Here is a 72,089-nt window from a genome sequence, read left to right on the forward strand (position 1 = left end):
TACCAAAAGTATAAAGTACTCAATATGCAGAATGTCCATTTCACAAGTTCAAAATGTATACAAATCTTCAGAAAATAGCAGATCGTCCCATCGCAAAGCATTGTGAGCTTGTAGATCGGCTATTTTCAGGTTGCCGAAATTATAGGGCTGAAGTGGGTAATGTATGTTTTTAATTGTAATCAAAATCTAAAGTAAGTTTTCAAATAAATGTAGTGGAGTAAAAGTACAATATTTGCCTCTGAGATGTAGTGGAGCAGAAGTAATCGTACTGGAAATTGGAAATAATCAAGTAAAGTACAAAAACCTCAAAATTGTACTTAGTAGTAAGTAGGATACTTTCCACCAACTGCCCACTTCATAATCTCTTCCCTTACAGGCGCCTATCAGAAGTCACTGACCTTCTCGACAGGAGCTGACGTCCAGGACTCCGGCCATGGTGCAGTTCTTGGTGACCACTGGATCTATGCAGTAGCAGTGGTTGTCCGGGTTGGCGTACGGGGCGATGCCGTTCGGGGCGGCCATGGTGGACGGCAGGAGAGTGAAGCGAAGCAGGTCGATCCCTTTCAGGTTCACAGTGGCCTCGTAGCTGGCCGACACCGACCTGCGGAACCACAATAAGGAAGGGAGGTCAGTCCAACCCGTATAGGCTACTGTGTTGTTCCAACCTCAACCGATTACTGACCCAAACCCCTAACCTCAGTCTTAACCGGCCACGTAGGTCACTAACCCTAACCTCAGTCTTTTTAACCGGCCACGAAGGTCGCTAACCCTAACCTCAGTCTTAACTCTTAACCGGCCACGAAGGTCGCTAACCCTAACCTCAGTCTTAACCGACCACGTAGGTCAGACTAACGGGATGTCGGACTTATGGACTGGGCACTGCGCTCCCTGTGGTGGTGCGGAACGCATGTGTGGAATTTGAAGTCGGTGGGGCGAAACGATTCAGCTGTTATGTGGATTACAGACGTACACCTACTGTACATACATTACACACAGAGATGTGGTGCATTTCTCCTAAGATGTGCATTTCAGTTTGTGGAGTCCCAGTCCAACCGGTCTTAACAGCACGGGCGATTGGTTGATTGATTCAATAGTTCAATACAAGGTCTGCTAAGAGGATTTATAACCCATGAAAGCACTATATGGCTTAGTGTTTTCATTGGGTCCCTTATCTGGATCAAATAGTATGATGGATGAAGAAACCACATTCATCATAGCCAATCTGTGTGCCCTGTTCTATAATGTTTCATCGTGAATATGTTTTTTTCTTTCTTTCTTTTTCCACCCCCTACACTACAATGTAACTTGGTTGAGAATCACATTGACTCATTTAAGTCCCAGGCTGAGATTGTGTTGATAACTCTGACCTCTGGTGGTTACTGCAAGTAAGACAAGTTCAAACTGGCCAGTGGGTGTCAAGTCAAGAGGGCAGTAGTCCTCGATGTCAGGTCCCATCCCCATGCTAAATGATTCTTGTTAATCTTCATGACATCAGAGAATGAATGACTAAATGACTACAGAATGTACAATAATGTCTATTTTAATCAGAGCTTGACTGTTACCCCAATACGGTACAAATAATTCTGCCAAATGACATACACTGTGACTACACTACAGTATCATATCGGTCAAAATGTATATCTAACAATTACCATGTTCTTAGTTTGGGGCAGAGATACACAACTATCTTATCAAGTGGGGTCCGTGGCCTAATGCATATCAAATTAATTTGTGGTCCTTGAACTTGAAAAAAAAGGTGGATAATGACTAATCTATACTGCCAAATCAGTCCAAGATGTCTAAACAACATCTCTACCAGCTTGGCTATACAGAATCATAGTTCTGCTTTGTTATGTGGGTTACATACAATACAATACAATACAACAGTGGTTCTCAAAGTGGGGTCCGGGTACCCCCAGGGGTCCTTGGGGGAGTTCCAGGGGGTCCCCAACTAAATGATAGTTAGGAACCAAATGGACCCTTATGGGACTGTAACTCAGAGAGTGTACAAATGGAACCAAATGGATCCTAACAGGTCACTCTCAGAGTTATAAATTAACAATGATTTTACAATATATATGTGGGTCCCATGAGATAGAAATGCCATTAAATGGGGGTCCGAGGCCTAATGAATATCATACTGGGGGTCTTTGAAATGAAAATGGTTGAGAGTCACTGCTAGGGCCGTAAAAATCTTCTCTTATGGGGGTCCCTGGCATAGCTTTTCAAATGGGGGTCCACGGGCTAATTAGTGTCAATTTTGGGGGTCCTTGACATGAAAACGTTTGCACAAATGAGTTGATATGAATCACCTGCAGATGTCTGGAGAGAAGAAAAAGAGAGCCTTCGATCTGTCCACAAAGGGAGGGAATGAAGAGGCATCTGGGAGAGAAAGATATATTTTTACAGCTTCGGTAGGCTAGGTGGTGTTTGGTAGAGCTGAGTCATGTATGCTTTCCTTGTATCATAAAACAGTGGTCCATATTACTGCAGTGTTGATTTCGTCGGCTAAAACTGTTACGGAAAATGTTCGTAGACTACCTTTTTTTTCACTGACAGAACTAAATAAAAACTAGGCCATGATGACTAAAACTATGACTAAATGTACTGACAATTTCGTCAACAAGTAAAAACTAGACTAAAATGTTAGGGACTAGTGGAGTCTGCAGAAGAGATCTGTTTTGCACTCGGGTGTCTCTGAAAATAACCTACAAGCTCACAGAGCGTCACGACGGGTTGTGAGCTTGTAGATCGCTTGTAGATCAAAATGCATTCTTGTAGACAAAATCAACTGTAGATTTAGTCGACTAAAATCGCATGATAATTTTATAGGCCTATTTGGTGGACTAAAATACGACTTTATTCAAAAAGACTATGATTAAAACTAAATCAACATTTGCTGTCAAAATAAACACTGCATTACGCTGTATGTATGAATGGACCTCACCTGTCCCATTGATCATGTCGCAGTATGTGTCATTCCAGAAAGGTACCTTCCTTTTGGAGAAAGAAATAACAGAAAGAGGGGAGCAGGTATTTACGTAGGTTCCATGTTTCCCAAAGGAAAATACATAAAAGATACTTCAAATACATAAAAAATAGACTTTGAACCCATTTTACTGCTAAACGAATTGACCTGACCAGTCAGCCTATCACTGTGACGGTAAACCTGACGGTGGTTGTACAATAAACTATTTTCAATTTAGCCTATATTGTATGTTGATAACGGTAATCAAAGCCAGGAGGAAAAGGTCATCAAAGCTTTGTCAAATTGACCTGAACAGTCGGCCTATCAGCAATCACATATTAATAGTTTTTATGTTGATAACCGAAATGAAAGCCAAGGGGAACAGTTTCGTCCAAAACAAATCACACCCGCGTGAAGTGAGGGGCGCTCTTATCATCGTACATCATCATGACGTATGACTCAAATTCTCCATTCATTGTCAATGGCATTTGATGTTTGTTTTAGGACAAAAATACCGATTTGCTCAGACACATAATGACGTAAATTCATTGTCAATGTCAAAGATCTACACTATAGCTGAGCCCCTCAAAAAACATATAGCCCTCCTCCTCAAATTGACCCGTGGGTTCACGGCTTAGAGTAGATATATAACTCTATGGTTCACGGGTCAAATAAATTTGACGGCGTGAACCCAAAGACTGGTGTTTTAAAATTAACTCATTCATTTTATTTCAATACCGCTTACCTCATTCCCATCCACCGGTCAATGATGTTCACTTTAGAGATGTCATCCTTGCCAGTGAACACATTGTAGGGGCCATCGGAAGTGCCATTGTACTATAGGGAAAATACACAATACATCATTACAATAATATTCCATAATGTAATATAATATTCCATTACAAAATGGTTTTGAAGCCTGATTTATACTATAAAGTTTGCTTGCTGAAAATAGCCGATCTACAAAGCTCGCGACTGAGCTTGTGTAGATTGGCAATTTTTCAGCACACATTAAAGTGACCTGACTTTTTTTTTTTTATGTTTCTGTTTTGTACGTGTCTATGGAGTTAACATTGCTCTAATAGTCTAACCCCTCCCCCATTATCATACAACACACAGCTGTGGAGCGAGGCTTAAGTTGAGATGGGTGGAGCTACGGTGAAAACCAGGTGTACTTGCCACATACAATCATATTTGAACCAGGTATACTTCAAACATAATTTTAATTTTAGTTTGGTAGTGTTGTTTGCTTACAGGGTAGAAAATGCCCATGATGCGTTTCAACATGGGGTCAGAGTACCCCCAAAGGAGCTCCTTCACGGTGCGACGCTGGAACAGCGACGATTTGGACAACACTATCATCCCCTCCAGAAGAAAGTGAGCATCTTTGGGAATTAATGTATAAGCCCCCTGAGGAAACAATAAGACAGTAAGAAATATTAAATGTTCATATTTGAGGCCATTAACTACAGTGTATACAGTGCACCAATATAATTCTGCACCAACACACAGACAACACTGCAATAAAAAGTGCTGATCAAATTGCACCATGCGATCGAGGCTCTGGGAGATAAGAGTGGAAAATGAACGATGCTTCTTTATGACGGTAGATAATGCATAATGGCACGCTGGAGACACTGATTTAGTCTTATCAGTTTTCAAAAACAGACCTGCGACGTACAATGAACCCATAAACTGGATCCAGAGTTATATAATCATGACCTTTTAGCCCCAATTTGATATGATTCTTGTACTGTATGTCAACAGTCATCAAGTTTCTTGCTCAACGTTCCATGCAAGGTCGCGTGCACGCATCCGCCCGGGCTGCAGGCCAGCTACCGGGGGTCAGATCAACATATGGAAAGAATGATGTAATATGGAGCGTGTCTTGTTGAGTGTACACTGTACACTGTACACAGGGGTGCCCAAAAGGTAGATCGCGATCTACCAGTAGATCACAAAGGCTGTGCAGGTAGATCACATGACATGCTCCTACAAATATATCATTTAAATATAAAATCTGCCCCTTGAATTGATTGATTTATTGACATCCAAAAGGGCCCGACAAACCCTATACCAATTCCATTTCCCCCTCTATTTCCAATTCCAAGTGTGTTTGTCTTATACAGTATGTAACGCCAGCGCTGCTATTCCAAAGCCCCCTCAGTAAAAAATTGTAACTATTTTCAGCAATGGAATAATAATGCTTTGGGTTGGTAATTGAGCTAGTCATTTTGAAAGTCAAAAAAGTCAAAAAGGTGTGGGCAGTGGGCACCCCTGGTGTACAGGGTTTGATAAGGTCAGATCAACAAATATGGAAAGTCAGCTCCAATGTAGATCCAAGGGTGGCAGCTCAGTGTCTTGAGTGTACAGGGTTTGATGAGAGCCCAGGTAGGGCCGGGCCTGTTGAGAACTCCACTAATAACTTCGTCTAGAGTTTGAATGGTCAGGTATCAGTCAAAAGGGAGACATCGAAGAGGAAGGACAAGTGGGGGAGGATCAACATACAGTATGGAATGTCAGAACAGGTCAGCATATGGAGATCTAAGGGTTTGAGGTCAGATGTACTGTAGAGTTGCTGGCCGGCTTTATATATTACGCAGAATGATCTAGATGATTCTCCATGTATGGCTATCCAGGGTTTAATGAGGTCAGTGTCGTGTTCTTCATATATGGAGACGGCCATATATGGAGCGTATCACGAGGCGTGACGGATCGACAGACAGACGGACATGTTTTGCAGGTTTTCATAGTAATCTGCAACCTATATGGTCGCAAACACCCAAGTTTTGGGTCGGTGTATCAACACTAAATTATGACACCAATTTTTGATTGTCCATATAGGCTATAGCTATACATACTATAACCTTGATTTTTTTATTCTCCTTCTTTAGAAATATTTTCGAAATATTAGGATGTACTGTAATGATCATTAGACTGCCTCCCTATAGTCAGAGTTAGGAGTTTGAATAAATATTTAATTATGTGCAGGATGTAATTTATAGATGTGTGTGGCTTCATTAAGCTGAATATACTGTGTGTGTGTGTGTGTGTGTGTGTGTGTGTGTGTGTGTGTGTGTGTGTGTGTGTGTGTGTGTGTGTGTGTGTGCGTGCGTGCGTGCGTGCGTGCGTGCGTGCGTGCGTGCGTGCGTGCGTGTGCGTGTGCGTGTGCGTGTGTGTGCGTGCGTGGAGGCGACAGGGAGAGCCTTTGGATCAGGAAGGAGCGATCTTTGGGCCAATGCTACCTGGACACAAGCCAGGGTCTGATCAACCCTGGCTTGGTCACCTGAGGGAGGGCGTATGATGTTGAAAGACTCGAAACACCCGAGGATCTATCTTTCATATATTTAATGTCAAAAGAAAAAGCCTCTCTCTCACACTTATGCCAGTGTGCCAGTGATCACCCTCCCCTGTGCCGATGTTGGCACCCGTGCCTAAGGTTACTATAACCTTACAGCAATATCGTTTTCATCCGTGCTATTTTTACGCCTCACTTTCCTCCAGCTTCTAGTTTTATTGCACGACGAAGGAAAAACCTTTTAGTTCATGTTCATATTTTCTTTTTTGTTCAAATTCCAGAATTAACCACAAACACTAAGCAGTCCTATTCTGGGCATGTCATAATAGACGGACATCAGTAAACTTGGCACTTTGCAGTAAAGGAAATCGGCTATTTTTGGCAGATTTTTGTTAGAGGGGAAAAAGGAGTACTGGGCCAAGGATAGATCCCTGGGGGGTGGGTGCCCACTGCCCAGGCAATGAAGTATAGTGGTTAAATACTAAACTTACGCGGTAATGTAATACCAAAGTAACTAGATCCATTTGCAACTCTGGAAGTGTACAAATTGGCCCCAGAAAATGTACACTGGGGATTTTACCGTGTGCCGCAAAATCACACATTTCCGCTTTTCACTTTTCACCCTTTCTTTTCCCCCACTTCTTTTGGGAAATCTGCACTGAACTGCAATTTTGTCATATCACACGGTCAGTCTTTAGCGGTATACCTCTCTCTCATGTGCTTTAGTAAACGCCTGCACACCCAGAGCTACAGTACAGAACCTACCGCAATGTGTGTAGTGTGTAGTGTGTGTGTGTGTGTGTGTGTGTGTGTGTGTGTGACTGTGTGTGTGTATGCACTTACAGCCACAGCCAGGTTTAGGGTTGTGATTTCATCTTCCTCTGGTCCCACGGACAGTGATGGCTCAAAGATGGCGCCCGCCGGTAGTGTGAATGATATGGTGTTATTGGGGTAAGGTGTTATATTTTCTTTCGGAAGATACCTTGTTCTGGGGAAGAGACATGGATATAGAATTATAGATTCATCATCACCACATGCAGTACGTTGAATTAATGGCTGTGTGTGTGTGTGTGTGTGTGTGTGTGTGTGTGTGTGTGTGTGTGTGTGTGTGTGTGTGTGTGTGTGTGTGTGTGTGTGTGTCTGTGCATGCGTGTGAATAATTTCTCAATTAAACATGGTTATTATGAGAGTGTCTTAATACTGTTGCGATATGGACAGTGGTGGAAAGTAACTAAATACATTTACTTAACGGCCTCCAGTGCCCACGCCCGGGAGTCTCCGGGGGGACCACTCCGGAGGGTCCAGTGCCTCGTCGGTCCCTGAGTACCCACCCTTAAGTAGGCCTACTGTACTTATGTACGCTTTTGAGGTATTTGTACTTTACTTGAGTATTTCCAATTTCCAATACTTTTACATCTACTCCACTACACCAGGATTGTGTACACATTTTGAACTTGTGAAATGGGACATTCTGCAATATGAGTATACTTTTACTTTTAGTACTTTAAATAGAATATTGTGTCCTGTCAGTCTAAATAGAATGTTGTCACCACTCTGCATGCTGGCCTGATTTGTATTGTTACACTATGAGTACGGCTTGACTGTCCGCTCTTATCTGTGTGCAACATGCAGAGAACCAAGCAGGGTTTTATCACACTTCTCTAGTCATATCAAGTAATAAACCTCCTTGTCAATACTGTACTATGTACTATACAGCGAGTATACTTTATATAACCCACATATATTTTTATTGTTAAAGAAAGAAAACATGCACCAAACACCAAACACCAAAACACATTTTACTGAAACACGGTTATAAATCTATAGCTGAAATGACTGTACTTGTATGTGTAAGGTCCTCTCTGTACCACCACCGGCGTGGAGCCATTCTTCCAGACGTCCGTGGGGTTTTGCACATCAAAGAACCAAAACTGCCTGTACACCGCTGCGCCCGTCGCCACCCAGTTGTCATAAGCCGTCGTGCCTTTCTCAATGACAGCTTCCTGTTCACGGCGCACACACACACACACACACACACAACACAGACAATCTATTTTTAAAACAAGCTTCAAGGCTCGCCAGCAGGTCAGCAAACTCCCCCCCCCCGCTGCTCAGCATCCGAGCAGGGGGGTTGGCGTGCCTCTCGCTTCTAGCAGAGCATCAATGTCCTTAAAACACGGGCTATAAACCTCATTTGCCGTTTGTGCCCTCTCTGTCATCTTCTCTTGCACAAACAAGAAAAGACTGACATTTGTGCTCGCTGATGGTAAATAAACACAACACACTTCCCTCGTGCGTGGTCGGTCTGTCTCCTGTTTACCAGCAAGTTGACGGCATTTCAAGATGCGCACCTCTCCCTCTATTTCTCCGGCGGGTTCACCTTGGCACTGGCACTGCCCGCGGATGGATGCATGCACACAAAAACACACACACACACACACACACACGCACACACACACACACACACACACACACACACACACACCACTCCCAGGGTGAAACTGAGCACCGTACCTTCTCCACTGTGCCCTGAATGATGCTGTCACCCACTGGGATGAGTATGCCTCCTAGGACCGCTACCACCGCCCCAATCACAGCTCCGGCTAAAAGCCCACACTCCTTGTTACAGCAGCCCATGGCGGTGCGTCTGGCTCCGTCCTTCTGTCCGTCCGTCTGCTCCCGTTCTCCTTCTGTCTGTGTGGTGCCTCTATGTGGGTGTGTTTGTGTGTGGGTGTGTGTGTGTGTGTGTGTGTGTGTGTGTGTGTGTGTGTGTGTGTGTGTCCTGGGATCGGGAAGAGATCGAGGCAGTATGCCGTCAGATGAGCTAGCCACGGGAGGCCAGGTAAAGCTACAGACACCCCTGTCAGTAGCCAAGGGACTCCTTCTTCTGATATGGACGTTAATGACATGAAAGGGTTGAAGGTTGGAGAGAGGAGCTCCCTCGTGCCTCCTCCTCCTCCCCGCCTCCTCTGGTTATCAGTGCACCTGATAACGGGGGGCCGGGATAAAAGCTGAAAGGTGAGAGACAGAATCTTTGCTATCGGAGGATTCAGAGAAGATATGGGAAATGAGAGTATGAGGGTGCCATGAGGAACCTGCAAGGTTCAGGTTCAGGTTTTTGTCATGTGTATAGATACAGAGTATAAATACAATGAAATTTATTTTGCTCTAGTGCAAGAAACAGATTCATATAAAGATGGGCCTGTGTTATATTGTATACTCGGGCCCTTTACTAGTTGTGTAAAAGGGGTTGTCGACTATAAAAAGGATTGTGAAAGAGTTGCAGATGCCTGGTCTGTAGCTAGCATGGTTGCATTCTGTGGGCAGGGGATCTGGGGGCCTGCTGCGACCTGTCACATTGTGGCGGGTTGGGGCCGGGGGCCTCTGGATCTGCGGTCCTCCCTGCTGGGGTGCGGTCGGTGCATGGCTGGATGCAGGCCGGGCCTGTCATAAACGTGGATATGTCTGTTGTTGTATTTGTGTATTGTGTGAGCATCATAGCTCCATGCCTTGTCCTGTCCTTTTTTCCCTTTTTTGCTGAGAAAACTTGGAGTAAGGATAACATATAGATCTTCATGGATGTAACTTTCCTGACAAAAACAACCTCAATGGCACCGCTATTCCACTACGCTGTCTGTTCTTTATTATGTTTGAGATAAAAGGTGTCTCATATACTGTGTTGTAACATCCCAGTATCTGTATACAATCTTATGCTCATTCACTCGTCTCGTAGGCGATTTGTTTCTGACACGTGCACTTGTGCTCTGTTCCTTTATCAAGATACTGCAGATCAGATGTCACGATCATCTGCTTGCCACTTCATGTTTCTCAATGTCGCTTAGTTCTGTATGATGTTATGGCTTACATGCATGCAAATGTATATGCCTATATCTATTTTTCTCTGTCTGTGTTTAACCCATTCTGAACAGGCACCCATTTTGGTGTTCGCATCATGTTATGCTTTAGATATTGAAAAAATAGCAGATCTACAAGCTCATAGCGCGCCACCGAGTGGCGCGCTACGAGCTTGTAGGTCTGCCATTTTTGAAACGACTGACATTTTTAGAATCTGATCTCAGGTCAGAATGGGTTAATCGGACCAGTGTGTGTCCAGTGGAAACCTCGTATGAATCTGAGCTCAGGTCAGAATGGGTTAATCAGACCAGTGTGTGTCCAGTGGAAACCTCGTATGAATCTGATCTCAGGTCAGAATGGGTTAATAAACGTAACAATAATATCATGTCTGTGCCTCTATGTGGTTCTCTGAGCTGACGCTTGCAGAAGGGAAATTCAAACGACCGTGTCCAGTCTACGCTCCAAAAAGGGAATGACTAAATCACAACACGCTAGCATGCATATTTCATCATGGAATCACTATTGCAGTGTTACACATAGATTCCTCCACTTCCAATATAATAAGAAAACGACAAATGATCTATAATAGATTCTGTATAATTTGCACCCCATGGCTGTTTGGATGCAAATGACAATGTTTGGTCTCATTTTCATGAACTATGTCCTCTCCTGTCTCTCAATCAAACGTCCAAAACTGATGATTACTTTCAGCAGTGTTGGGTAATATTACTTAGATTAATATGTTACTTATTACTTATTAGTCTAGTCTCTCAAGACAGACTGTTAATATTACATATTACTTCCCTCCACCCACCCCCACCCGCAAAAAAGGAATGTACAACAACACAATCTGTTAAGTCAGCTTCTTTTAGAACTGAATCCAATTGTTTTGAATAATAATATTAAGAAGAGTCACCAATCAGCCAAAAAGGCTATAAAATATTAAAGCAGCAATCTCTATCTACCTTTTACAATTTACAATTTACAATTTAAGCATTTAGCAGACGCTCTTAATCCAGAGCGACTTACATTTAGGCAAGAACAAAAGCATGGGAATACATCACATAAAAGCATTTATCATGAAACATGCGTAAGCTAAGAAGGTAACAGTGGAATATCTATATGATGAAACTATACATACACTATACATAATAAACTATACATATTCACTACTATGCTATACATATGTACTATGGCGTGCTATGACTATATACAATACAATTATAGTGCTGTCTACATAACATGCTATAAGTCTAAGTCAAATGCTATCTAAGCCAACAGAAATTCTATCTAAGGGGTTAGGGTAAGTGCTATGGGCCATGATGGAGTCTGAAAAGGTGGGTTTTCAGGCTACGGCGGAAGATTGGGAGTGATGCTGCAGTTCTGACTGCAATGGGAAGTGCATTCCACAGTTTTGGAGCCAGAAGGGAGAAGAGTTTGGGACGTGTGGAGCGTTGTCCCGGCGTTTTTAGTGAGGGTACTTCCAGTTTCCCTGCGTTGGCTGATCTGAGTGCGCGGGAGGGTTTGTAGGGTTCAATCATACTTGTAAGATATGGGGGAGCCATACCTTTGGTTGCTTTGAATGCCAGCATCAGAGTTTTGTATTCTGTGCGGGCAGCGACCGGGAGCCAGTGGAGGGAGCGGAGCAGGGGGGAGACATGTGAGAATTTTGGCTGGTTGAAGACCAAGCGAGCTGCTGCATTTTGGATCAGCTGGAGAGGCTTAAGTGCACATGCTGGTAGGCCAGTAAGGAGGGAGTTACAATAGTCGAGTTTTGACAAGACTGTTGTCTGGATTAGGAGCTGGGCTGATTCCTGGGTGAGGAACGGTCTAATTCGTCGTATGTTATAGAGTGTGAACCTACATGATCGAGTGACAGCTGTGATGTGAGCTTTGAACGAGAGCTGACTGTCCAGGACAACACCAAGATTCCTGGCTGTTGGGACAGACGTTACCAGGGCGTTGTCTACGGAAATAGTTAGCTCCTGCATAGGGCAGGACTTAGCTGGGAAGAAGAGAAGCTCAGTCTTGTCTGGGTTCAGCTTGAGGTGGTTGGAGGACATCCACTGTGATATGTCAGCCAGGCATGCAGTGATGCGCTCTTCCACCTGAGTGGCAGAGGGGGGGAAGGATAGGAACAGTTGTGTGTCATCGGCGTAGCAGTGATAGGATATATTGTGAGCAGAGATGATAGTGCCAAGGGATTTAGTGTACAGTGAGAAAAGGAGGGGACCAAGTACAGATCCCTGTGGGACCCCAGTTTGGAGGGTTCGGGGGGATGATAGCAGACCTTTCCAGGAAACCTGGTAGGTCCGATCGGTGAGGTAGGAGGAGAACCACTTTAGTGCCGTTCCACCGATGCCTAGCTCCGCTAGGGTTTCTAGGAGCAGCTGGTGGTTCACTGTGTCAAATGCTGCTGATAGGTCTAGGAGAATCAGTACTGCAGAGTGGGAAGCAGCTTGGGCAGCATGTAGTGCTTCTGTGACTGCCAGCAGGGCAGTTTCTGTGGAGTGGGCCTTCTTGAATCCGGACTGGTTGGGATCCAGCAGGTTGTTCTGTGAGAGATGGAGAGAGAGCTGGTTGGAGACGACACGTTCAATGGTTTTAGAAATAAATGAAAGGAGTGATACCGGTCTGTAGTTCTTGACATCTGAGGGGTCAAGGGTTGGTTTTTTGAGGAGTGGTGTTACTCTGGCTGACTTGAGGGCAGATGGGACGCAGCCTGAGGTTACTGAGGTGTTGATGATGGAGGTGAATCAAATGTTTTCAAACGGCAGCCAACAAAACAAAATATGTGCTATTCTTTTTTACAAAGTAAATAGTAATTATGTTACTGTTTTGGCAGAGTAATAACTTACTTTACTCGTTACTGGGAAAAGTAATAATATATTACAGTAATATACTGTATATTATTAGTAACTAGTTACTGCCCAACACTGAACACTGGAGTTCAGTGCCAACTAGGCGGATCTGCGAGTCAAGAGTCTGGCTATGTGCAAAACACCAGTCTGTACTCTGTCCCGAGACAAGAGACAAGGCTATGTGATGAGACTACTCCACTGTGGCACTGCAGAAGTCCTTTTCAAACCACATGAGGGCAGCACTCCCATCATCATCATCATTATGACCTTCCACAGCACTGCTACTCAGGTGTGGAATGCCCTCCCCCTTCCCTCAAAACAAGCAAATCACTGGCTTCCTTTAAGACAGGCCTAAATAATTCACCTGTCAGCAGGTCAAAGGGAGAGGAGGTGAGCGCCCACCACCTCTTTATGTAAGCAACGCCTATAGTTCACACATCTAAGCATGATACATTTCAAAATTGCTTTCAATATTCTTATTAAAAGGGAATAAATCTGACCTGAATAACTTTACTTTTAGTCTATATCGTTAAGCAGAGATTATTCATGTTACCTGGCTTCTCTCTAACAGAACATAGGATTATTTTAACATCGTATGTAATAAATTAACCTTGATCATAATTTTGAAGTGGTTCTTTTTTAATGAAAAGTAAGTCACGCTGCAGTGAATGGTCCAAATGGAGACTGCAGAATGAATATTGTTTTGATAATTGATTAGATTTTTCTAGAAACGGCAGTACAATGCAGTCTCTACTTAAAATGAAAGCTCACTTGTACCCTTAAAGCTATGCCCCCTTTCAGTGACTTGTGCCAGTAAGTAGACAGCCCAGTACAACTCCCTGGACATGACACTAGTATATCGCATTCGCAGGGACTTACCCCCAATCCCACACTTGACGCTGAGTGCCAAGCAAGGAGGCATTGGGTAGGCTACCTCCTTTAATTTTGGGATGAGTTATGAGTTATGACAATAGCAGTCAATGTAACCCCCAACCTCCCAAATTGAGAGCGGATACTCTAACCACAGTTACCACAAGGCTGCTGTGCTGGTGCCAGTGTCAACCATTATCCATGGCTTCGGCGTCCTTGGGTCCCATACCTCTAAGAGCATTGGATCATCAGCACTCTTGGTTGTCCACAGAGTTCCCAAACTTTTCAGCCCGTTCTTAGATCTTTCTGTGATTTCTTCATGACATTAGCCTACTGGAGAAAAGAAAATCATTGGATTTGGTTATTCATTCATGAAAGGTTTTGCATTTTTTGGGTAATGTTTACTGAAAATGCTTTGACACAATAATAATGAAAAACCAAATATAGAGGCTAAAGCCCCCCCTTGTCCCACCTGGCAGGTTGGTACCTTGCATGGTTTCCTCCGGCATCTGTTTGTGAATGGGTGAATGTAATGCACAATCTATTCTATGTAAAGGTGTATGAATGTGTGTGTGCACGTAATGCACTAAAGCGCCTTGGATACAGGCGCTATATGAACGCACCATTTACCATTTTGTATCTTAGCTGTGGCCCGCCATTGTGGCCTCTTCCCCGAGGCGAGATCTCCATAGAGTTATTTTAGGGTTTCTGCCATCCATCCTCCATATTATGGCACACAGCCAGTCAGTGAAGACAGTATCCAGTAGGAAAAAAATATATAAAAAACAAGACAGGATTGAGAGGAATAATTTTGCCATTAAGTGATTACGTTTTAACAAAGATTGATGAGTATATCTCATTCTGGAACACAACTCTAAAGTATTGGTATTGGTAACTGTTCCAAGGAACAGCATGCAGATGCATTATCAACAGTGTGCCTTTATCTCTCTCCACTACACTAAATAAACTGACAGCACCTCATTTGCCTAGGAATAGTACCCTGGGTGGCCCCACCTGACCTGCATGACAAAGAGAGGGGAATTAGAATGACAGGATTAGAATAGCTAGGACTTTGTGACCACTCATTTACATGCAGTCCAAATGTAAAACTATGTTATGTAATAACAATAGAATGCAAGTTTAAACTGTCCTTTTAATTTGTTCTTACTGTGGCAAATAAGCGAGTCCTCTGAGAGTTATTGTACCGTGAAAGTGTTGTTTAAATGATATATAGGCTATCGGCGATCGCACAATCATATCCTATCTTTAACAGCATTGTCTCAGACACAAAACATTTTTATATTTTGTTATCGTTGGATAAGATTTTGTGTCCACACAATTCCATGCTGTATTGATGTGGTCAATCCATTTTTGAGTCTATAGACAGCTGTGTGTCCCTGGGTCTGTCTGTCCAAGCACGAAAATAGCCTGTTGCACAGCCTAACACACAGTCCAGGGAGGAGGGCTTGTACAGTAGGCTACAGCACAGCACTTCAGACGGGTCAGATTTTTTTTACAATAGGCCTATTGCGTAGACTTCTTGTAAATGCATGCATTTAATATAAACAAAAACATTTACCTGGAGATACCTGGACCCCCCCCCCCCCACCACCACCACCACCACCACCACCACTGGTTGAGAACCACAATAAACCCTCAATTTAATGTGTCTCTGTGACAAAATAAAAGTATTCAGAGAGTAGACTTTTATCGTGAAGACAGTATATTGAAACAGTCAGGAAGTGACTGAGTGAAGTACTGCAGCTAGTTGGCATGGTTGTTGTAGTCCTATAACTCTATGGTTGCAGTCCACAGCTCAGAGCTCGAGTCAAAACGCGCACAGCAGCAGCAGAACACAACTCAGCGTTGCAGGCAGCGAATGGAGGCGAATGCTCGGCTGGGAGAGACAGCGTTTTGCCGAGGAGGATTTATTTTCTTTTTTCTCTCTCTCTCTTTAAAAAAAACCCTGTATCGCTATTAATGAAAGAGCTCCTGCTCCCGATGCAACAACGAACGACAGATTACACTGAAAAGAAAACACCCATTTTTGGTGTTTTATAGAAGAAACGGTTGCACCGTTCGTTCAGGCAGCCTTTCTTTCTTTTCTTATTTTTTTTTTAACAGTCTTACATTTTTACTCTAGGAAGAAAGAGACATTTTGCTGTCATAGAAGGGCGTGTGTTGTGTTTGTGTGTGTATGTGTGTGTGTGTACATGCGTGCGGGTCTCGTTCGGTTCGGGGAGCAGCGGTTTATCCCTTGCATGTGGGTATTTTGTATATAGTCTTTATATTTTTATTTATTTATTACACCACCACCCTCCCGGGGCCCTAAAAGGAAGGAAGGACACACTACTAGTACTACTACTTTGAGAGGAGATCATGGGATGCACGCTGAGCACGGAGGATAAGGCGGCGGTGGAGCGCAGTAAGATGATCGATAGGAATCTGCGAGACGACGGGGAGAAGGCGGCCAGGGAGGTGAAACTGCTCCTTCTAGGTAATGAACTTCACATCACAAAGAACGGATCTTTAATTTATTCTGCACCTATAGCTACAAGTCGCGACTGTCGCGTAACTTATTGCGAGCGTTGCTGCCTGGCTCTGGCTCAGATCTGTTCTTTTCGGCAATGATCCACAGTCAATTCAAATGGCTTTATTGGCATGCAGTCAAAACCAAATGTATAGTAGGCTACCTACATGTTGAAAAGTCAGAATCTCCAATAAATCAAATTCTATGTACCAAGATCACTCGATCCAGATAAATACACACAATGGTTGATTTTAGTCTTTAGGGGTGGTTTGTGTTCCATTTTCACTGTCACAGTCGGTCACATTCACTGTGATAGTCATGACTTTTATTTTTATTTTTTTTGCCCCGTTGCGTTGACATCAGCTCAATCCAGCAGGGGAGAGTGAACGAACGAACGCAACTGATTCTGAACTAAAGTATCCACGCTTTGTCTCTGCAACAAATGGTCGCATAATGGATCTTTGTCATCGACTAAATCCTCTCAACAATGGTACATTTCCTCTCTGTCTGTCTGTCCACTCACTCTGACTCCAGACTCCAGTCACAGTCCAGTGTTGGAAAGTAACTAAGTACATTTACTCATCAAGTAAGCTTAGCTAGGCTACTTAGTTAGAAGCCTACATTTTTGGAGTATTTCACAATTTCCATACTTTTACTTCTACTCCACTACATCTCGGAGCCAAATCTTGTACTTTTACTCTAATTTATAGTTTATTTTGTAGATTTGGATTATTATTACAACATTGAGAGCTTTCCTTGTAGATCTGCTATTTTCAAAAGATTTGCATACATTTGAAATGGGACATTACGCATAATGACTGTACTTGTACATTTTGATACGAATACTTTTACTTTAATTTACTCAAGTCAATTTTGAATTCCGGACATTCACTTGAGTTTTCCTACATTGCAGTATTGATACTTTTTACTTGAGTAAAACATCTGAGTACTTTTTCCACCACTTGAGTGCCAGTGAACATCACCATCTGTAGGCCTCTGCCTAATTAGTGCAGGGGAATGGCCACAGAAAGTGAATGGTGTGATGTTACAACAAACAACAAACACACACTCAAAAAGTACTACAACTTTAATGTGAGAAAGCTACACAGAAATGCCACGGAAATGGGTTATCAGTTTGTGTGTACATTAGAAAGGTTAACTTCTTGGTAAACTGCAGGCCTTTTCCTGTATACCAGGCCATTGAGCTGGCCTTCTGTGTCTTTGACAGCTTTTGTGTGTGTGCCTGACGCGAGCGTGTGTGTAATGTATCATGCGTGGGCATGATATGTGATTTTGTGGGCCAGTGCTGTAAACTTATTGCTCATAGATACTTGCATGAGGAAAGCTTTTCCCCTTCACAATAGATTGGTGAAAAACTTTTCCATCAGGCCCTCAGGAAGAGCGCCTTAGGAACTGTTGACATGCACACACATGGTATGTGGGTTACCAGGACAAATGAATCCACTACTACAACTAAAATTTGGTCAACTGAGAGGCTGTGGCTTTTCAGGACAAACATAACGTTTGTTAATCGGAATGCATTTGTATTCTTTTCACGGCTTCATGTTACCATGACTGTCCTCTCTACTTTAATCTGATATGGGGAAAATAGAAGGCATGTTGTATTGATCCGTTGTTGTCGTTAACATACTGTATAAGCTGTTGCTGGTGGGTTTGAGCAAGCAGTGAGCAGCGCTCATACATTTGAATAGCTCACATGCATTCCTCAGGTTCTTGTAGGACAGATATGGGGCTAGTCGACTCAAAGCAAGCAAGTTCGGTCAAGTTTTAGCTGCCTTGCCGCAGGGAAGGAACACAGGTTATCATTACCACCCACCCGTCACACAGACGACATAAGACTTTGCAGACACAAATACCTGGCATTCTAGTGTTGTGTGTAGAGGGAATTTGTCAAGTCCAGATGCCCTTTTTAAGTTGTATATGCCATGATATGTTATGTGTAGCTATGGGTGGACATTTTGGCACCACGGCATGCCATTTGTCTTTGATCCATTCAGTTGGTAGCCAGGTAACTCGCACGGCCTGTTCAGGTTACTGGCAGGAGTGATGTAACAACAAGCTAGCCAGCCAGCGACTCCAGGAGAAAGGAACACAGGCCCATGCAGTAAGATGAGCATGCTGCTAATGACTGAAGCATTAAAAATTGAAAAGCTGCTCCACACACTGCAGTGAAGCCAGAGCAGACCGACAGAGTGGGAATTTGCTTTACCTCGACGGTAAACATTACAAGTGTTCCTGTTTCTGTTTGCACAAACAAATAGCTGCTCTCCCTGAAATATGAATGTCTCCACTCTCTCCTGTTTTTTACAATCCCAGTTTGTCCATAAAATCAGTTGTTTGTTAGCAACGAAGGTAAAGCATGACTGCAGAAAGGAGTCAAACGCTACTATTTGACTCGGAGTGGGTCACCCAGTCAGTTGTGGCAATGCGTATGTTTGAAGTAAAGGCTTTGGTATGGTAGGTGTTTGATGCAGCGGGTGTTTTATGTGGTGGACAGCTGTTTCTGCAGAAGTGCCCGTTATCGGTTCAGGCCAAAAAGCCTAATTTATACGCCGGCCCCATTGTACGGTACATACAACTGTGTCAGAGAATAACTGATTTTCAACAGAATATAGAACAAATATTTCAGTCTGTCAACGAGCGAAGAAGTATAAATTAGCCTTAAGGAGACTGAGCTTCTGTTTTGTACCAGTAGCGACATGAATTCATCACGCTGGCCTTCATTTGCATGGAAAGTGATTTTGTGTGTGTGTGTGTGTGTGTGTGTGTGTGTGTGTGTGTGCGTGTGACCGTGCGTACACTCATGTAAACACACCTTGATGTTTGAACAGGCTTGACAGCCTCGGGTCCTCTGCAATTGGCGAACCTCGGATTTCTACGGAAAACCTGGCATTTCTACTGAAAACCGGATTATTTCCAATTTAGGCTAACTGTCAAACTTTTAATTGACACTAATTGTATCCCATCATCTCCAAGCCTCAGTTTCCATACTATTAAAGGCTACATTCTAAAATAGATTATAATCTCCCCAGCCTAATTAATCTAGCTATAATTGTTTTAGTGGGACACTGTATAAGGGTTTTTCGTGAATAGTCTTAGACGTAATAGACCTTTCGCTAGCATTTCGTCCTCCTGTTTTATAGTTAATGGGCCTACAAAACATGACATTACGGCGGTGCTTTCTCATATTGAAGATAAAACATGGAACAACCTGCATTCCTTCCTCGGTCACTGTCCCATCATTTAGCTATCTCACTCGGAGTTGATTTGTCTCTGTGCCAACGTGAGCTGGAAACCATTAGCCATTGATGTTCCTTTTTGTGCTTGTTTGCGGATCAATGCCAGTGATTCAGACTGATTGTTTCCTCACTGGGTATAGTGCTGCCAACCAGATCCTGGAATCTTCCGAGTGACGCTTTAATATTCCCCCAGTGGGACTTGAAAGGGAAGGAAAAGAGGAGAGAGGAATTTGATAGTGAGTGGAGGGGAGAAAATCAATCGCGATGGGGAAATTGAAAGTACACAAGGGGGGTATACTGTACAAGGGGGAAGAGTAATATTCACAACAGAGTACGGAGTACACTCTCAGTGTAAAACTGAGAGTGTAATGGGGCAACCCTGGGATGGATGGTGCCAGCTCAGGGTGCTAATGTGGCATTATTATTACTAATGTAGCTGTGGCTCTTTGGGGGGGCCTAAAGCACATGCATCCTCCGGCCTCGTCCTGTCTCATCAAAGTTCCCTGGCTGTGGACCACATGTGCTACTGGTCCAGCGACCTCCCCTCCGACCACAACCCCTGGTCCAACGACCACCCCCTCCCCTCCCCTCCGACCACAACCCCCTGCAACCTGAATCTGATGACCCAGACAGATGAGCCCTCGCTCTGACCCCCTATTATCTACCGTGAGCCGGAATGTGAACACCGGGTCCCAGACAAAGAGAAGCATGTAATGTGTTAAAATGTGGGGGTGGCGGCGCGGCGCGGCCCCTGCCAGCCAGCATGACATAAAACGCTTCAAATGACTTGGCATCGCACTGCTGAAGAGCTAATCCATAATACAGAGTGGACTCGGTAGCCATTTTAATCACATTCATGGCCATGCTAGCATTCTGTTTTGTTGTCATCACGCATTTCTCACTCTCCCTCCCTCCTTTTCCCTCGCTCGCATGCCGAGAGGAAAATCACCCAGGAGGAGTTCCAGCCGGAATGATGCGTTGGTGGCAAGCGATAGAAGCGGCTCTGTTCTGTTTGAAAGGCTTGGTGCCAGAATAAGGGCTGCATATTCAATGGAGGGTTTGGCTGGGATCGTCTCAAAAAAATTCATCTGATCACCCGAAACAGAAACCAGCTGCTCCAGTGGTTTTTTGGTCAGAGGAGGCTGTATTTGTTGGGGGGGTGGGTGTATCAAAGGAGTGGGCGTGGGTAACATGACTCTGCTGCGTGGAGGCCACCGGGTCAGGACCGTGGTTCCATATATCCTATAAATGGCCATGTGTGCTGAATCAGGAACTCTGCAGCACTACCCCAGCCCCAACAGAAGGCTTTGAAGGTGCTGCTGGGGCCACGCCCCTGTGATGTCCCGACTGGGGAATAGGCCCGCAAGTCGGGTCACATGATGCCACAGGCCTGAACTCTCCCACCACGTTGAACACAATGCTTTTGCGGAATTGGGAATTTGAACCCAAATTGAACTGTTTGATCAGCTAATTTTTAGTAATCCATTACCAAGGTAACCGTACAAAGTACATTTCGGAGGTTAACAGGTTAATTGAACACAAGCTGTGTACAGTTTGTGATCTCTTGGCAGTGCAGTATTAGTCTCTCCGACACTGCATTAGACATATTTGTGTTAATATTTACAGTTTTTTTTTTCTCCTTTTGACAACCTACGTAGGTATTAAGTCATCCTGTGGATTGAACATAATCCTTAGTGATTCATCTCATTCTGAACACGATGAATGAGATGTGAGATCAGATGAATCACTCAGTGAAACACGTCTCCTACTTATTTTTACACCACTAGTATGCATTTTCTTTCTCTCTTTGTTTTTGGTGTAGATTTATTGTCTCCACCAGGCCGAAGGCATGTGGGGAGAGTATGTTTTGCACTCCGTCCGTCCGCGTGTCCGTCCGTCCGTCCGTCCGTCCGTCCGTGTGTCCGTGTGTCCGTGAACAGCTAATCTCGGCCACCGTTAACCCGGTCGATGCCATATTTTGCACACACACTCCCTGGATGCCAACCATGAACCTCTGCCCCAAACTTTCCAGAACGGCCTGTTATAGCGCCACCAGGAGGCCGCTTTGTGCAAAACAAGTTTTTGCACAGTACACCTACAGATTTTGTCCAAACATCACGCAAATTGGTACACAGTCTCTCTAGAGCCATTCAACTAAACGGGTCTTTCAGATTTATCAGACTCCATCCTGATTGGTTAAGATTGGCTTCCAAAGTTCACAGGAGTGCTCAGTTTCAAACAAAATGCTGCAAATCATGAACACATCGCGTGATTTCCCTGAAATTGTGCACCCACATTCCCACTAGGCCGAGGACGAAATGCCACATGAACAATTTCAACTCAGCCTCAAGGTGGCGCTATAACTGGCCGAAAAGTGTTTTTACCTCTAACTGCACGGATCTGTGGATAACCTGGTGGAGACCTGTGCCCGGAAGGGCACTTTTTCTAGTTTTGTCTCTTATCGAGTCGGTGAACTACTCCCCAAGTTTCTCCCACAAAGGCGAGTTTTTTGATCGGTGTGAGCTGTAAAAATGTTCCTAGGGCAGGGCGGGGGTGTTTACTTCCAAGAGTAAGCTCATGGCTTGTCTGAAGTGGATTTTCATGAGCTCCACATGGCACAGAGAGGCGCTCGTGTGGGTATGTGAACTGAACGTGGCCGAGGGGCATCTTATGGGGAATTAGTGGGCAGACCCGGGCAGGGATCCTGCTGTGCTGTGCCTGCAGTGCCAGCCCACTGCCCCCCCCCCCCTCCTCCTCCTCCTCCTGGGACCACTCCAGTGTTATAGCGTTGGCACTTAATTAAAATAATGTGTTGTGTCCTCAGGTGCATCTCATCCAATTATACCCAAGGTGAGGTGCCAACGCTCGAGTCTGGTGTCGGCATGCAGTCACACTGCTCGGGGACCTGGAAACTGTTCATAGCAATTCAACTGTTACTCTCTCTCTCCTCCTACTGACTGCATCGCTTCTCTGTTTTCATTATTTTCATTTTCATTATGCAGGGCGGGATCGGGATGCCATGTTGGTTATCGTGACATTGAGCATGCCCCTTAAAATTTTTTTTTTTTTGGTGACGTGTGTCGAGGGCACACACTCTCGGGGTTATTTGTTACAGCAACACCAAGACGAGATGGAACTAGATTAGGGAGCTGATTTCGTTATGCAAGACCAGGCCAACCTTGGCTCTGCTAACTGTTATCGCGGGGAAACAAATGGTGCCACATTTCATAATGAGTGCTTCCTCTTTTTTCTCCCTTCCAGGTTTTATAAACCGTGTGACAAGAAGATTGTTGTTTACGTACGGTGGGGGAATATGATCCGTTTCCCAGTGGCTTAAAAACGTCTTCCTATAATATGAGAGCTTTTACGTCACTGGGAAAATGCTCATTGGCTCCCCTAGTATTACTGAGTCTGCTCTGCGTAATATGAGCACGATGAGATGTGCATTAGCAGATCTAATATAGGTTATGGAAATGGCCATTAGGCCACATGGCATGAGGATAATGCATGTCGTTAACAAGGGCATACATACGTTGAAGTAAAAGGAAAGGAAAGGAAAGAAAATCCGATTACAGAACTATTTCAGATTTTAGAATCTAGATCAGATTCTTAAAAGTCTTCTTCATCCCGGCAGTTTTCTGAAAAAGCTATGTTTCTATGTCAGTCGTTCTTCGATTTAAAAAAATAGCAGACCTACAAGCTCGTAGCGCGCCACTCGGTGGTGTGCTATGAGCTTGTAGATCTGCTATTTTTCAATAGCTAATGCACAACGCCAAAAGGGGTTCCAAAGGGGCACAATCGCGGGTCCATATTACCAGTCACAGGGATGGCGTGTACTGTAGATGCAATAGTAAATATAGAATGCATTTCCAGATCTGTATGTTTATGTTTCTGTCACACTCTGCCACGCTAGTCGTTGCCATGGAAGTGACGTTTGAGAGAGAGAGGGAGAGAGAGAACCTCAACCTCACCATGTAAAGGCAGGATCTTCCCTAATCACTCAGTCTGTCCTCCCGTTGCAGGGTTTGCATATCATTAAAGTAGAGTAACGCACATCCGATCCGTTTAGTGGTGTCTCTCGCTTCCTGAGGTGGCCCGTAGCAGTGTTCCTATTAACCTATTTAGTCAGCAAGTCAATTGTGTGGTACACTTTAAGATGGAAGACCCATGTATATGGCAAAAATAGGAGTGCTCTTCGTTCTAAAGTTTTGCTTGCCAATTGATTACATTCCAAAATCAACGTTCACCCTTATGATATCATCTGTGCAAACACGCAAACGATACTGAATCGAGCCAATTGACCTGAGATGGCCTGGAAGTGAAACGAGCTTGAGTGAATAATCCATGGATTAATGCGTGACAGAAGGGAATGTGAGCGATATGGCGATGACAGCTGATCCATGTTAAGGCCTCTCTGCGACTCTGCATAGGGTCTTCAAATCGAATCTCTAGATTGCTCTTAGAAATGCACTTGGTCTCGGTTCATTCTGATCTGTGGCTGTTATGCTCAAAATAAACATTGGGATCTGCGCTGCCAATAAAGGCAAGAAACGGCTCTCTTAACATTTCCCCTCTTGCTGTAAAGTTTATTCCCAGGTTTATAACCCAAAATATGAACAACAAACACAATTTAATTGTTGGGAATAAGTGGCCATGTACTCTTAACTGTACTGTAGTATAGCTGATTAATCAACTCTGAGCTGTATGGTTATAGTAATGCATTGTGCGGAGGCAAACCTGAGGTATTTCGCCCCCGCGTCATCACATTATTTTAGATGACCCCACACGGCCCAGCATTGATTATCCTAATGTAAATACTAAACTACTCCATGCCAGAGGAGTCTATATATATAATCACAGGTACCTCCAAGCAGATCTACAAGCTCATAGCGTGCTGTATTTCTTTTTAATCGTGAAAATGTGGCACACATTTGGAATATATAATTCTTTCACAGCGAACGTTTTTAACTCAAATCTTTGCTTCTGGGAGATTCCTGGAACAAGATATTTTCAGATGTGGGTCGGCAGCCAATTACATATATTTTTGGGGGTCCTTGACATGAAATATTGAGAACCACTGATATAGAAACATTATTTCAGAAAACTGTCAGCATTTAGAAGACATTTCTTTATTTCGACGTCGGGTCTAAATAGGCTAATGTCGTTTATTACAATCAGACTTTGGATTTATGGGCTGTTTTTGCCTCTCAGGCGTTCCCTCGTAACTTCTGGTTATGACGCTCATGCACTTACCCTCTCTATTCAGGACAAAAATAGCTGATCTACAAGTTCACATGCAACATGCCTGTGACTGTGAGCTTGTGAATTGGCTATTTCTGGCAAAGAGAATTGGTGAAGAAGGGAAAGAAGGAATGGGGGACCACGGTCCCCATTGTATGTATAGTTAATGATGTCCATTAACCCATTTAGGATGGGAACGCATCTGTGTCGTAGCGTTTTAACCACTTTAACCATTATTTTAAGTTTTAGCTGGTTGGAAAAATAGCAAATCCACAAGCTCATCGCCGCGCTACGAACTTGTAGATCTATGTATGTTTTTAATCGTGAAAGTGTGCCGCAAATCTTTGAATATATATTCTTTCACAGCAAACGTTTTTAACTCAAATTCTTGCTTCAAATTCTTCTCCATCTCAACATATTTTGAGATGGAGGTCTGCGGCCAAATACAGAGGTCCTTGACATGAAAAAGGTTGAGCACCACCGACATAGAAACATAGGTTTTTCAGAAAACCTTTTATTTAGAATAATTTTCCTTTTAGAATCGGACCTCAGGTCTACATTGGTTAATGATGTTCATTAACTCACTTCTCCTTTCTTCTCCTTCTCTTTGTGTTCTCCCTCGTCCTCCCTCCGTTTCTCAGGTGCCGGTGAATCAGGGAAGAGCACAATTGTCAAGCAGATGAAGTGAGTCCATTAATTTTGCTGCTATGTAAATTAAAACAACCTCCCCCCCCCCCCCCCCCCCCCGCATCCATACTTTTGCATCGATCCATCAAGACTATTGCCATCAGTTATGAGTAATGCAATTCTACAAGAGAGTCCTATTGCAATGGATATGCATATTAACGGCGGTGTTATGGTCTTTTTGAATCACAATGCAAGGCGAGAATGAATAAAAACGAGACTGGTGCATCGTAAATACAGGGCACACCACAATGCAGCAGAATGTCAGTCTATGTAGGCTTGCAGCTAGGGATTCGTCATGTGAAGGTACAAAAGAAATGATTCAAATGTGCGACAATTTTAATAGGTTGAAATTAAAAATATATATTTCAATGCTTTTTTTTAAACCATTTAGGCCTGACCTCAAATTAAAAAAAAATCTTCTAAATCCTCCAGCTTTCTGAAATAAATATTTTCACGAATTTTCAAAAATAGCAGACCTACAAGCTCGTAGCGCGCCACTCGGTGGCGCGCTATGAGCTTGTAGATCTGCTATTTTTCAATAGCTAAATTATAACAATGTTTAAAACACCAAAAGGGGTTCTCGCCCCAAAACAGGATTGTCAAAATAACGTTTTGTTCAATAAGTTCCTTTTTTTTTTAAACAAACGCTTGCCTCTCTCTCTTCAGAATCATTCACGAGGCCGGTTACTCGGAGGAAGAGTGTAAGCAGTACAAAGCTGTGGTCTACAGCAACACCCTCCAGTCTATTATCGCCATCATCAGAGCCATGGGCCGACTCAAGATCGACTTCGGAGACGCTGCCAGAGCTGTGAGTATATAACCCATTTTGACCTGAGATCAGATTCTAAAAATGTCTTCTACATCCTGACAGTTTTCTGAAAAAGCTATGTTTCTATGTCAGTGGTTCTTAGATTTTTCAAAAATAGCAGACCTACAAGCAAGGGCACTTTTGAATACTTCCCCAAGTCTATATGTTTCTCTCACACTCGGCCGCACTAGTCGTTCGTGCCATGGAAGTGTGACGTTAGAGAGAGAGAGAGAGAGAGAGAGCCTCAAAGTCGCCATCTAAAGACTGCATCCTTCCTAATCACTCACTCTGTCCTCCCGTTGCAGGGTTTGCATGTCATTGAAGTAGAGTTCCACATATCTAATCCATTTAGTGGTGTGTCACGCTTCCTGAGGTGGCACGCAGAATTGTTACTATTAAGACGGAAGACCCATGTAGGGCAAAAATTGAGTGCTCTTCGTTCTAAAGTATTTGTACTTGCCAATTGATTAAATTCCAAAGTCGACGTACCCCTCATGACATCGCCAGTGCAATCACGCAAACGATACAGAAACAAGCCATTTGACCTGCTGTAAGATGGCATTGAAGTGAAATGAGCTTGAGTGAATAATCAATATGCTAAGACAGGAGGGAATGTCAGCGACATGATAAGGCCTCTCTGTGACTATGTGACTCTTACAAAGGGTCTTCAAATCAAATCTCAATGCTGTAAAAGAACAAACGAAAAAAAACTAGTGTATGCTCAGCATCCTAATGTGGACACATCAAGAGTTTGTTTTCTGTTGCCTGCTGCTGCTGAAGGTATGAGAAACAATAATTAGGATAATTTGTCACCCTGCGGTAATATACGGCCTCCAACGTGTGTTGACAAACGATATGGTTGGCACATTTCAGTTTAATTTCATACCAGCGTTGGTTACAGCATACATGGGCAACTGGCGGCCCGGGGGCCCCCACCATCACTTAATGCAGCCTGCAGGTTAATATCAGAATACTGATATATTATTGATTTCAGCTGTTACAATTCCAAACATGCAAACATGACCCGCTTTCTAGTTTCTATATATGTAGCTTAATGCATTTGAAATTAAATTCAAATGTTACTTTTCAGGATTCCAATTAAAAAATGCAAAAAACTATTCAGAATGTCAATTCAATAGCCAAAATAGTGTGACGCCTTTTGAGCTTGTAGTTCAGCTATGTTTGCTACAGCTCCTAATCCAGACAACAGTCTTGTCAAAACTCGACTACTGTAACTCCCTCCTTACTGGCCTACCAGCATGTGCACTTAAGCCTCTCCAGCTGATCCAAAATGCAGCAGCTCGCTTGGTCTTCAACCAGCCAAAATTCTCACATGTCTCCCCCCTGCTCCGCTCCCTCCACTGGCTCCCGGTCGCTGCCCGCACAGAATACAAAACTCTGATGCTGGCATTCAAAGCAACCAAAGGTATGGCTCCCCCATATCTTACAAGTATGATTGAACCCTACAAACCCTCCCGCGCACTCAGATCAGCCAACGCAGGGAAGCTGGAAGTACCCTCACTAAAAACGCCGGGACAACGCTCCACACGTCCCAAACTCTTCTCCCTTCTGGCTCCAAAACTGTGGAATGCACTTCCCATTGCAGTCAGAACTGCAGCATCACTCCCAATCTTCCGCCGTAGCCTGAAAACCCACCTTTTCAGACTCCATCATGGCCCATAGCACTTACCCTACCCCCCTTAGATAGCATTTATGTTGCCTTAGATAGCATTTGATACAGACTTATAGCATGTTATGTAGACAGCACTATAATTGTATTGTATTTAGTCATAGCACGCCATAGTACATATGTATAGCATAGTAGTAAATATGTATAGTTTATATGTATATATAGTATTATATGTATAGTGTATGTATAGTTTCATTATATGTATGTATAGTTTCATTATATAGATATTCCACTGTTACTTTCTTAGCTTACGCATGTTTCATGATAAATGCTTTCATGTGATGTATTCCCATGCTTTTGTTCTTGCTTAAATGTAAGTCGCTCTGGATTAAGAGCGTCTGCTAAATGCCTAAATTGTAAATTGTAAATTGTACAACATTAGTCTAATATCTAATGTGGCCCTCTGGAGTGAGTGTGGAACTATAGTGGCACTCTGGAGTATGTGTGGAACTATAGTGGCCCTCTGGAGTGAGTGTGGAAATATCATGGCCCTCTGAATGTTTGCTTTAAGGAATATATTTCCACACTTACTCCAAAGTCCATAGACTCGGCTGCCACATGACATCACGACTCACGAGTGAAAGCCAGACGTCGGACAGAAATGGACCTGTTGCTGTGGGGGTCCATTTGACAGGGTTTTTCTGACACTCTGGATTTTGACACTCAACCTCAACCACACTTCTCTCTCTCTCAGGACGACGCGAGGCAGCTGTTTGTGCTGGCCGGCTCGGCAGAGGAGGGCTTCATGACGGCGGAGCTGGCCGGGGTCATTAAGCGCTTGTGGAAGGACGGAGGGGTTCAAGCCTGCTTCAGCCGCTCCCGAGAGTACCAGCTCAACGACTCTGCGGCATAGTGAGTCACACACACACGCACACACACATATACACACACGCTCACGTGCACACGCACACACGAGCGCGCACACTGCTAGAGGCAATTGAGACCACAGTTTCAAGACTTGCCATGACAGTGTGAGTCATTAACACATAAGATCCACACACACAAAAAAAACACCCCAAAAAACACCCTGCCAGACACGGCACAGCAGTGTTGTTTGTTGTTGACAGCAAATCAAATGAGCTGATAATAATTGTCTATGGCAAAATATGAGACGTGTGGCGACAACACGATGACGTGAGTTTTCCCTTCATTGTCGACGGCATTTAATGTTTGTTTTGCGGACATTTTGTGGGGACAAAAGCTGCACCCCTCAAAAAATGAATGGCACCCGTGTGAAGTGAGGGGCGCCGTATCTGTAATACAGACAGCATATTATGTAGACATGGCATTATTTCTATAGTGCATACTCATAGTTCCATCGTACAGATATTCTACTGTTAGATGGACGACAGGTTCTTAGTTTACTTAGTTATGATCACAGATGACTATTTCTATGCCTTTGATGTGTTACCGTGTGTTCTTGCTTACTGTAAATCGCTCTGGATTAAGAGCGTCTGATGAATGCCTACATTGTCTGATAAATGCCTACGTTGTATAGCCGATCAACAAGCTCACAACACGTTTGCAGTCTAGTTTTTATCTGCTGACAAAATTATAGTTTTTGTCGTCGTAGTGAAATAAGGCAGTCGCCGAACATTTTAGTCGACGAACTCGACACTGCCGACCTCCCTCTCACACAACCCTGAGTCACTCTTACTTATGACATGCTGAAGGTCTGTCCAGGCCATGGCCTTCTCTGCAGACCAATAGATGCCCAAGCAAAGGTCCTGCTTTGTCTTACCTCACGGTTTCTCAAATTGGTTGGGGTGCCGCAGAATACTTGGATAATTGGCAATACTTGCCCTCTTGTACCAAGCCTTGTAGAATGGTAGCTGGCGAGAGCGCCAGCAGCTTGTAGTCTTTCACCTCAGTATTTGGAATGTTTTCAAGGCTAGCAAGTTCGGGCGAAAATTTGAGCCTTTTTTTCCCCCCCTCCCTTAACCTCCCTCCTCCTGCTAAACGCCTCATTTATTTGTTGAAACGCTTAGAATTTTGTGGTGGTGTTGTTTGTTGTTGTGCAAAGGGTACTTGGTGTTAGAACAAGTGATGTCATCAGAGGGCAGCTCCTGTGTTTGTTTGGTAGAAATCCCCCCCCCCCCCCCCCCTCTTGCCTTGTTTTGGCACGAAAGAAGAAACGAAGACATTTCCTCCTGCTGGCACTGAGAAGTGCAGCTTGTTGTGCCAGGGATTACACTATACCACTGGTTCCCAAACACTGTGTCCATGACCCACATGTGTGGGTCATGTTTCCTATGTGTTTCCTACGTTTTAGTTTTCAAGTATTTCAAAACATAAAAAAAAAAAACATTCCCAAAAAAAGCAAAATTTCGAAAACAAATTAAATGTTTTCCCCTGTAATGTCATAGGCAACCAAAGTCTTGTGCACACCTGATAGGCTCAGACGGGTGCGTAGGCAGGGCTCAAAGTATTTAAAATGCACATAAAGTGCACAATGACCTGCACACCGTCTGCACTCTGCACTTGCCATATGAACGCTTTTATTAGGCAACGTTTCGGTCAAAGACCTGGAATTTCATGAAAAACTTTAAATCTAAGAAATTCCATTTATTTTAAATAGTGAAAGTAGCAATCTACAAGCTCACAACGTGGTGCGGAGTGACGCATTGTGAGCTCGTAGATCTGCTGATTTCACTAGTTCAGGATTTAGAAGGCGTTTTTTTTTTTAGAAAACAGTGGTTACATCACGTGTGCCGAATAGTTTCTGTGCTGTGCACGACGATGCTGCTTGTACGCACAACAAAGCCCTTTAAGGAACAAACAAAGTGGCCACACACACACACACACACACACTGATGGCTAAAGTGCCAATACTTTATTTAGGACACAGAGTACAGGAAACCAACGTTTCGGCCGTTAAGCTTTCTTCAAGGATTACAGAGAACATAATTAGGTCACACTTAACACTTCCAGTGCGCCTTTTCTTTTTCTTTTCTTTTTACCCATTTCGACCTGACGTCGAAATTTAAAACATGCCTTCTAAATCCTGACAGTTTTCTGAAATACCCATGTTTCTATATCACAAGAGCGAACAGCTTCTCCCATCTCATCTCTGTTTCTTTACAGTGGGTTTGTTCCATCTGCTGTAAAATCACATAAAGGGGATATTCATACAGTAAATGCCGGTTGTTCAATTTGAGATGTGGAATCCAACAGAGTTTATCTGACTTGTGTGGTCCTATTGTTTCATCGACCTTGAGCATGTGTTATTAGTTTGACTGGCATTTAAACACTTGACCTTGACTCTCTCTCTCTCTCTCTCTCTCTCTCTCTCTCTCTCTCTCTCTCTCTCTCTCTCTCTCTCTCTCTCTCTCTCACCCACTTGCATCCTCTCTCTCATGCTATCTCACTCTTCCGTCTACTTCTTATTTCTCACTTCCCCTCTTCTTTCTTCCTCCCCCGTTCGTCTCTTTGAACCCCCTCCCCCCCCTCTCTCTCCAGCTACTTAAACGACCTGGACAGGATATCCCAGGCCACCTATATCCCCACTCAGCAGGATGTCCTGAGGACCCGAGTGAAGACCACGGGCATTGTGGAGACGCACTTCACATTCAAGGACCTGCATTTCAAGTAAGAGCTTCCGCACCGTGACTCAATTAGTGTGCCTTCCCGTTTGCAGCTGTGGCGATTCCCCCATTGTACAGCTGGGCATGTGTCCGGCGGTGATGCATTGTGTGCGTGTGATCATGTCTGCTGCTACACACAGAGCTATGTGCAGAAGTGTCGACATCAGCGATGACTCATTCAGTATCGTGCGTGACCTTCAGTTGGCCACCGCAGGCAGGAAGTGGAAGCCTGTAGATTCCATGACTCGAGTATTTGGTTGTGTCATGTTGGTTATTCATGACGGCACATTTCGTTCAGTTCTTGTCATAAATGGTAAATGGTGCATTCATATAGCGCCTTCATCCAAGGCGCTTTACATAGATTGTAACCCATATTCATACACCGATGGCGGCGGAAAGCATGCAAGGCACCAACCAGCACATCGGGAGCAATTAAGGGGTTCAGTGTCTTGCTCTTCGACACTGACTCTGGGGGAGCCCGGGTTCGAACTGGCAACCTTGCGGTTACCATCCGGCCACTCTACCCCTGAGCCACCGCCGCACCATAATGAATGGCATTTTTATAGTGCTTTTCCAAGTGCTCAAAGCGCTTTACAGTGGTTCATTCATACATTGGGACGTGAAACAGTTTGTGGAAGAGAAATTAAAAGTTTCCTGTCATTTGGTAGTTGCTACAGTATTGAGAACAAACTGTATTGCAAAAGAAAGTACTGGATTTATTTAAGAGAAATTAAAAAAAAAAAATGTTTAAAATATCGTGAAAAATCGTATCGTGAACCTCATATCGTGATACGTATCGTGAGTTGAGTGTATCGTTGCATGCCTACCAAGGACACTTCGACATGTGGACAGGAGGAGCCGGGATTCGAACCACCGACCCATGGATCATTGGACGTCCTGCTCTACTTCCTGAGCCACAGCCGCCCATAGTCTTATTGAGTCAAATTAAAATTTAGTTTTATTGAGTAAAATTACATTTTAGTTTTAGTCATCTGAATTGTTATCGTGTTAGGGCTATATCTTGCGTCAGCCCTTATCCCTAAACTAATTTGCAATTTTTTTACTACCCTTACCCATTCTGGGCGGGAACCCCTATTGGTATCTTACCCCCTCAGGCCGGGCACCCATATTTGGGTTCTGTACAGTATGTACAGTATTCAAAAATGTAATTTTTTTGATGCTGCTATATAAATATTTGAAGTTTTTCAGAAACCTTAGGTCAGGATTTAGAGGCGTTTTTAGAATCGGCCTAAATGGGTTAAACCCTTTTAAAACAGTTCAAACAGCCTGGAAATGCTTTTCCAGGCGGGCAGCGCATAATTCAGTGAGTAAATAATTACAGGGCTGTTGATACAAATATTTATCGTGGAGATGACCCCCCCCCCCCACACACACACACACACACACCCTTTTAGGGACTAATGATGCACTGTTTATGCTTGCTTGGTAACATGCCGAGTTTACATTTAAAAAATGTTTTCCCTAAACCAGAATGTTTGACGTTGGCGGCCAGCGCTCCGAGAGGAAGAAGTGGATCCACTGCTTCGAGGGCGTCACCGCCATCATCTTCTGCGTGGCCCTCAGCGACTATGACCTGGTGCTGGCAGAGGACGAAGAGATGGTAAGCCATTTCAGATGTTAAAGGGTAAGACCACTTTTTGAGAGGTTTGGGTTGTTTTCTTACCTTTTTATTATGGGCAAACTAGTCCATTCCATGAGTTATTTCGCTCCTGATATCATAAACTGTCAGAATCAGCTTTTGTTGCGTTGGCGTATGTGCTAATTTAAGAGTGACTTTGAGAGCTGTTTCCCCGTTACAATGCAAGTCAATGAGCAACGTTTTTATTTCTTATATTGCTAATAAAAAACACAAACGGAGCGAAATAACTCATGGAATGGACTAGTTTTGCCCATAATAAGGTAAGAAAACAACCCAAACCTCTCAAAAAGTGGTCTTGCCCTTTTTAAGAAAGAAGATAAAAAAAAAACGCTGCTTGGGGCAGCGCACGGGACAAGTACCTGCCCACCATCGCGGAGCCACAGGTTCAATAGGGTATAAGCAAAAAGAATAACTGTTTCTACCTCCGAGCCGCTACATACTCATTCCTACACGGGTTGTGTTTATAACCACGCCCCCGGGCAAGTTAAGTTTACTGAGGTTAAGGTTAGAGTTAGGCTGTCAATCACAGCGACTGGCCAATCACAGCGCGTCGACTGCACAACCCGTGTAGGCTTTGGTATGTCGCCTCCGAGCCCCTTCCCTACTTCCTGGAAACACTCTGCTGCTACACCACCCACCAAGTTGGTCTCAAAGTGTCCTTGAGTGCGTTCCAAATGGCCGGGTACTGTGTAACTCTGAGAGTGGTACAAAGGGAACCTCCCCATTTGTACACTCTCAGAGTTATGTCGGGTCCTTGAAATTAAAAAAGGTTTGAGAACCACTGCACACTAAACGGAACAGACCTGTTATGTTCATTCAGGGGCCAGCACTTTATGTGTTTTATTATATTTATTATATTATTGTCCACTCATTTTGTATGTCCATGGCAAAAAATTGAATGTTGGCAAAAGTGTCCACCACAAGCCAGCATTGGGGAATGATCCCTGTATTGGCTCAGAAAACAGTATTTTGTCGCTCCTCCTGTCTAGCGGGTGCTTTCAATGCAGAACATGTGATGCCACGAACGGGCTCTGAGAATACAGGAGCATTATGCTTGGTTAGTCTATCCGTTAAAGTTCAAATGAAAGGTCGGCGTGCACTCATTCACAACATGCCTTTTCCAGCACAAAAGCAGTGTTCATTTTCTCTCTCTCTCTCTCTCTCTCTCTCTCTCTCTATTATTCCCATGTATTCCCATGCTTTTTGTTCCTGCTTAATGTAAGTCGCTCTGGATTAAGAGCGTCTGCTAAATGCCTAAATTGTAAATTGTCTCTCTCTCTCACCAGAACCGAATGCATGAGAGCATGAAGCTGTTTGACTCCATCTGCAACAACAAGTGGTTCACGGACACCTCCATCATCCTGTTCCTCAACAAGAAGGACCTTTTCGAGGAGAAGATCAAGAAGAGCCCTCTCACCATCTGCTACCCAGAATATGCCGGTAAGTACTATAGGGCTGTCACCATAATAAATGTAAGTTGACGATTATTGCCACGCAAATAATTGCGGTTAACGATTTCATTGTCTGTGGCATTGAACATTGGAACATAATGTATGAAGAATCAATTTCTGTTTGCCTGGTAAACAAAAAATGTGCAGGGCATATATAATATAACTGAAATATACAAAGAAATTACTGACATCAATTATTTTTCTACTTAAAAAAGCGGAAATAGCTGTTGTAGATCAGCTTAGCTGCTCATCTACACGCTTAGCTATAAGCTTGTAGATCTGCTGTTTCAGCCTTTTTTTTTAATGTATGAACATTTTTCAACATGGAAGCGATTATGACAAAATAATTGCGATTAGATGATTATGTAGTATGTCACAGGGCTTACGACAAAGAATCCTGTCCACGAAAGTGTGCATGGTAATTATGTGCTTCTGACCAAAATTATTCTGCTAAAATCCATCGCAAACATCAAACTCCATTATGAGAAAAATGACCATATGAAAGCTATTATATTATGTATGGCCTTGAAATGGATGGAATCAGCCATATCTGCCCCAGAAACGTATGGAATTGAAATGTAAACATCTATGAATGGGAAGATCTCAAGAACTTCAGACAATTGTTTGTCCTCTTTTTTTTTTCGAGAACAAAGAAAGGAAAGTGCATTGTAGCAGGATGTTGTCTGCCCAGTGTCGTTTAGTCCCGTATTTCCCAAACTACTGGAAAATCAACAAGCGCACAACACGTGGCTTCGTGCCGCGTTGCAAGCTTGTAGATTGGCTATTGTCACTACTTGTTAATTATTTAAATTACATTTCTTAGGTTTGTTGAGTGGTGCAACCACTCCAAGGAACGGCAATGTCCGTGTTAAACTGTTAACACGGACACACATAGGTGTGTTAACCTATGAGTAGCAGTAGGGGCAAAAGTGGCGCTGTTGTGCCAGAAACGGAGAGAGAGATAGTGCTGCACTGTTGCCTGCTAATGAGAGAGAGAGAGAGAGAGAGAGAGAGAGAGATAGAGGGGGGGGGGGGGGCAGGGGGAGAGGGGAGTTGCACCACTCAGTTCACACGGGTGTGAACTGGAAATGTCCATAAATAAAAATAAATAAAAATAATAATAACAACAAAAAAAACATTACATACAGTTAAACAAACGCACAATGTCCCATCACAGTTCCGTACCCCCACCCCACAGCTGACTACTCCAATTAACCACTATACATCCAAAACCTCTTCAATATCACCTCGCTTAATGAAGTCCAAGACCTTCTCCCATATCTTAGAGAATACAGCAGGTTTCTTCCTAATTACATACGTTAGTTTCTCATGTGCCAAACTGGTCGTTACATTCCTCAGCCAAAAGCCGATCGTAGGGGATTGACATTCTTCCAACATGGCGCAATTGAGCGTCTGGCCTGTAACAGGCAAAGGTCATTATTTTTTCTTTACTATTTAGTGTACAATTTAATGGATAAATACTGAGTATACATAATTTAGGACAAAGAGGAACTGGACCTGATGTAATCTGAGAGACATAATGACCTCCAGAAGGTTTTAATCTCCTCACATTCCCATAAGCAATGGAACAGTGTACCTTTATGTTCCCTACATTTATAACATGAATCAGGAATGTTTGGATCGAATTTATTTGTTATCCAATTACACTGAATTAGTCTTAATCTAGTATTGATAGTTTGTGTTTGTGCCTTGGAACATATTAAACCCCAATCAATTTCTGAGATTTCGTGCTGACCTGTTCTGACATTTCACATCATCAAACCCTGTACACTCAAGACACGCTCCATATATGGCCAATACAGAATTCATTCCATGATGTTGATCTGACCCCCCCCATGCCAAAGCGCCAGCGTTCGCCCAGCAGTCTGCAGTCACCCATGGGCAGATGCGGTCACGCGACACTTCTCGCCCTCAGGGCGTCTTACTGGTATAAAAAAAATCACACCCGTGTGAACTGAGTGTTGCAACTCCCCCCCCCCCCCCCCCCAACCTCTCTCTCTCTCTCTCTCTCTCTCTCTCTCTCTCTCTCATTACATTAGCAGGCAACATTGCAGCACTATCCCTCTCTCTGTTTCTGGCACAACAGCGCCCCTACTGGTACTCATAGTCATATACTGGTGCTCATTAACCAACACATAGGTGAACCAACACATAGGTGAACACGGACATTGCTGTTCCTTGGAGTGGTTGCACCACTCAAAAAAAGTGTAGGAAAAGATTTTTATTTTATTTTTTTACTCTACTCCGACTCAACCCACTGTTTGGGAAACGTTGCTCTAACACATGTGTACGGGGTGTTTTTGTTGTTGTTTCTTGACGTCAGGTTCTAACATGTACGAGGTGTGTGTTTTTTTGTTGTCGTTTCTCTGGCCAGGCTCCAACACGTACGAGGAAGCGGCCGCCTACATCCAGTGTCAGTTCGAGGACCTGAACAAGAGGAAGGACACCAAGGAGATCTACACGCACTTCACCTGCGCCACCGACACCAAGAACGTGCAGTTTGTGTTCGACGCCGTCACCGACGTCATCATCAAGAACAACCTGAAGGACTGCGGCCTCTTCTGAAGAAGCAGACGACGGTGACTAGACATGTCCCGGCATGTCCTGGTAAGGAGGGGCAGTGGTGGGAAAATGTACTCTTCCTTTTCAATATCTAGCATCGATACTGCGATGTAGAACTACTGTATACACTGTTACAGTAAAGGTACGGTAATCAAAAATGACTTGAGTGAAAGTACCAAAAGTATAAAGTACTCATTATGCGGATGGGGGTTTAAGAGGTTAAACATGAATGCATGCTCAAGTAAATCAGTTAAAATTCGGCAAGCAAAACCATATGTTTGCCTTTACTGAATGCACGCTACTAGTGCGCAAAGTCGTGTGGTGTGGCTGAAGTTGACCACAGGAGACGACACTGCACAATCATCATAATCGCTCGTGTAATTCAATCTGACAAAATCGTTGCCTTCTTTCATTGGTCGGTTTAATTAGATTTTCTACTCCATTTGGATTTGTTTGTGAAATGACAAGCGACAAGGTCGAGATTTCCTAATCTCCTCATTAAAAATGACCCTGCATCCCCCATCCCTCCCTCCCCTCTTTGACTACTTTTCTTTCCTTATCTGCCTCTGACACACACACTCTCGCTCTCTCTCTCTCTCTCTCTCTCTCTCTCTCCTCCCCCCACAGGGAAAACGGAGCCAAGCGTAACGTGCGTTTTTTTTCTCCCGGTGGGAGACGAGTCTGGAGGATCAGTCACGGACCAGTGCTGTACTATACGCCACTTTTTAACAGCTTTATTTATGTTTTTGTTTTTTTTGTCTTGGAACATTTCGAACTATAGCGTCACACTATTTGTGTAGAATGTTTGTATCATTGTAAAAGCGTCAACACAGCGGTTTCTCATCCCCCACCCCCCTCCCCCAATCTCTGCACATTTCTTTTTTTATTCCTTTTATTGGTGAGACGAAGAAAAAAAGAAAGGCGACAAAGGAGCTCTTGTATTTCCTGGTTCTTTTCACATCCCTCTCTGGAAAAAAAGGAAGCATTGGCGTCATCGGGAACACACTTATTTTCTTTCCTTTTTTTTTTTACCTTTCTACGGCAGTGGGGTGGGGGGGAGGGGAGGGGGGATCGGGGGCTTTGTCGGTACTTGTGCCTTCGCATGCGTTTTACTGTGGTCGTAGCCCAAATGCTTGTTTGTTCTTTTGCCTGCTGAATTGTTCCAAACATAAGAGGTTAAAGCCCGTCATATGTTGATGTCTGCTATCCTGTGTGTGTGTGTGTGTGTAACTGTGCTGGTGGGAGGACCCTTCCCATTGGTCTAAAAGGTACATGGGTCTCCATGGTGACCGACATGTAGCCACGCCCCTCTCCATACCCCCCCCCCCCCCAGCCCAAGACGATGGAAGGCCTCACATATCCCCCCCCCCCCCCCCCCCCCCCCCCGCAGTACAAACGGCGGAGACGTATATCGTTACATTTTTTAGCCTGTCAGGGATTCTGGGTTTTTAAACCGTACACGATGTATCATTCTGTTCAACCGTTCGGGAGAGAAATGGTTTTGCAAAGAGTCGCCGGGCTTATATTACGCTCGTGCTGCTCGCTCAATGAACTACAAAGCCCATACAAATAGGCACATTTTACTGTATATTTTAATGTATTTTGGAGGAGTGTTACGGAGCCTTCATGGCTTCCAACGATGGGAAAGACTGAACCTCTGGAGAGATGGGTTGTAAAAGAGGCGTAGCAGGAGGTGAGAAACGGTTTGGGGTTCAAACATGGTTCTTGGCCTCCGTCTATCAAGCCTTTCAGACTATGGGCTCCATTTTCGTCACCGCTAAACCCCTTATCCCTAAACTTCTTTGCCTTCTTTTTACTATTTTGAAAAACATTTTTGAATAGTTCAACTAGCCAATCTACATTGACACGTTGTGAGCTTGTAGACTGGCTTTAACTATTCACAAATGTTTTGCAAAATGGTAAAAGAAAGATGAAGTTTAGGGATAAGGGGTTTAGCAGGGACGAAAATGGAGCCCTAGGACTGCTGCTGGCGTAGGAAGTTGGAACACACGTTCATGTGGTCGTCACCACTGAGCCGGTGGGTGATTCAGCACTGCTATGTCAGAGAGGGATGATACATGTGGGCCGTGGTCTGTAAACTTAAAGAAACTGCCACAACTGTTATGTGTGTATTCTCCATGGACAGAGAATCTTTGTAGACTCATCTCCCTTATTTTGCTAATAAAAAAAACATTTACAAATCACACACAATTGGTGTATCATTTTATGCATTTTAATCCAGGCAGTCAAATAGCAGATCGACAAGTAAAATCAGTGTGTAAAATCAGTCATTATGACGGCATCAAGGACCGACAGATTACATTTTAATCGACTAAATCAACTGCAGATTTAGTCAACTAAAATCTTAGGATATTTACTCGACTAAAACTAGACTAAACACTAAAACATTTCAGGTGACTAAAATGTGACTAAAACTAAATGAAAGCTATTCAAGAGAATATGACTAAAACTCAAATCAAAATGTGCCGCCAAAAACAACACTGAACTGCATGAGTATAGCTATCATTCATTCCGCTCCTCAGCCAGCTGTAATATAAATGTCACATGCTCTGCTCAAATTCCACAGAATCATTGTGACGTTTGCATTCTTGATGTGAGGGTTCTCTTTAAAAATAAATGATGGTTGGTTTAGAACAGTGGTTCCCAAACCTTTTAGTCTCCCCGGGACCCAACCTAGTGAACATAGCAGACCTACTAGGCTCAAAGGCTTGTAGGTGGCGAAGAACACTCGTAGGTCTTAGACCTACATCGATATGTGTGCAGGCTGACTGCCATGCAGTTCACATGTCTGCTCGTGCAGATCAACTTGCAGTCCAATGCAGGCTACTGCACAATTGGAGTTGGCGTCTGCCATGAATATTATCTCTGTGAAAGCGTGGCATTTCAATTCTCCCCGCAGCCCGAGACCAAGTTGAAAGAAATTGCAATCCGTTCCACACACATGCCTTAGGGGGGCTATTACTTGTATACGCCCGATTGTTTTTGAAGTGAATCACTTCCTCGATTGTTTTTGAAGTTCAATTACTCCTGGCAGCACTTCACAGTGAGTGAGGGACTTGTGGCCAGAGAAATTGAGTTTGGTCACACGGTCACATTAGTTGAATGCCTGTAAGGAGACCAAATTAAAACCTGTCATGTATTTCTGTGCAGTTGTAATGGTTAAGGCTATTTACATGCTCAGACAAAGATATAGCCAATTATATGATATACATTTTAAATGTCCTTCCAGCTAAGACTATTTGCAATTTAAATATGGGTTACATACAGTACCATTAGTGATGTCGTACTCTCTGTGACAGCATGTCCGTGGCTTTCTGTCACAAAAACAGTGGGTCGGGACCCATTTGTGGGTCGCGGACACATTTTTACACGTTCTTTCATTTTTATGTTTACTGCATTTTGTTTTTCAATCGTTATTTCAGAACATTTTCAAAAAAGATTCCCAAAAGAACATGGATCGGCTATGTTCAACTGGCCGAAATCTGTAAAGTAACTAGTAAGTAGTTATCAAATAATTGTAGTGGAATGAAAGTACCATATTTGCCTCCGAGATGTAACGGAGCAGAAGTAAAAGCATTGGAAATGGAAATGCTCAAGTAATGCTCTAAGTGTCCCAATTCTGTGCATAGTCAACGTGGCTCCATAAACAAATTGCATGTGTAGGCCTACTTCTACTAGGTGGTAGGTAGTGCTGTGCACAACACATGTACACTGATTTGCATGATTGTGTTTGTGTGTACGTGTGCGTGCCCTTGCGTGCCCTTTCAGCTGCCTGCAAAGCAATGTCAACCCAAAATTTACATGGCTACACTGACGAGGTCGCAAAGGGCCGTAATAGTCTTACAACGTGAGAAACGAAACGAGAGCAGAGAATGTGTGCTGTGTTTATGTGGGAAAAGGGCCTAGGGATTTGCCTCCCATGTAATGGGCCCTTACCATTTGAAAGAAGTGCGTCTGTCTGTGTGTGGGAAGGGAGCTGTATTTTTAGCAAACCTTCAAAGATGAGAGGAGAGAGACTAACAATGAATGGGATGGCCATTAAGATGCACTGTCGAAAGCAACGCCAGCTAAAACTACCGCTGAGGTTTTTTCGAGAGCTGAACCAAAAGGGTGGGGATGTTTTGAAGAGTGTGTGTGTGTAAGAGAGAGACGGGCGGCAAGCAAGAAGGGGGTACAAGGGAACTGAACAACAGACGGAGCCATGATTCTTTAGTGTTGTGCCACTGTTTACTGTCTCCTTTCTGTCTCGGTTTCTTCTGAGACCGAAAGGAATCGGAGATAAGACTGTCTTATCGCTGCAGCAGCCATGTTGGACTAGGAGCATTGTAACTCTAAATAACTACACTGCTCTTGAGTGTGCTGTAGCACTGCGTTTCGTCTGTCTATAGAAAACGCACACATTTGTCTGCCTCGTAACACGCATGCACAGTGCACACGCGCCGAGGTTCTCACACATACATTAAACATGGAGAAACGCATCAGCAGGCTACATGCACACAGACACAGCATGCCATGCCAGCATCCTGTCTCTCTGGAAGCAGAGCAGACGTGCGCTGCATGTGTGTTATTTATGGTCGAACAGACATGTTATTTTTTTTCCCCCTACATTCCCTTCCCTCATAACATGCTTTCTATTTTCAGTTGCTTCGGCAGTGTCTGTTCTGTGAGACAATATGCTGGACGAATACACCATCAAATCCTGAGGAGGAGAATTTCAGACTAGAAGGCTTTCTTACCTTTATCTGTAAAGGTACCAAAGAGGTCCAGGTGTTATTTTGTACAATAGCGCATTATTGGCTATTTCCCCTACCATAAGCCCTCAATTAATTGAATTGAATTAGTTGTGCTAATATCCTCTCTTCATAATGTAAATAGTATGCCAACTTGCCAAGCGGGACACTTCTTTGGTGGGGACGTAACAACTACAAATAAAGGTAAGAAAGCCTTTCATATAGGCTACCATACATTGTTGTTGTTTAATTTTTACCCCAGAGTTACTGTACCTGCTGAGTACACATTTTGTTTCATGCGTAAACATGCAAATGAAAATTAACCTTGATACCAGTGGTTCTTCAAACTTTTAAAATTTCAAGGGCCCCCAGTTTGGAATGCACTAAGCCACGGACCCCCCCCCCATAACTTATGGACAGTGACAGTGTACAAAAATGGACAGGTTCATTTGGTTCCATTTGTACACTCACAGATCTGCAGGTCTCTGTTTGGTGGGGACCCCCACAAGGACCCGGGCCCCAGTTTGAGAACCTCTTGTCTTATACACACTTGTCTTGTGACATTGCATTTGGAGGGACCCTTTCGAAATGGATGTCCGTATAATCTTTGATCAATTAGCATTTTTTGTGTGTGTGTGTGTGTGTGTGTGTGTGTGTGTGTGTGTGTGTGTGTGTGTGGCTGTGCGCACGCGCATATCATGTGCTTGACAGATTATATGTTGGTGTAGGCGGGTGGCTGCATGAGCAGTAGATGTGTTTGTTTATTTGTGTGTGTGTGTGTGTGTGTGTGTGTGCATCATGCAATGTGCAGGACGCTCTGCGTTCCAGCTGGATGTGTGTCTGCAGCATGTGCGCCTGCCCATCACCTGATCTTTGTTGGCCATGTTTAGTCGTTCCTCAGAACCTAGCTTTTATCTTCACAACACAGACATATATGCACACACGCACGCACGCACGCACGCACGCACACACACCTCGCTGTGATGTCATTGATTCTGGGCTCCATGGCAACAGCGAGTGAGAGGGAGAAAGAGGGGGGTTCAGATATTCCTAGACTGGCATAGACTTCAGCTCGGGGGATGAGGCTGTTATAAATAGCGCCTGATGTTTCCAAGTGTCCGACAGTGGTGGCTGACGGGTAGATAGATCTAAGGCAGGGTGTCGGTCGGCGTTATTGGGTTATTTTAAACACAACACTGTGCTCTCTCTGTCACAGGACTTAATTATCTCTGCAAGTCAAAGAATGACGGCAGTCGTTCGTTCCATGGCCATTTATAGGGGGGGGGAAAGCTGTTTGTCAGAAATATGTTATTAAATTAAATATGTTATTCGTATTTAGATTTGACTATAAGACCACCAAAGGGTTCTGCCTGTCTGTAAAAGGAAAGACACAAGTTATTTCCCTGACATATTCCTCTACAGAATGTCTATTCAGATGCATTTATTTTTCTTGTCCTCTTATCCGCTTCATTACTTTATTTTAGCGCTGACAATACCTTCCAACTGCTTAACCTGTGTGCATGTCTGTGTGTCTCTGCATGTGAGATACTGTGTGTATACTCTATGTATTTATGTATACACTCCAGTCTAACTAGCATTCAAACGTTTGGAATCACCCTGAAATGACAGAAATAGAAACTTGCAGTACTTGCCTCGGTAATAACCAAAGTGACATTACATTTATTGAAATGGCAAATGGCTATTACTGCTTGAAATGACTCATGGCTAATGACTCACATAAAACTGAAACTCCCCCCTTTTCAGCGGCCATTACTTTTGTGTCCTACCGATAAAGTCTTTCTCCTTAATTCGTACTTTTCATATGATAATTGGTTATTAGAACTGCCTTTATGTGCATTGATATAGTGATATAGAATTCTCGACTATTCTGGTAAGGCGTTTTCAGTTAGTAGTTAGAACATTGCTTCTGTGATTTAGCTCTGGCTTGCATTTGACATTCCAATTCATTCCAACTGTGTTTAATGCCGGGGCTCTGTGCAGGCCAATCAAGTTCTTGTTCGCTGATCCCAAAAGAACAAACCATTTCTGTGGAGGGGAATGGTCCGATTTTCATTATGAAACAGGACATTTTCTGCAAACTGTTGCCACAAACCTGGAGCCTATAGTATTGGGCATAGCAGTGGTGGTTTTCTGGTTCCACTGAAGAAATTAACCATTCATTTCTTTCCTATAGAGATTTACAAAAATACCAGAAAAACCACGGCCACTCACTGTGCTATTCCCTATTCTATTGTCTTTTAGAGCTGTGTGTTCCCAAATGTTTTCGCTCAAGACCCAAGAGAAATTATACATTTTCCCAAGACCCAAAACTAGTGAAAATAACAGATCTACAAGCTTGCACCATGTTGTGAGCTTGTAGACCTGCTATTTTTACTACTTCTTAAATGTTTGTTTTCTACTTTTTTTTGTTTTTCATTTTCTTTTCATTTTCAGTTACTCAGTCATGAGCTTTTGGTCAAACGGGGCCTGAGTTATGCCTTTTCAAAGGTTTCATTTAAACACAAAATGCCCCCCTTTGGCCAATTGGAGGACTGGTTACAGTGCCATTTGGCATGACCCTCTACCATACTGTAAAGTTGCATAAGCATATGACGCTGCATGTATGGGGGCAGAAGAAGAATTTTCACAAAACTGCCATTTTCATCGGCTCATAAAAACTTAATTTTTTGATTTATTTTTCCGTATAGCTCCAAATTTTTCGTGCATTTTGATCAAAGATCCTGGGAGGAGATAGATTTGACCAATTTTTCATATAATTCAAAATGGCGGGTGTTCAAAAGGTCAGAGGTCAAAAGTCAGAGCACGATAGTTTTGCGGCATGTGGTGACACATGTGTATCAAAGTTTCATTGCCAACGGTCAAACGGTTCATAAGCTATGCGCGTTCAAAGTCTGCATTTTCAATTGAGTGCTATAGCGCCACCCTTTGGCCAATGGCCATGGGCTTTGCATAGTCACCGTTTGACATGGCCCTCTACCATATCTACCAAAGAAAAAGACAAAAACAATAAGGGACCAACGACCCTTTGGAACGTGCTTGGTCCCTTAAAAAGACAAAAACCTTCTTGGTCCCTTAATTTGAAACCTTTTTGAAAGGTTGTCCACTGACTCTCTGTCACAATATGTGTAGTTTGTATACCCATGCTAAGTGAAGCCCACCACCACAAAAGCCCCCCTAATGACCAGAAATCTCATGAGTTGCTTTTTGAGTAACATTTCTTAGCTGTTCCGTGCCTCGCTCTATACAGCCCTGGACAAAATGGTCTAGTGAGAGCTCAGCTAGCCTTGTGGGCTTTTATGCACACTTCTCAGGATTAAACAGATTTTCCCACCCTCTTAACATTCCTGTATGCCCACACGGCTGGCTGCTGATTTCTAATTCATATACTGTGATGGGGTCCTGGCCCGTCCGAAAATAGCAGATCTACAAAAGCGCACAGCGACGGTTGACGCATTGTGCGCTTGTAGATAGGCTATTTTCAGAGCGGGACACCATTGTATGACTCATCTAATCTATAGGCATTGAGGCACACCAACAGTGGTGGAAAAAGTACTTGCATTACTTAAGTAAAAGTATCGATATAATACTTCATATATAATATATATAATACTTTCACTTGAGTACATTTCGAATACCAGACTTGTACTTGTGAAAGTACAAAAGTATTTGCAATAAACGTAAAAGTATCCAGATTATGCAGAATGTCCCCTTTCACAAGTTTTCAAATGAATAAAATTTATTTTAGAAAAAGTATTTTGAAAAGCATGTATATTATATTGGCTATATGGCCGACATGTGTATAGGGCTGAAGTGGTTACTGTATGTTTTGTAATAATCAAAATCCACAAAGTAACTAGTAGCCTAACTAAAGTTTTCAAATAAATAATGGAAAGTAAAAGTACAACATGTTGATCCGAGATGTAGTAGATTGGAAGTAAGAGTATTGGAAATTGGAAATACTCAAGTACAAATACCTCAGAATTGTAATTATGTACAGTACTTAAGTAAACTTATCTAGTTACTTTCCAACACTGCCACCCAGTCACATGACCTCAAGGGCTGAAAGACTCAACACCCACCTGAGAACATCTAGACAACGTCTACACATTTTCATGGTTCCCTTAATTTTTTTCTTTGCTACATTTTGTTTTTAATTACCAGTATTATTATTTCAAAACAATGTTTTAAAAAAACAATTAAATTATTATTTTTCCTAGTAATTTCATAAAGAAATCAAAGAAAAATCTAAGATTCCATAAATTAGAAAATAAATATTTAAGAACTATAGCCATATTTGAAAAAAGTTGATCTACAAGCTCACAGCGTCACGTCGCGTTGTGAGCTTGTAGATCTGCTATTTTCACTTAATTTCTGTGTTGGTTCACGGGCTAAAAAGTGAACCACCGATCTAGACATCTTCACTCACTGTTATAAGGCTCAGAGGAGATGTGATGGCCTTCTGTAGAGCAGAGCAGGTCTCATCAACCCCCCCTCACTCTCTCACACACACACACACACACACACTGACTCACTGTCTTCGTGACTTCGTGGGTGGATTTCTGCAGCGTTCTTATGAATGAATCACTCATCATTTTGTATGGTGCAGGTGATTGTTTTGGCCTATAAGTAGGACAATGGCAACTCTCTGCATGGAAACACTCATTTGCATGCGTCACCCCCAAGTCCCCTATGCCAATGCCTTTACAACAGGGGTGTCAAACTGGTGATCCGCATGCGGCCCGCGACGTTGTCTTATGCGGACCGCCTGCCGCAACAACAAAAAAAGAGAAAAAATATGTTTTTTTTAAATATCTAAAATATAGGCTAATAAGTAAGGCTGCATGATATATCGAACATGTACCTTCATCAGAGTGGAGAATATAAGTATAAATCAAGTTGAGCAAAGCCACTCTTCTCTGCCCCTCTCTCTAACAGACACAGTTAACGATCGCTTGTTAAGTGCCTGCCAGACAGACAATCAGATGAAATGAAGGCAGGTGTAGAGTAGAGTGTAGACTAGTGAACTGAACATGTTCTCTTTATATCAAGTACTTCATACCAGCCCCTTATGAAACTACTTCTCCCCAAATCCAAATGGATTTTATTTTCCATCCTGAATGGCAGTAACTAGCATACAATGAGAACTGAGAAGATCTCCACAAAGGTTTACTCATCTTCAAAACTGATTATAAAACTGTAACCATCAAAGCATGCACTCAACATATTTTTATTCCTCAATTTACTTCTATATTTGTAAAAAACTAAAAATGAATAAACGGAACATTAAAAAAGCATGCACTCAACATATAATGGTTATGTGACCATGGCATGTGCATAATATAAAATCTTATAAGTTTTATCTGATATTGATTAATATGGGGGGTGGGTTCAATGAATCGATTAGTCGGCAGAGCTGTCGACTATTGTCAACATATTCCCCAATTTCCACTGAGATTATGGGGTGAATGAATGTGGCCCAGACCCATCTTCTCTTTCTGTCATAGTGACATTGTCCTGCATCAGATCATGTCCAAATCAGGTTCTCCAATCTCCAGTTTTTTGAAGATTTTTTGAGTGGTGCAACCACTCCCTTACGGAGCTATGTGTGTGGCTGGCTGGGTCTGAGCACTATGTGTGTGGCTGGCTGGATGGCTGGGTCTGAGCACTATGTGTGTGGCTTGCTGGCTGGGTCTGAGCATACATAGATAGATACATAGATAGATAGATATTATAGCAGTGACTGACTGAGACATCGAGCATGCGTGCGCAACTGGTTGTGGCCCCCATCAAGTGACCTTTTGACCAATGCGGCCCTCGCCCCAAGTTGAGTTAGACACCCCTGCTTTACAACTAACCTCAACCATGTGTACCTGTGAGACAGACGACAACCGGACAAGAGCATTTCCAGAAGCCAACCGCTCGAAGCTGCCTAATGTAAACAGTATGGGCGGTTAGTATGGCAATGGTCAGACTAATGCTTTGATCGATTGGAAATTGTATTCACAGTATGCAGAATGGGTACATTTCAAACGAAAGCACAACTCGATACAAAAACCTTCTGTGGACGACACCATGATTAAGCATTACAGTTGTTTACAACATGGTCCACCATTTTCATCAGAACATTTAGAGACGTACACATATACACTTCTATAAAACAAACAGGAAATCATCATATAAAGGAAGTAAACACAGTAAGACTTTATTTACTTGGGCCAGTTTGGAATCGCAACCGTCCGTATAGGTGCCCTTTGAGAGCGGGTTTAAAGGAGTCAAGGGATTCACATGTCTAAATGGCTGTTGGTAGGGCTTTCCACATTTTGGTCCCTTGTTTGAGCCGAATCTGGGTTGAACATGGCTTGTTGAACTCCCTCTGGTGTTGTTGGTGTGGACTTCGTCCTTTCACCCATTCAAGTTACCATCTCCACTGAGTCACTGGCTTGTTCTTTGGCACATGGAGATTATATTCAGTTCGGTTGTCAATGGATGGGGGTTCACCTATATTCAATTATTGAAATGTCCACTCTAAGGAATTTAAACTAGAACCCTTTTGCCTAATCTCTGATGTACTTTGACCTCTTGAGGTATACTTTGGTCACTACTTAAAAGGATCCCTGGCTAATACGACAAATATGTCTTAAAACATTATAATTTCCCTCTATTACTAAAATTATTAAATAAAAACACCTTATTAAATAAAAACACCTATTTCTTTCATAAATAGAGAATCTTTCACTCAATAGGGACTGCTCCTGTCGCATGTTGATGTCATATGTTCATGTGTGGTCCAGCTCTATGGAATTACAGAATGCATGTGAAAATTTTAATTTTAATTTTTAATTGCTTTGATGCTCATTAACTTTAGGAAGTATTAAGTTGTTTTTTATTAGCATATGCATTCCATAATTCCATAGGGCTAGACCACACATGGGCGTATGACATCATCAACTTGCGACGGGAGCAGTCCCTATTGAGTGAAAGATTCTCTATTTATGAAAGAAATAAAATATTTATGGTGTTATTATTTTGTAATTTTAGTTATAGAGGGCAAGTATAATGTTTTAAGACATATTTGTCTTATTAGCGAGGGGTCCTTTTAAGTGACCTCAAGAGGTACTTTGATCTCTTGAGGTCAAAGTACAAAATCATTTGCACCTGGAATTACCATCCACTCTCTCCCTGTGTCTGCCTGAAACATCTCAGTTCCCACATCTGTTTTTCTTTTAACTAAAAAATTGGGTTAAATTATTCATCATTCCACCCAACTCCTTTACTCCGCCCCACCCCTCCTTGGACAACCACACAGCTCTGGAACAGCAAATTGCTCTGTGCTCTCCAACTGTGTGTGTGTGTGTGTGTGTGTGTGTGTGTGTGTGTGTGTGTGTGTGTGTCTCTCTCTCTGTCTCTGTCTCTGTCTCTCTCTCTCTCCCTGTGAGCACATCTAAAGCTTCAGACGCGTGAACTTGAAGCTCAAGATTTCTTCTTCGTGGGTTTTTTAGACAGCTGGTGGATGGAAAATAAGCTCCACCTCCGCGCCCGACGGACGCTACGGACAGTCTCAAATGGACGCGACGGACAGACTCAAATGGAAGCCGCGCACAAGCGTGAAAATGAAGCGCGTCACCCGGCAGTGATAGGCACTAGCCAATGGAACAGATGCAGCCTGCAGCCCGTCCACTGGGAGGAGTTATACTTGTAGTTGTCTTCTTTCACGCTGTCAAACGCCCCCTGGGAGGGAATTGTGAAGCCATGTCAAGGGATACAGGAAGACATCTGGGCAGTGGGCAGCTCGAACTGCTCGAAGTAACATTATGTCCAAATTGTTAACAAAACATTGAAAAATCGTCTGAAGAAATAAAGTAAAGCATTGGTTCTCATGTTTGCTTCAGATCACCCCTGTAATCTTTTCATCCATGGCACCCCTGGCTGAATTACATTGTCATTTACTGTAACCCTGATCCATGACATCGAAAATAACTTTTTTTTATACTTTATAAAATAGCCCGTTCTCTTCATCATGTGCTGCCCTTCTCATCATCATTATCCATCTCCGTGGTGGTCTAGTGGATAAGGTGCGGCGCTCTCACCGCCGCGGCCCGGGTTCGATTCCCGGTCAGGGAACACTGTTTTATGATGAATTCCTGTTCTGTTCTTTAACTATATAGAAGTGTCTATTTGTACGTCTTTAATGTTTTGATGAATTGAACAATGTGGACCCTGTTGTAAACAAGTGTAATGCTTAATTGGTTCGTCCACTCACAGTTAACATGCAGTCTTTGTATTGAGTTTGTGCTTGAAATGTATTGTAATTCTGCAAACTGTTAATAAATATTTAAATCAATCAATCAAAAATCTCCTTCTCCTTCTCACCGCCGGGTGACACACGCTTGTCGGCAGCTTACATCTGACGCCGCGCGGAGGAGAGCGTCAGATGTAAGTTGTCCGTCCGCAAGTCGTCGGCGAAAACAAAACTAGTTTTAAAACTCCTCGGCCGGGAGGCGTACCCGGGTCCCCCGTTCCAAAGGCACGTATGTTAACCAGTCGACTAGACAGTCATAAGTCCATAGCCAAGTAGCAACACAGCACCATACAGCCTACACTAGAATGCGCCTTTGTCTGTGTCAACATCTTGTCACTCAAACGTCCCTCTCACGCCCACTTCGCTAACGAAGAAATAGAGGACTACAGGCGTTTAAATAGGCTTCCGTGTGCGTCTCCTCTAGGAACCGCCCAAAGCCCCGGAAGGATTTAAAGTGAGACCTGACGCGACGGACTTCTGAAGCTTTCACGCCTGCCAGTGTATTCACAGGCTCTGGCTGGGGGGGGGGGGAGTTTCCCCAGTAGGACGTATAGCGCATGGAAGGAACACGTTATTCCAAGGTACTAGGGTATGGATTTTACGAGGGCCAGTTACAAATTGCAGCCGCCTGTAGGTGCCCTTTGAGAGCAGTTTTGAAGGAGTCAAGGGATTCGCATGTCTTAATGACTGTTCAAATTTTTGGTGGCATAGGAGTGAAATTAATTTAGTCCATTGTTTGTGCCGAATCTGCGTTGCACATGGTTTGTTGAATTCCCTCTGGTGTTGTGGGTGTGGACTTTGTTGACATTAAGGAAGTATTTAGACATGTATACATGAGTATCTTGACATGAGTACATGAATATCTTGGTGGTGTAGCGAATCTTCGTCAACCGTAAGCCATTCCAGCCTGTCAAAGTGGGCAGGGGTGAGGTGTGTTCGGGGAGTGAGGCTCCCTGACCAGTTTGTTTTAGGAAGTCTGGAGCCTTGTTTTAAGGGCCTTAGAGGTGCTGTGGTACCAGGATGTGCATGCATAGTCGAATCTAGAAACCTTGTACGAGGGCTCCTGTTGGGGTATTCAAGGTGTTTTTGTTGACCAGTGATTAGATCCTGTATAGGAATCTTGTTCTTTGGTTGACCTTTTTTTATTACGTCGGTGGCCATTTTATCACGGAAAGATTTATACAGACCACCAATTCATTATTCATCCCAATCCTCGAGTACTTTTATGGATTAGAGAGCCTGTCTGCAGCTCGTCGACTACTAGCCACAGGAGAAAAGATTTCAAGGTATTGATAATATGCAGCACAACTGTTAGAAGCCTTATCTGTTCAGCAGATGGCTATTTTAAGGTTTGCTGTCACTACTCTCTGTGCGGTGACGATAAGAGCCTGGTTGCTCTGGAAACAGTACATCAACCAAGGACACACGTTATTGTCATCAGTCAGAATAGGGTGGGGGGGAGAAAAAAAAAAGATAAGATCACCACAAGAAGAATGGAACATGACTGGCAGAAAGGAAGATATGGTTGGACAAATACTAAGGCAGGACTGCAACATTGCAATGATACAGGCGCCAGAAGGGAAAAGGGGGGGGGGGGGGGGGGGGGGGGAAGGGAAGACCAAAGACCACCTGCACCGTTAAAAAAATTAAGGAAAATATGTTGGATGGAAATCATATAGTCTCAAGTGAGGACCGCAGCAGCTGACCGTGAAAAGGGGCAGCATTTATGTGCATGCCTTATGTGCCACGAGGCACAAAGTGGATAGGTAACGGTTGTGTATATAGAGATAGAGAGAACACACACACACACACACATGTTTTTTGAAACATTCCCATCTGCTTGTTCAGGAGGAGAAAGAGGGAAGGAAAATGAACAGATGTCCTCTTGAAGCAGAACCCTGTTTATGATGTTCACTCATCTATCTCCCATTTCCCAGTAGGCTCTAACTCGCTCCATGGCTCAGAGATGCACTCTAATGGTTTAAACTGCCTGCAGTTAGATGCAGTGTCTATCACTCAGAGATGCAGTTTAACTTAACATTGCAGTACGTTGCAATGTAATGTCGTCCTTGTACCAAGCAGTGTTGATTTTTCGTCAACTAAAACTATGGTGAAAAACTGAATAGAATAATGACTAAATATACTGCCAATTTCAAATAAAAACTAGACTAAAATGTTAGGGGCTAATGGAGAAGAGATCAGAAAGAAGAAGAGGATCAGAATCTGTCTTTATTGTCACATCACATTACAAGTAAGGTGGGTGAAAAACGTGGTTGTGCAGGCTGGCTCATCATTGCAAAGGTAGAGAGAAGAGCATAAAGTGCATAACATGACAATTGTGAGTGCATAATAAATCAAAGTTCATCATGGATGAATGCATGTACGAGTATAGATCCAGTAGAACTAAAAGACAATTCAAGGGGAATACCCCTCATTTTCAACATTTTACCATGTCATTAATATTAATATACCTTAGAGGTGTTGTGTGGAAACAATAAAAAAGTCCCCCCGTTCTGTGTTTCCTAGAAAAATCATTAACAAAAAAATCATTAACATGGTGAATCACATCTTGATGACATCATGAAGATGTGATTCACCATGTTAATGATTTTTTTTCAGACCTCCAGTTCTAGGAATCACAGAATAGGGGGACCTTTTTATTATTTCCACACAACACCTCTTGAAAATGAGTGGAATGCCTGTTTAAGTCATTTTATGCTTGGTGGCAGATATACAAGCTCACAACGTGTCGCATTGCCGATTCATCTAAAAACAACTATACCGATGTGTTTGCCGATTAATCTCCCATCACTAGTAAAATCTGAATTGAATTAAATTTTACTCAAAAGACATATATGAGTCAAAATCAACACTAGTCCATGGCTCAGATGACAGCAATGTAATGTTGTACTTGTCTTGGACCAAGTGGTGCAAGAGAAGCCGGGTCTGTCTTATGAGGCTATACATTGGGCAGTATGGGTTAGCGCCCCAGCCTGTGTCCTCCGTGAGGAGGAAGCCCAACAACCCTCGGTGAGGCCTTTAGGAGGTCCATGCAAGCAGCAAGCGGAACCGCAGTACCATGGCCCTGCGGAACCATTGCCCACCACTCCTGAATGAACTGTTTGGTGCTGGGACTCTGGTGCAACGCACAGGTCCTCGCTCTGGTGAGAGCAGGAGTGGACCTGGTGAGACGTAGGAGGGGCCCGGACAGGAGACAACCCACAGAGCCTAGTCCCTCCATGTGCCAGAAGTGTACCTCCAAGCCCTGGCAGAGTAGTTCTGGAGTAGTTCCAACGGATTGTGTGCCCCTGGTTTTTCCCTAATGGGACTGATTGAGGGTAGCTACTGGGACGTAAGTCGGGACTTGATCACTCCCGGCTGGGTCGCCTGAGTGAGGGGTATGATGTTGCGAGACCCGAAACCCCGTTGACCTCAGGATACATCACTGAGGATACGTCCGGTATGCGATGTTTTTTGTTATATATCAGCAGGTCAATATTCCGAAATCAATTATTCATTTTAAAGTCTTTCATCTCACCGTGTATCCCGAGAGAGAAACAGAGAAGTAGTACAAAGAATAGTATTTACATTTGTCAATACTTTTACTTCTACTCCACTAAAATTTATTTGAAAAGTTGAATTGCTTTGCAGATCTAAATTATATTATAATTATAAAACATAGTCTACAATACATTAACCACTTTAACCCTATTTTATACCTAGGCTATTTTCACAGTTTTGTACTTTTGTGTATATTTCGATTACTCAAGTAACATTTTTAACACTGGCTTTTTACTTTTCTTCTAACAGACTATTTCATATTGCTGTATTGCTACTTTTACCTACTAGTAAAACATCTAAGTATACGGTACTTCTTCCACCACTGGTTATCATCAGTTAAGCTGCTGCACAGTGTTGTTTTTGGCAGCACATTTTGATTTTAGTTTTAGTCACATTTTTTTGTCACCTGGAATGGTTTAGTGTTGTGTAATTAGTCTGGTTTTAGTCAACTAAATATCATAAAATAGACTATCTACATTCTACAAGCTGGGCTTGTAGATCGTCTATTTTCAGCATCCAACTAATTGTAAAATGACTTATACTGGATCTCTTGTCCACTGGTCCCTTCCTAACATTTTACTCTAGTTTTTATCTGTTGACGATTTAGTCTTAGTTTTAGTCATCATAGCTTAGTTTTCATTTAGTTTCCATATAGTTTTCGTCAGTGAAGAAAGGTAGTCGACAACACTGCTGCTGCATGCATGCATGCATGCATGCGTTAGCCATCCACCTGTGTGCTGTGGTGATATAGGCTTGTTGTTCTACTCAGCACTCTCTGATCTGATTGCATCAAACAACAGCAGCCAATATTGTTTGCCCACAGAGGGGTTCATGTGGATTATTATACCACATCTGTCGTCTGCTGCCTTCCATTCTGCACATGGGTTCAGTGTTGACTAAGGCGCGATTCATAGGCTACTCCTATTTTAGAGCCGAATAAAAGTCGGTTAGTCTCTGTAGAGCCTACAATGTGACGTCATTTGAGGTTCGGGGGGCGGGTACTGTCCTAAAGTCGGCTCTTCTGTGCTACTGAAAATTTCTGACAAGCCGAAATCATTTCGGCACTACAGTGCCGAAACAGCAGTAAAAGTATGAATCGTCCCTTAGAGTCTAAGGGCCGATTCATACTCCTTAAAAGGTAGTAAGCGAATATTTTTCATCATAGTCGGTCATTACACACTGGCGAATTGGCGACGCGATATATTCGTGCGAATAATTCGCATTTAAAAATAAACTATTGAAGTCCATGCAAGCTTCCACATCAGTGGCGAATGTGCGAATGTGCGAAAATGCGACCGTTTTCGCTTTTATTTGTTCGCTCTGGTGTCGTATTTTGCAGAGATTCGCAGGCGAACTGCAACATGCAATATTTTGCATTTTCAGATCGCTTATTCGCATCGCGTCGCTAATTCGCCAGTGTGTAATGACCTAGACTATGATGAAAAATATTCGCTTACTACCTTTTTTCACTGACAAACTAATTAAAAACTAAATAAAAACAAAGCCATGATGGCTAAAACTATGACTAAGTACTGACAATTTTGTCAACAAATATAAACGACACTATAGGAGGACTAGTTTTATGTTTGATTGCGCTCTGATGTTCTCGCTCTGAAAATAGCAGATCTACAAGCTCACCCCACATCACGCCGCATTGTGGGCTTGTAGGTTTTCAGCATGCAACCAAGTGTAAAATCTGCCATTGCGACGTCCATCAACTTCCGCCAAAATGCATGTAGATTTAGTCGACTGAAATCATATGATATTTAGTCGACTACTAGAGTCTAGACTAACAGACCAGATTAACACAGAAACACTTCAGGTGGCTAAGCCCAAACCACACCAAAGGGTCAAGGCGGGACGAGACGGTTTTAGCGTTGGTCCCAGCGGTGTGATATGTCCTGTTGCACGTCGACCCAAGTGATTCAACTGGTTCAATTAAATTGCCCAAAGCACACCAAATCACCAATGGGTCGTCTATGTGCAACTCCTCGCAATTAACCATTTTGTTTGCAAGGAGTTGCATAGACGACCCATTGGTGTGGTTTGAGCTTTAAAGGAGAATTCCATACTAAAAGGCTTTCTTACCTTTCTTTGTAGTTGTTACGTCCCCATCAAAGAGGTCCAGGTGTTTTTTTGTGCAAAAGCTCCTAATTGGCTATTTCCCCTACCATAAGCCCTCAATTAATTGCATTGAATTGAATGGGGCTATTAGACCGTGAGCCAGGGGGGTTTGTTTGTACCATTTGGGGGATTAATGCTCATAGTGATTTTTGTGAAGCTATACATGTCTAGAGTCAGAAAATATGTGATAGCATTGCACCAGAGGTAGCTTTATTGGTGTTATCATGCATTTTATTATACAACAATAGGCGAAAATTACATGGGTCAATATATGAAAACATACAACTTAACCCCCTAAAATAAAATATACAAAATGTTTTTCCAATTGATTCTGGTACCTTTAGGTATGCTTGAGAACATAGTGAAAATCTAGTAAAATATATTTTCCAGAAAGGCGTCATTTTCAATATCTAATATGGCTGAGGGGCTTAAAATGGCCATATGAGCAAGGGGGGTTGGTCTGTACCACCTAGGGGACTAATGCTCAAAGTGATTTTTGTGATGGTATACATGTCTAAAGTAAAGACAAGTAAGACGCGCAAACACGAGAAGCGAACACAGTTTATAAATTGCAATAACAATTAGCATAAATTAGCAATTATTGAGTGTGTGGTACTGTAAAATTTGTGAAAACAGGGCCGCCACGAGAAGGCTCAGCACCGCTAGCCCCCTATATATTTTATATATATGTTTTTTGGGATTTTTCTTTTTATATAAATATTTTTTGTCTTTGTTGTTTTATACTTTTTTTTTCTTTTCTTTTTTTCATCAAGTTTTGTTTGAAATTTCTACAGTGACAACTGCAGTTTACTTTGCTGTCCATACCTTCATAGCCTAATAATCAAAATCATTGTCCAAGTCTTCAACGTCTTCATCTGAACTTTCCACACTCTCTGAGGTGGATGCCTGGTTCTCACAGTCTGCCAGTCTACACATGTCAGTACACTTGAGGCCATTTGCACACACACATTTTGGGAGTGAACATTTCTTTGTACAGTTACAGGCCAGTAGATCCAGGACAGCATCAGGTGCAGGCTGGCCTTCCATCCAGTGCACCACCAACTGTTCAGATTCCCCTTCTCTCTCCATCTTCCATCCTCTGCCAACAGGGCTGGGAACTTGTGGGTCCTGCTCCAAGCATCTTCTCCATATACCAGCCTGGTAGTTAGCTCGCTGTGCATGTTTTGTTAAACAGTCATTACATGGTGGGAGTTGATGACTTTCAATTTCACCTTTTTTGGCACAGAAAAGATGATACCTGAGCTCATTGATCTTGGTGGTTGAGGCTTTTGGGACATACTTGAGACATGTAAATACCTCTAGTTTGTCCATCAGTTCTGGGGAAAGGTCCCATTCCGTACCCAACTCAAAGAATGTGTCCTGTATTTCCCTGTTGCTGGTGAGAAGTTTTAGGGCACTTGTTTTCCCTTTGCCTGCAAAGGCACTTACAGTGTCACATCCAGTATATGCATGCAACCATAGACTGTAAAAAATATGGACAAAGCGTTCGCCGGGTCTAACATGAACGTAAAATGAAGCCTGTAATAATATGGTAATTCCTGATGTAAGTCGCCATCTTTCTAGATCCGTTTGGTACCAGCTGGCCATTGGCTGGCTCCGTTTTGGACCAGCTGGCCATTGGCTGCCCAGACAACGAGGCGGGACTTCCCCCCTTCTTCTCCGTTGGTTTTTATTTTGACTCGAGTGGGAGGGGAATCCCGATCATAGACTGTAACGGTAGCCACGCCCCTCAGAACATACGCAATGTTTTTTTTTCTTTATGGTCATTTTTTTAATTAATGGGACCATAATTTTCCAAAAAGAATATTATGACATTAGAAATGAGACTTTAAACTAGTGACTGGAAGAAGAAAGTATTCATGACCATGTTTATTAAGGTAATACAGTCTAGGTGAAGTTGGGCCAAAATACATGGGCCTCTATGGAGCTATGGGGCTTTTTGGGTCCAGTCCAGCGCCACAACAGGCCATTATATGAACTACCGATTTCAAATGAGGCTTCACGAAATATCTGGCTGACTGCCCCCCTGCATGCAACCCAATGAGAGCCCTACAAACCTCCAAGCCAACAGAGGCAGCAACTTTCCTGATGTCTACAAGCCTTGTACGGGTTCTTGTGCCACATTTCTGGAACAGTGGGGCCATAATCCTGTCACAGAATGCTAAAGACATAATGAAAACATCAGTGTCTTCTGAGCAGATGACTACAGACCTTGACCAAAGTCAGCAACAAAACCAGTCTCATTAAATTCATTGTGCATGAATGGAGGAATGCAGAATATAGATCAAAGCTACAGGGAAAGATTCTTTATGCAACTGTGAATGACACATGTTACAGAATTACGTCCCAAGACAGTGAGGAGGTGTCTGCTCTTCAATGTCAACAAGAAGAAGCAGATGGTCGCCTACTTCTCCATGCTGCCCATGCCACAAGAGAGGGATACCAGTCTGTAGTCATCTGCTCAGAAGACACTGATGTTTTCATTATGTCTTTAGCATTCTGTGACAGGATTACGGCCCCACTGTTCCAGAAATGTGGCACAAGAACCCGTACAAGGCTTGTAGACATCAGGAAAGTTGCTGCCTCTGTTGGCTTGGAGGTTTGTAGGGCTCTCATTGGGTTGCATGCATATACTGGATGTGACACTGTAAGTGCCTTTGCAGGCAAAGGGAAAACAAGTGCCCTAAAACTTCTCACCAGCAACAGGGAAATACAGGACACATTCTTTGAGTTGGGTACGGAATGGGACCTTTCCCCAGAACTGATGGACAAACTAGAGGTATTTACATGTCTCATGTATGTCCCAAAAGCCTCAACCACCAAGATCAATGAGCTCAGGTATCATCTTTTCTGTGCCAAAAAAGGTGAATTGAAATTGAAAGTCATCAACTCCCACCATGTAAGGACTGTTTAACAAAACATGCACAGCGAGCTAACTACCAGGCTGGTATATGGAGAAGATGCTTGGAGCAGGACCCACAAGTTCCCAGCCCTGTTGGCAGAGGATGGAAGATGGAGAGAGAAGGGGAATCTGAACAGTTGGTGGTGCACTGGATGGAAGGCCAGCCTGCACCTGATGCTGTCCTGGATCTACTGGCCTGTAACTGTACAAAGAAATGTTCACTCCCAAAATGTGTGTGTGCAAATGGCCTCAAGTGTACTGACATGTGTAGACTGGCAGACTGTGAGAACCAGGCATCCACCTCAGAGAGTGTGGAAAGTTCAGATGAAGACGTTGAAGACTTGGACAATGATTTTGATTATTAGGCTGTGAAGGTATGGACAGCAAAGTAAACTGCAGTTGTCACTGTAGAAATTTCAAACAAAACTTGATGAAAAAAAGCTAAAAAAAAGAAAAGAAAAAACTATGGGCACATGTATTTATCTACAGTTTGAATTGGAATTTAGTGTTGAATACAGCTACTCAATCTAAACACTCCTCTCTCTTCGTTCAGTTATGTAGCACTGTCTAATCTCCACTGACTGGCTCTTTTTATACTGTGTTATACTGTGTCAATTAACTCAATGCACAGCAGCTGTTTTGTCACACTCAACTGTGAGTACAATGTCACAGTGACATTTTAGTACGGTAAAAATACTTCAGATGCATTACTTACACTATAGCCTAGTTCTATCACAATTCTGTCACTGCCTGTCATAGATATTATTGCTGAAGATGCTATTTTTAACAACTTTTTTGTAAAATATATAGTATGGGCTATATCCTCACCATTTTTTAAAGAAAGGGGGTCAATAACCAGATAGAAACATGAATTTGAAGTAGAATGCTTCATTCGGATTTTGAAAACTGTCTTTTAACATGGGGTTATAAATGGAGTGATAACACACAGAAAGCTACCACCAGTGCAATGCTATCACATTTTTTCTAGCACTAGGGGTGTATACCTTCCCAAAAATCACTATGAGAATTAATCCCCCCTTCGGTACAAATGACCCCAAAAATGGGGTCCTGGCTCACGGTCTATATGGGGTGTTGTGCTAATTCGCTTATTTCCATCGAAATAAGTAGTAAAGTGTGCCGCTTGGGTTATTATTTACATTATGAAGAGAGGATATATACAAAAAATATATAATTTTGAGCGATGGAAATAAGCGAATTAGCACAACACCCCATACATCCCATTCAATTCAATGCAATTCATTTAGGGCTTATGGTAGGGGAAATAGCCAATAAGGAGCTTTTGCACAAAATTACACCTGGACCTCTTTGGTGGGGACGTAACAACTACAAAGAAAGGTAAGAAAGCCTTTTAGTATGGAATTCTCCTTTAAATATGAGTAAAACTAAATCAAAATGTGCTGTCAAAATCAACACTGGTCCTTGGGTTCTGTCAGAGCAGCTCATTGGAAATCATGTTGTGTGGGTACATTGTTTGTGTGGGTTTGTAAGTAAGGCCTGCCACTAACCCAACATCCGGGGAATACCTCCCCGGAGTCTCTTTTCGTCCTCCACTTCGCAGTTCCGTGGACCTCTAATATTAACCCCCAACTGACTGCCGAGTGTGACCGTGGACCAGGCCTCTTCATGGAGCCCATCAGAAGTGTAACCGACCGTGGACCGGGCCTCACAGAGCACGACCTGGACCAGACGTGGACCAGGCCCCTCCACGGAGCCCACCCTGTCTATCTCTCTTCTATTCTTTCTTCCTATTCCCCCTCTCTCCCCCGACACGGTCGAGGCAGATGGCCGCCCACCCTAGAGTGGGCGGTTACCATAGTTTTTCGTTACCATTGTCTCAATATTGCTTGCTCTGGGTGGATCTTTGTTGGTTGTAAAGTATCTTGAGACAACTTTAATAAAAATTGCATTGAATTGAATTGAATGTCTCCTCCATGGGAAAATTGAGGGATATAGAGGCATGTGTTAGGAGTTGCTTCAGTATGCCGGTCACAAAACCTGAGAAAAACAATATATATTTTTATTTTGCCGCATCGCATTTATTGATGCACTCCAAGTAATTTCGAAAGCATAAATGGATTAAGGTTTGCTTGGCTTGGAAAGTACTATGGCCGCAAAGGAATAATCTTTCATCAGCTTGCTGATAAGTCGATCACTGGGATGTATGATGGGGGGGAGGGGGGGGGGGGGGGGAATCAATAGGAGAAACAAACTAAAGCTTGGATCCAAAGCCCGTGGCGAAGCTTCTCCAAATCAATACTTAGTGGTGGAAAAAAGTACTCAACTTATTACCTCGGAGGAAAGCCTGGTCTGTGTTACAAAATTGCCGTGTGAACTGGTCGGGAGCATAAAGTATTGGTCGGGAGTGGATAATATCATTACGTTGTAGTATTGTTTTGTAGTACTCAGGCAGGAAGAATCATCCGGATTCCGGAACTTCCCTAGAATAACAATAAAAGCTCTCGTAGCCTGCAGCTTTTATTGAGAAGAATCCGTTTGAGGGAAAAGGAAGTTCCGGATGATTGATGACTACAAAACAATACTACAACATGCCGTAGCGATATGATTTGCTCCCGACTGGATCATAAACCCGAAAAGGAATGCTGCATAGGCTAAGTTCATTACTGTACTTAAATAGTAATGTGTACTTTAGGCCTACTTGAGTAATTCCAATTTCCAATAGGCCTACTTTTACTTCTACTCCACTACATGTCAGAGACAATAAATGTGAAGATTAAATATCTTTATATTGTGTGATAGTAATCAATGCTAGTGTTGCTAGTTAGTAATGGGCCGGCTCCCCCTGTCTCTCCAGCCCTTTATAAAACAGAATTCCTTCAGTTAACCAGGATACCACCAAATGGGAGAGAACTCCTACAGGATTGATAAACAAGTAAAAGTGGCAGTGAAGGGGGGAAAAAAGAGAAATGACCAGACACAATTGGAATATGAACACTATACAATGTAAGGATAAGCTTTACATTTCATAGTGTTCCAATTCTCTATCCTCATAGCTGAATTTGGCAACACACCTGGAAATTATTTTTCTGATTATTTTGTTTAAGAGACTCAAGTATTACTATCATAACATAACCTTCTTTTTTTTAAAGATGCATTTATTGACAATGTAGGCCTACACATTTAAATGATCATATCAATTTCTCAATCTTTTTAAACAAGACATAGCCTACTGACAAACAAAAGGAAAAACAGGACAAAAATACTGTGTTTTTACCTTTTAACAAAAAACTCTTTGTTTTCACCCAAAGAATGTCACAGGCTACCCTTCAAGTGGTTAAAGTTAAACCATTGTATGGTTGAAAAAAACGTGGTCATCTAATCTACACACAAACCAATTACAATGCACAGTAACTCAGGTCACATGACCGAAAAGGACACGCTACACAGGATGTTATGTAACGTCACGTGATGATGATGATGTTATGATTGAGTTGACTTGAGTCCAGCATGAGTTTCAGAGAGGAACGGTCGTTACTTAAAGAAACCAAAGACAATAAGCTTTGTGTATGACACACAATATGTAAAATCAAATAAACACGCTGTGGTTCACATGGTAGCCGGCTAAACAAGAAAGAAAGGTCTATTTCCTCCAGCGGAGGGACTGCCTCAATACTACCTGAGGCTGCAGGTGGGCGAGAGAAGTCGTCAGAAAGATTCGCGCCACTTTTTTAAATGATAATCTCCACTGTGTTTGTGAATGAATGCAACCTGAGAGAGACCAACAATGTTCAGGAATCGGGACCAGTGGTTTTCAGCGACAAGAGTGAGTACGTTTAAGATTTTTTTGTTTTCTTCAGTTATTTTTCCATTGACATTTGGTACAGAAAGTCTGTCATTATAGTGTCATTATTGGTTTTATTTCATTTGGCCTAGGCCTACTTAATTTCTTCACTCAAGCCCCGAATGAACATATCTGGTCTGGTGGGGCCAGCAAGAAAAGTTAGGCTACAAACATTTATCATTACTAATTATGATAATGTGAATGCGTACTTATGTTATACATCTCTCCAAATTGCCCCGCTTGAGGGGTAGCCTACTACACCTTGTTCACATTATTAAGTTCTTTAAATGTAAGTATTTATAAACTTTCAAACACAACTCGAATCTCCTCCTCTAATATCACATATAGCCTATATGGCTTTATTGCCTACTTTCTGTTCCATTATTGTTGCCGCCACTGGCTGTAAATATTAGATGAATGATGTGCTGTGCTGCTGTTCTACCAGTAGATGGCAACATGGCAGCATGTCTGCTTCGCTCCTTTTTTTTTTAGGCATCACAGCTAGAATATCAACAACTAATTCCCATGAAGCTATCTGTTGTTTATCGTCAATGCATTTGTGGACAAGCATTACACTTGTTTACAATAGGGTCCACCATTTTCAATTCATCAGAACATTTAGAGACGTTACAGACGTACAAATATACACTTCTATAATAGCCAAAAACAGGAAATCATCATAAAAGGAGGTAAAAAGGGAAAAAAAACATATACAGTGTGGGGGGGAAAAGGGGTAGGTGGGGGATTCAGATTTTACGGGAGTTTAGAATTGCAGCCGTCCATATAGGTGACCTTTTTGAGCGGTTTTGAAGGAGTCAAGGGATTCGCATGTCTTAATGACTGTTGGTAGGGCGTTCCACATTTTGGTGGCATAGGAGCGAAATTAATTTAGTCCCTTGTTTGTGCCGAATCTGGGTTGCACATGGTTTGTTAAACTCCCTCTGGTGTTATGGGTGCATGTGGACTTCGTTGACATTTTGTGTGTGTGTGTGTGTGTGTGTGTGTGTGTGTGTGTGTGTGTGTGTGTGTGTGTGTGTGTGTGTGTGTGTGTGTGTGTGTACGTGCAGCGCATATCCCTCTGGTGGTTAGTGCTACATGTATTAAAGTTCTCAGTCACCACGACTGATTTCACTCATTTGGATTCCATAGAAGTCAGTTATGTCTTATAGAAGTGTGTCCTGCACCAAAAATAGGCTATCTACAAGCTTATACAACACGTCGCAGCGCGACATGTTGCACACCGTTTCACAAATTTCATATTTGGACTTGTCCTATAGCCACAGTTTTCAGTCAGTAATTTGCTTTAATCCATGGTGCTAGCTAAATCCCATTGTTTGACCGCCCACTCTCACCCGCAGGCAGGCAGGCAGGCAGCAACGGAGAAACGGCCCGCTCCTCAGCTCCTGTAAGGTTTGCATCGGTGGGACTCAACACAAGGCAGATGGAGGTCGAGGCCAGGCCAGGGCACACATGATGTATACAGCATATATTTCTGTAAGTATGTCTGTTTAAACATCTGTGATTTTTTTCCAAAGAGCATATTAGAGCAACCTTTTCATGCCGTGACCCTCAAAAATAAATTGAACTGGGGGACCCCTCAAAATAATCATATTTGAACTGGGGACCCCTCACACCCTGACAAACACGCACTTGGAATGTAGACGTTGAGGCGTTACATTTAGTTAAATAAATACTGTGAAAATAGCAGTTTAAGCTTGAGGTGTTGTAAGCTTATAGATGCTAGTTTCACAATTTCTGTCTCTTTCTTATATTATTTGACTTGACGCTAGTATGTCACAGGGACTTACCCCCAATTCAACCCTTGATGCTGAGTGTCAAGCAGGGAGGCATTGGGTCCCATTTTTAGAGTCTTTGGTATGACCCGGCCGGGGATTGAACCCTAACCTCCCAGTCTCAGGGCGGACACTCTAACCACAAGGCCATTGAGCTGGCAGTAACTTAGGAAGGTTCTAAAAGTCTCAGTTTGACCAACTGCGTTGATTTGACCACCACACGCTGCTGGTATTTTTTTTGGTGCTCGATCGCTGGAGCGTGAGCCGGGGACCATGCATTCTCTTCAGCGGAGGACGTCCTCACATGCACCCTTGTGTGCACGTGGAGTGTCACGCACGCATACAGACACGCATCAGAAGGAGCATAACGGGAGGCAACGAGTTGATACTCACACAAATACACAGACAGAGACCCATTTGTTGCGCTTTGCGCTCTATCTCTCTCACACACACACACACACACACACACACACACACACACACACACACACACACACACACACACACACATATACACACACACATATATATTATGCTCTTGTTTTGCGATGAATTATAAGTAACTAGACATGTTTAATTTCACATCTCTGAGAGCAACCTCTCATAGGCTAGGATACATCAAATATAAATTAATATGGCATAAAAGTGTTTTTGTTCTTTAGTGGAGTAATTTATTTATTTATTTTATTTTGTTAACCTAAAATGTACTGGAGAAGAAGTAAAGGTATTTTAAATATTCAAGTAAACTAGAAATACTTCAAAATTGTACTTTAGTAGAGTACTAAAGTAAATGTACTTATTTACTTTCCACCACTGGACCTAAACATATCCGCCCCGCCCCCTATCCAATCGGAAGCCTTCCCAGCCCCAAACCTGATGTGGAATGAAATGATAGGATTTAAAAGTATCGTCCATGTAAACACTCATTCGGAATATTTAAACACACAGCAAAAAACATTACTTCTGAATTAATTAATTCTGAAGTTTTCATTCAGAAATTAAAAAGCCCTCATGTATTCCTATAGCCAAGTATTCCTATCAACACAGGACTGGACTGGGGACGACTTGCTGCATGCAAAGACGGCTATTTATCCTCTGGGTTAATGAAAAAAAGAAAATTGAGCTCTGCGCTATAACCGACAAATGCTTTCTAAATCCTGACAGTTTTCTGAAAAACCTCATGTTTCTATATCAGTGGTTCTCAAACATTTTCATGTCAAGGACACTCAATAATATTTGAATTTGGCCGCTGGCCACCATCTGAAAATATGTGGTTCCAGGGACCCCCCAGAAGCAAAGATTTGAGTTAAAAACGTTCACTCTGAAAGAATATATATTCAAATATTTGAGCCACATTTGCACGATTTTTTCTAAAATAGCAGACCTACAAGTTCATAGCGCCGTACCGAGCTTGTAGATCTGCTATTTTTCAATAGCTAAAGTATAACATAATGCTTAAAACACCAAAAGGGGTTCCCGCCGCAAAATGTGTTTTAACTTGAGCTATGGCTTATGTGTGAGAGAAGGGGCTGCAACCTAATTACGAACGCATATGGAGAACAGGCAATATGAGGCCACACAGTACATTACTGAACAGCCGATCAGAAGATTATGGCAAACGGTTGACTTGAAAATGTGTTTTGGTGGGCCTTGATGGAGTCGTAATGGTTGATTTTAGACTTAGGCCTACAAGCTCGCAACGCGTTGCGCTGCGACGCGTTGTGAGCTTTGCTATTTTCAGCATGCAACCAACATGACATGACTTGTCTTTTAGTTCTTCTGGATCTCTTCTCCACTTAACTAGTCCATCCCTATAATTTTAGTCTAGTTTTTATTTGTTGACGAAATTGTCAATATATTTTTATTTACTTTTTTGTCAGTGAAAAAGGTAGTTGGCAAACATTTTTCGTCATAGTTTTTATCGACGAAATCAACACTTCTGTGGTCCATGGAGCTGCCAGAGGATTAGATGCCGAACACACTTGCACACGACACGAGTGCACTCACACATGCACGCACGCACTTAGGGGGCTGCCCTTTTGAATTTGCCATATCTGACTTCCCTTCTTGGCGAACTTGGACTCACTCCTTCCTTCCTTCCTTCCTTCCTTCCTTCCTTCCTTCCTTCCTTCCTTCCTTCCTTCCTTCCTTCCTTCCTTCCTTCATTCCGTCTTACACTCAAAGCCTGGGTGGTGCCCTTGGCTTTCATGGACACTCTTCACAACCTCTGCACCTTTTCCCAAATGTGACTAGATTGTGAAAGGAAATGCACTGGACAGATTTTTCTTTCATTTCACTGGAGAAAGGGAGGGAGCAGAGAGAGAGAGAGGGAGAGAGGGTTCAACCAATTTGATGAACTTCAGAGTGGAACGGAAGGTAGCATCAGATGGATGTAATTTCTACGGCATCTGTGTTGTAGAAGAGCTTTTAAATGCTGTCATCTCACTAACTTTTTACAAGATGGAAAGATTATACGAAACTAAAATGTCCACGACACGCACGCACGCAAAAAAGACACACACACACACACACACACACACACACACACACACACACACACACACACACACACACACACACACACACACACACACACACACACACACACACACACACACACACACACAGAAAAACAGTGAGATCACATGTGAGGGTGAAGCTGTTTATCTTCACATGCTGGCTGCTGTCACAAGCGGCTCCGCATCAAAAAGACTAATTAGAACACACTGTCACTGTAGGCCTATACAGTATACAATAGAACTGTATACAGTTCTGTGCGTGCGTGTGCTCTAAGTTAGTAAAATGATGTAAATAGTACAGTAAAGAGTATAAAACATTTACTGGTAAATGGCATGGTATCGGATTGGCATAGACTGGCATACTCGCCGATACAGATATCGCATTTTAGGCAGTAGCGGCCGGGCTATAGCATCAGCTTCTCCCAATTTAAATTCAAAGGAGCTTTATTTATTGGCATGAGAAAGCACACGTTTACATTGCCAACACAAGTGTCAAAATATAATATCACACACACAGCCCAAAGTGTGTGTGTGTGCCTGCCTGCCTGCCTGCCTGCCTGCCTGCGTGCGTGCCTGCGTGCGTGCGTGCGTGCGTGCGTGCGTGCGTGCGTGCGTGTGTGTGTGTGCGTGTGTGTGTGTGTGTGTGTGTGCGCGTGCGCGCGCGCAAAGGCTGTGATGACCTTGCTCTGTGCAGTCTAGCACTATGGCCTTGCTTTTATATCAGTCTTAGGAGTGATTGTTAAACTTGCTAACTTCTTAATCGTCTCATTTGTTCTTCGGCTAATATAACCCACTTAACCCTCTATCAGCTCTCCTATAGATAGAAACTGCCTTTTGCACACACGGGGAATTCACATCACTCAGCCTCAGTATTTAATTCCGGCTTCTTATTACCAGACCACGCAGGGACATCAGAGACTATTAGAAAAGAGGCTTTGAGAGCTTTGTTTTTTGGCTGCAATCCCAGCTATGAATTTCTCATTGGTATTCCGTCTCTTACAGTGTCTATACTACCTCTGTCCTGTAATGCTGCACACTTTGTCACGGTTCATGGATTAGGATCTCAGCCTCAATTTTATTTTATTTACTCCATCAACTCTATTTTAAACAGACATTTCACACGACTGACACGGTGTCTGTAAGGACAGACACCGTGGTTTAGAACACACACACACACACACACACACACACACACACACACACACACACACACACACACACACACACACACACACACCGTTTGTTTGCTTTTCCATCTGTGCTCTGTTTTGTGCCACGGCTGAATTGAGTTCATCCCGCTCCTAATGTTGCCACAGTCTGTTTTGAATCAGGGGCCATGTTTGTACAAACCTATTTCAATTATGTATTGTTTGTTCAGTTCAATGAGCTACTCTGCCTCGGTGACACAATTTGCGCTGCTTAAAAGTCTACCAGAAACACTGTAAGAAACAAGCGATATTACTGTAGACCTCGGTGCCTGCATGGAGAGGTTTGACAGTTAAGATTTAGGGCTTAGAGTTCTGAAATTACAACATATTTTACGGCAGGGGGGGGGGGGGGGGATTCCTGAGAAAGACAAGAGGCTCTTGCAATTGGAGAGAAAGGGGAGTATAATCAGTAATCTATAAATGCACCAAGTCACTGTCTGTCTAGGTGTAATCCACGTAACTCGAGAACTCCATATATGGGCATACAACGGACACAGGCACAATATCTGGGTGGCAGGTAAACAGTGCTAATGCTAATGATAGCAAATGGTTGCAGTGAGTGTGTGCACAGGGCTACAGCGGGGAGGAAAATGATTCTCTTAAAAGTGGACGCAGGCGGTGGCACAGGTTAACGAAATTTTTCCTAGCCTGGGCACCATTTCATTTCGGTATATGATCCGGGCGGGAGCGGAGGGTATCGTTATCGTTGTATAACGATATGTATATCATTGTAGTATTGTTTTGTGGTCGACGGGCAGGAACAACAAACCCGAACTTCCTTTTCCCTCAAACCGATTTCTCTCAATAAAAGCTGAAGGGTACGAGAGCTTTTATTGTTATTCTTACGGTTTGAGGGAAAAGGAAGTTAGTGTTTGTTGTTCCTGCCTGTCGACTACAAAATAATACTACAACATGACGTAACGATATCATCCGCTCCCGAGCGGATCATATACCGGAATGAAACGGAGACCAGGCTTTCCTCCGAGTTGGTGGAAAGCCTGGTGGGCGAGGTTACATTTTTCCTAGCAGCAGAAAAAGAGTTAAGTACTGTAACCTACAATGTAGGTACAAAGTATTTGTACTTGGCAAATATTTTTACTTTTACATCTCGATCCACTACATTTATTTGAAAACTTTTGCTACTAGTTACTTTGTAGATTGCATATTATTTCAAAACCGACATTAACCACATCAGGCCAGGTCATTCGAAAATAGCCGATATACACATACAAATTTAATATCGGACAATTTCTCCCGAATTTATGATATTGTTTATCTTTATTTGGAAAACCTTATGCATTCATGAATGCATCCAGCGGGACATCACGATAAAAATGAGGCATAATGTGTTAATTCCACGACCGCATGTATATCGATATTGGTTGGTATCGGAAATTAGGAGTTGGACAATTGGCAGAAATGTAAACATCGGATATCCCTACATTGCAGTATTGATACTTTTACTTAAGTAAAACATTTGAGTAGTTTTTCCACCTCTGTCCACTGTGGCCATTCCTTCCACGGTCCAGCATCATTCTCTGGCCTATATCGTCCCCCCAGGCACAGAAGTGAAAATGTGTGTGTGTTAGTGTGTTGAGAGATGAAGAGAACGTGGCTGTCAGTCACTGGACACAGAGATGCCACTCTGGGCATTTTCCCCCTTTCCTGAAGTCTTTACTCTGGAAGTAGGTCACTTCAAATATGGCTATAATGAGACAAGTACAGTTTTATCATGACTTGTCACACTTCTCCTAACCTAAGGTGTCAAAATGACGAGGTGTGTGTGCGTGCCTGCCTGCGTGCGTGCGTGTGTGTATGTGGAGTAGCTGTGCTAGTGATGCAGTACAGTTCTGCACAGTGTTGTAATTTCTCTCTTGGGGTTTCGCTCTGATTTCTCTTTTCTCCCTGCATGTATCTGAGCTGTCATGATTGCATTATTCTAGCTGTTGTTTAATAAAAGGTGCACATCGGTGCAGAACGTGCCGTGTCAGACAAATGCACTCTCATAATGACAAATCCAGCTAGCTAATAATCAGGCCCATTGGGAGCAGGTTGATGCTCAGGATGTTAGCTGTCTTCTGTGTCGAGTAGGCTACAGGGAGAAAATTAACCTCCTAACACCTTAACTATTGCTCATAATATAATTTACAGTATACAGTATAATCTGCTGCTATGCTCACGTACCTTTTAGACTAGACACTAGACTATAGAGCTTATCAGGCACCATGTAAATATGTAGATATTTTATATTTAGTTATTTTCTTGTATGATCTCCCCCTCCTCTTCCCTTTCTTACTTCTACAAAATAACAATACAATGGGAACGATGCACAACAAAACTAATCACAAATCAAAATCACCCTCTCCTTCTGTAAACTATTCTTCATGCAGCTACATTGTTTCTATATTCCGTGGTGTTGTTGCACCACAAATGCCAGATATGCAATGCAATGACTGAATTATACTTAACAGTTACATAATATGTGTGTATATCTTTGTTGAAATGAACCCGTCGGGGGGCCATGGTCCGTGACTTATCGTCTCAGACATTAAATGGCCTCAAAACCAATGTAGTGTACAAAACAAATATGCCTTTGCCGTCTATAAATGAGAGGCCAGTGTACTGCAGAAACCATCAATCTTTGCTTTGTATAGCTTAAAGTTAGTCTCACATATACAGACTATCAGAGATCTCTGCCTAGTAATACAGCTGGCTATATCTAAATTCAGTGAATGGGATTAAAACTCAACTGTGCGGAATCAATATAGACATTTTAAAATGAACAGCATCGCAGACCTAATGCAAAGACTTTAGGGTGGTCCTTCATATTGGGGCAGGATTCAATCCACTTTATTTATAAAAACACATTTAAAACAACGGGGTTGAAACAAAGTGCTGTACACAAAAAAATACTAAAATACCAAGGGCGAAAACAACAATACAGATAACAGGGCAACATAAAGGCAGTGCAGTGGAAACAGCAACTCTTAATCGGCATGTTCGAACGCCAGGGAGTACAAGTGAGTTTTCAGACGTGATTTAAACACAGGCAAGGTTTGAGAAGCTCTAACATTTGGTGAAAGTTCATTCCACAGTGTGGGCGCTGCAACGGAAAATGACTTATATCCCCCCCCCCCGGGATTTCAGCTTTGATTTAGGTATCTTAAGAAGTGACTGGTTAGCCTTGTCGATTCTTTGGGAGCTAGTTCTGATATGTAGAAAGGTGCAAACCCATTTACAGACTTTAAAAAACAAATCTTAAACTGGATCCAGGATTGGTCTACAAAGTAGGCTACTGGGTTACTGAATGTATGGTTTGCACTAGATTCCCCTACATTTAATTTAGTTTTTCCCCACACGAATGGGCGAAGATCTCTGATCGTCTAGCTATGCGAGACTGGCTTTAAGTAGTCACACTGTACTTTTATTTTAATTTAGTCAGACGTTTTGTCATCAGTCCAAGTCAGGCCGCCAGCCACTCAGCCAGACCGTTCGAGCACCATGTGATGAGTGCTGCGTTCATTGAATTTGATACACTGCTTCTTGAGTGTCACTTGTGCCTTCACAATTGTGATGTCTGGGGGAATTAGTGGCGAGTTGTTTGAGAGGTCCATCATTCTTGGTGCAGGACGCAATCTGTCAGCATGCTATTAGGGGGAGGGAGGTTGTGCTTATAACTGAGATGGGTCCACGAGTGGGTATTCCAGCTAGCTTCTTAGAGATG

The 72,089-nt window shown here is 42.9% G+C and overlaps 2 protein-coding genes across 2 annotated transcripts in view; one reads left to right on the top strand and one right to left on the bottom strand.

Annotated features, from left to right (window-relative positions):
- cd36 (CD36 molecule (CD36 blood group)) overlaps positions 1-8,219 on the bottom strand; it is a 12,385-nt gene extending 4,166 nt beyond the window's left edge. The window contains exons 1-7 of the mRNA XM_083794546.1: positions 8,135-8,219; positions 7,110-7,254; positions 4,223-4,378; positions 3,714-3,805; positions 2,948-2,997; positions 2,313-2,382; positions 399-601 (exon numbers count right to left, since the gene is read on the bottom strand). Coding sequence (XP_083650672.1) covers positions 399-601; positions 2,313-2,382; positions 2,948-2,997; positions 3,714-3,805; positions 4,223-4,330 — 523 coding nt within the window. The 5' untranslated portion in view covers positions 4,331-4,378; positions 7,110-7,254; positions 8,135-8,219. The remainder of the gene's footprint in view (positions 1-398; positions 602-2,312; positions 2,383-2,947; positions 2,998-3,713; positions 3,806-4,222; positions 4,379-7,109; positions 7,255-8,134) is intronic.
- Positions 8,220-15,698: 7,479 nt separating this feature from the next.
- On the top strand, positions 15,699-39,545 carry gnai1 (guanine nucleotide binding protein (G protein), alpha inhibiting activity polypeptide 1). The gene is made up of 9 exons (XM_083794481.1): positions 15,699-16,349; positions 25,525-25,567; positions 26,237-26,378; positions 28,763-28,920; positions 31,528-31,656; positions 33,144-33,273; positions 34,599-34,752; positions 37,159-37,391; positions 37,974-39,545. The coding sequence occupies exons 1-8, from the start codon at positions 16,232-16,234 to the stop codon at positions 37,347-37,349; spliced, it is 1,065 nt and encodes a 354-aa protein (XP_083650607.1). The 5' UTR covers positions 15,699-16,231; the 3' UTR covers positions 37,350-37,391; positions 37,974-39,545.
- Positions 39,546-72,089: the final 32,544 nt, after the last annotated feature.

Source organism: Protomyctophum parallelum, assembly GCF_964188405.1.
Source record: "Protomyctophum parallelum genome assembly, chromosome: 22".
NCBI lineage: Eukaryota > Metazoa > Chordata > Actinopteri > Myctophiformes > Myctophidae > Protomyctophum > Protomyctophum parallelum.

What these genes read in the sequence shown, in the direction of transcription:
- gnai1 (XM_083794481.1), top strand. Translation starts at nt 16,232, where the DNA reads ATGGGATGCACGCTGAGCACGGAGGATAAGGCGGCGGTGGAGCGCAGT. An exon ending in TTCAAGGACCTGCATTTCAA is followed by an intron (nt 31,657 to 33,143) that starts GTAAGAGCTTCC and finishes TCCCTAAACCAG; the next exon opens with AATGTTTGACGTTGGCGGCC. An exon ending in TGGCAGAGGACGAAGAGATG is followed by an intron (nt 33,274 to 34,598) that starts GTAAGCCATTTC and finishes CTCTCTCACCAG; the next exon opens with AACCGAATGCATGAGAGCAT.